At 37.8% G+C, this 68803-nt stretch overlaps 1 protein-coding gene across 1 annotated transcript; it reads left to right on the forward strand.

The window, feature by feature from the left end:
- Positions 1-30662: 30662 nt before the first annotated feature.
- LOC149829089 (carbon catabolite repressor protein 4 homolog 1-like) lies at positions 30663-60458 on the forward strand. The gene is made up of 12 exons (XM_090017891.1): positions 30663-31331; positions 54887-55652; positions 56938-57024; positions 57104-57187; positions 57264-57350; positions 57442-57528; positions 57885-57938; positions 58017-58108; positions 58248-58362; positions 58437-58587; positions 58776-58930; positions 60118-60458. Exons 1-11 carry the CDS (start codon positions 31174-31176, stop codon positions 58919-58921), a joined length of 1827 nt encoding a protein of 608 aa, XP_089874017.1. The 5' UTR covers positions 30663-31173; the 3' UTR covers positions 58922-58930; positions 60118-60458.
- The last annotated feature ends 8345 nt before the right edge of the window (positions 60459-68803 follow it).

The following is a 68803-nucleotide window of genomic DNA, read 5'->3' on the forward strand; positions in this document are numbered from 1 at the left end:
TACAAGTAGTTCTCCCTATTCTTAGACAGTCAACTGATGCATTTGGATGCCTACGAATTAATCCGCATCCAAGTGAGTATATGGACTAATCCTAACCGTCGGATGGTTGGCTTGGATTGAATGCTGAATGGATTCCATCATATGTCACATGATGGGATACTTTCCATGTTTATTGATTTCATTATTGACTGCAACATTAGGAGCTGATATATATATATATATATATATATATATATATATATATATATATTTGTGCCTTTTTTTCTTTAATGTTTATTTTACTGTATGCTTGATCTTTGTTGGGGTATTCCTAGGAGGGCCGGCAAGTCCAGGCAGCCTCCAGGTAGAGCATGAGTTGAGGGCAGACAGGTTTCTTTGATGAGATGACATGACGTGCGACATTCTTGTACATTTTTCTCATATTTTGAAAAAATTTGCCATCTCGATACCAGCAAGGAAATAGTAAACAATGTCTGCAAATGAAGCATGATTGTACTCTCGGTTGCACTGTTCTTTTGAGGGGATTTGGTCTCGAGGGATGAAGAGGAACGGAAAAAAAAGAGAGGCAAGAAGCTTCTCTCCAATCACACAAACGCAACACACCCTGCAAAGAATGAATCTCCGTAAAGATTGCTCTGCTTTTGCAGAATCACAATGTAGTTTCCTATGCTTTTCTTTTTATACTTTTTTTATATTCTAGAGAGAGGGAGAGAGAGAGTGGGGAACTGTCTGTGCATGTGATGACCAATCAAGCAAGTGATGGAAGGAGATCTGCAAAAGGCAAAGGCCGTAGAGATGGATGGCTCCAAGCCCAACAAGGCACTCAAATTGGCAAAAGAAGAGCATGCATTGCCTTTAAAAGATCCCTTCTCTCTCGTTCTGTTGTATCCATGTCCCTTTCTATCTCCATCAATCAATCATTTCTTCTTTTTTTGGCATGTGTTTTGTCTTGTATTTATTTTTTCTTTTCGACAGAGAAAGCTGGGGTTAAACATACCCTTACCAGTTATACAACCATACCATTTCGGGTTCGAACTTGCAACGTCCCAACACAAGGTGACGTGCACTAACTGCTCCTACCAAACAAGCGGAGTCCCCGTTGGTTTTTGTCTTGTAATTTGAATGTGCAGACAGCGCCAAAGCGTAGACCCACGGAAATTGGGGACGTGCGAATGAGCAGGACACCTTTTAAAAAATGTCCCTCTAGCCTCTAGGACACTGTTAGTGCTAGGGGGAGTTCCACCTCCTCCTCTGTGACAAAGGAGGACACAACACCCTGAACACTTAAAAAAAAAAAACTTTAGTGGTGTCTGCTGTCCTTGTCTAAGTTTGTCTGTGAACAGGACAAGGCATTCTTGTTCAGGCCTGTCCACGAATCAAACACCGTACTAAGTTTGGCCCACAATGGCTCGGCACATCGGCTAGGTTAGCCAACTTCAGGCATTCAAGTTGCTCACAAGCATAGGCGGAACTGGGGGGGGGGGGGCGCAGAACTGGGCTGTAGCCCAGTCCTGCCTCCCGGTCCAGTTAATTTTTATCATGCACATCTGTTGTTGAAGAGAGTCACAACCCAAGTTGCAGTCCAATAAAGAGTCCAAGTTGCGGTTGTTTAAGGACTCTAAGGTGGAAGGCTCAAACGAAGCTACTGAATTAGAGAGTCCTATTAGGAGAGGTCAAGCTGAACTAGAAGAAGACCTCAAGAGGCTTCACAGTACAAAACATGAGTAATATGTATATATATAGTGATTGGTAGCTGTTCATAAGTTAGGTGTGAAATGAACGTGCTAAATGAGTTTTTTAGTATTTTATATATATTTTTTAATTCTAACCTTACAGATATGAACTATGCACTTGATTTTATACGGATCAGCTCATGAAGTATTCTATTCCAACACATGGGTGAGTTTTTATAAGGTTCAAAAAATCAACTGTCCAAAATCTTTGTAAATTTTTGAGGCTCCAAATATCAATTTTTTCATCGAAAACACATGATCCAGGTGTGGATTCCTTGTAAATCAACTATGCCCGACACATTTATGAGGTTGAAACTGTGAAAAGAACACCAGAAGGGTAGAAAAAACCATTTAGCAGGTATGATTTAGGACCTAAAGTCTGAGCAGCTACCAATTTCTCTCTATATATATACATATAGAGTCTTGTACCTTTCTATTATTCATTGAATAAAATTTATATTTGAGTGGGTTTGACCATAGAAGTAGGTGCATCCTGTACCGAAGCACATAAATATTGGTGTGAGTTTATTATTTTTTTTTAAAGTAGTATATTTCATATATCATTGGCTCAATTACAGTAAATGAAAAGAACAGTAAAGTGATGAGATATCACACCCACTGTACAAGCTAATCAGAATGAGTGAAAAAGTTGACAGAAAAACAGAGAAAAAGAAACAGAGCAGCCTGTGAGCGTAGTTCCTAAGTATGTAGTCATTTTCTACACAATTGCCCTTCTATTAACGATCCATGCCAGGCTCTGTTAGGGTCGCCCTGGTGCTGATTTCCCATTGAAGATGGTCCAGTAGGTCGTCCTGACTGCTCCGAGAGCCTTCAAAATATTCGCAGATTTCGTTCTCTCCATAACAAGGTCTATGTTGTGAGGATTCAGGCCCTCCAGACGAAGGTATCACCCTTCTCTCGTTCCTTGTGAATGGTCATAATGGTTAGCAAGCTTGCCTTGTTGAAAATTGTCACTGTAGAAGGTTGTCTTTTTAGTATCAAGAGATACATCATATGTCATATGACCTGATAGGCCTTTTTCGATGTATAAGGTGCCACCTAATTAATATGGATACCATATATCAACAGTTAATCTCCACTGCACATCTCACTTGAGAACTCAGCATCTCACTTGGGAAGTGCAATAGTAGGTCCGTGCACGTCACCATGATCAGTGAGAGCAGATAAAGTGATCTGCCAATCGTCACCGTCCACATTGTACACATGAAGCAATGGACGGTGAAGATGTCAAATCACTTAAAGTGATTTGACAGATCATCAGATCTGCTCTAGTTCCACCAACCATCTTCCCATGGATAAATTTGCAGGGTGCCCTTCTCAGTCCGAGCAGATGGAGGGTGATCAGGTACAGATAGGGATGGCAGTGGACCGGGGGAAAGCGGGGCCCCGCCCCGCCCCGCCCCGTTTGGACCGGGGATGAAGGGTATGAAACGGGGATGGAGGCGGGGGTGGAGGATAAAATTCATCCCCGCCGCGGAGGCGGGGCGGGGGTGGACGTGCACTTTTCCCCGCCCCGCCCCGTCCCCGCCACGATCCCCGCCCCCGACCACTTTTCCCCGCCCCGCCCCGCCCCCGTTTGGACCGAGGATGAAGGGTATGAAACGGGGATGGAGGCGGGGGTGGAGGATAAAATCCATCCCCGCCGTGGAGGCGGGGCGGGGTGGAGGATAAAATTTTGAGGCGGGGCGGGGGTGGAAACCTTGTCCCCCTCCCAGCCCCGCTGCCATCCCTAGGTACAGATTGCATTGTTCAACCCCTGACAAGGTTAATTGGGCCCATATAGCATTGCATCAGGCAAATCTCTTGCTTGGGCACAGTAAACTAGACGTGGATTAGTCCATTGGAAAATGGGTCTATAATCTCACATCAGAAACAGTATACCACACTACATAAAGCAAGATGTATTCACTAGCATGTGCTTTGCAACCCCTAAGAACGGATATGGATATTTTCAACTTTTTTTGGTCCATTCAAAGAAGTAATTTTGCATGCAGATTCTTCTACACAAATATTTTAGTCATTATAAAAAGAAAAGGAGGGAAAAAGAAAAGAAAAAGAAAAGCAGCTATGCCTTTCCACTTTTTTATCATTTCATGATTATAGTTGTCAAGATTTGCTTCAATTACCTTTTTTTGTTTTTGTTTTTATTTTTAAGTTGAGAAGGTATGACTCGGTCTAAAGGTGAGAGATTCCAAATTCATTTATTGGGCCATGGGGAGGAAGGCCAGCATACATCTTTCACTTTTAGGACTGCCAACCTGCATAAGCATTCTCCTTCCTTTTTTTTTTTACTGTCGTAGGCATTAGTGCATCTCTCTCTCACACACACATTTTGCTTTCATTTCTTTCCTCTGTAACTAGCCTTAATTACACTGCTTGGTGGGCAACGGTTCGGGCAGCATGGTGGAAGCCGACCCAGCCAATCGCCGTGATCTGTTAGCTACGGGTTCAAAATCTGACTCATTATATATAATGGGCTGGGCCTAGGTCAGCCCACTGGCTACCAGTCCGACCCAATAGGTCTGAGTTACCTAATTAGTTGCATTAATAATGTGAAAACTAAATATAATTAACTGAATGTATGGTAATCTGGTATGGGTTTCATTTACCAAAGTGGTTGCACTAATTATAATATATTAGTTAAAAGAGGTCGGGGTAGGCCTAAGAAGACTTGGATGGAGATGATAGGAAATGATATGAATGCTTTGAACCTCACCGAGGACATGGCATTGGATAGAAATGATTGGAGGAGAAGGATTCATGTGGAAGACCCAGAATGATTTTCTTTTTTGGTTCATATCGCCGACCCCAATTATTTTGGGATGAAGGCGTAGTTGTTATTGTAACCTCATCTCCTTATCACCTTCATTGTTCAAACTGCAAATGGGTCTGGGTCAGGCTGGACTGACTTAATGCCCAACCTGCATGACCCATTGACCTATTGGGCAAATGGATATCTTTCAAGCTCCAGCCCATTAAGGACTGTGTCAAAACCCAGCCTATTAATAAATGGGCATGGTTATTTCGAGGCTGGGTCACACTCATAACCCAATGGGCCGAGCCTGATACCACCCATTCTTAGTGGGCCACCCAAGAATCAATTTAAGGGGAAAAGCTTGATGATGGTGAGCAATGGAAACTTTTCAAAGTATAGATAACCAGTTTTTATTAAAAGCAAACTCTTCAAGGGGTTTAGGACCTCTTAGCTAGCAGACCCACACCAAGAATCCAAATGCTTTAGATGTTTAGTGGATGAATCCCAAATAGGTCTCCAGGTAGGGCATGCTCACGACTTTGAGAAGGTGGTGAATTATGAGTAAGGATGGCAGTCGACCGGGGGAAAGCGGGGCCCCGACTCGCCCCGTTTGAACCGGGGATGAAGGGTATGAAACGGGGATGGAGGCGGGGGTGGAGGATAAAATCCATCCCCGCCGCGGAGGCGGGGCGGGGGTGGACGTGCATTTTTCCCCGCCCCGTCCCCGCCACGATCCCCATCTAATCCCTGACTAATCCCCGCCCCAACCTCGCCCCGACCACTTTTCCCCGCAATATCCCCGCCCCGCCCCGCCTCATCCCCATTTGGACCGGGGAAGAAGGGTATGAAACGGGGATGGAGGCGGGGGTGGAGGATAAAATCCATCCCTGCCGCGGAGGCGAGGCGGGGGTGGAGGATAAAATTTTGAGGCAGGGCGGGGGTGGAAACCTTGTCCCCCGCCCCGCCCCGCCCCGCCCCGCCCCGCCCCGCCCCACTGCCATCCCTAATTATGAGGGAAGATCAGGTGCAATGTGATTGCACACTTTTGGTGTGCTGCTGCACCGCTGTTAGACCCCACATCTGATCAAAGGCTGTATCCAAAGATGGAGGGTGATCTGGTGCAGCAGTACAATAAAGTGTGCAATCACATTGCACCTGATCCTCCTATGTAAATTATGGTCCAGTCTAACATCCCATGGGTTCTACCATTCAAGCAACCAAGTGGGTTAATTCATCGTCACCAAAAAACAATAATCAAAATCACATTTTAAACACATCTTTTCTCTACTATAGGCAAATTGGGGATATGGCGTTCATGTATGCTTCCCTATCCGAAAGGCTGATGGCCTTAGACTGGTTGCCTCCAATCTACTCTAGGAGGATACTCAGTGGCCATCATAATTTGTAATGTCTTCCTGCAGCCCTTACCGATTCTTAAATTCAAGTACTTTTAAGAGCTTTGCACACCTAGCTGGATGGGTCGGCTTAAGGCATTCAAGTTGAAGGTTGTCAAAAGTTCGATACAAAAAAATTCACACCTCTTGGCACAAAGGAGAAGTAGTAGGCTCTGTAAAGGTGAGCAAGGAGGGCAGACAAGGGGTCTTAATCGCTTAGGGTTGGCCATACAATAAGACATCATTATCTCCCTTACCCACTTGAGCCACGGTTTTCTTTTGATAAATACAAAAAAAAAAGGAGGGTGGTGTTGGGAAAGTTATACTCCGTGGATATGGTAACTGAGGTTGAACTAAGTATACTCACGTGCTATATTTCAATCAATAGTTGTCATACTTAAAATCAAGTCCTTAGTATAGTGAATATTGGTGCAACTTCACTCCCAAAATACAACCGAATTTTTACTTGCGAATGTCAGTCTATGCCTTGCACTAACCTGTATAGCCTCTTGACTTGATTAGGTAGACTTTAAGCTCAAATTAGGCTAGACCTTAAGCTCAACTTAAGCAAAGCCATGACTAAGTCAAGGTCTGAACTCACTAGAGAAATTTAAAAAGAGCACTTGAGAAAAAACTTCTACATGCCTCTTTTAAAGTTTTCTTCAATCTAGGTGTCAACATCAATTAGATCAACAAAGGTCTCACATTTCTAAGTAGCCAAGAGACTTTTAAGCGGTGAATTGGTTGAAGTTGTCTAAGATCATGGTGAGAGAATGAGATTTAATTATTGGGTCATTCATGTAATGGTATATGACTCACGTTTTGGGTCCTTCAAGTGGTGGTATACAACTCTCCACCAATTATAATATTCGAGAGTTTTTTATGATTATTAATACATAAAAGCAAAAATTTTGCCCCAAATATGGTTTGTAATTTTAATTTATACATAAATTGTATTTAAATTTTTATGTGCCATTTAATTGTTGGTTTTAATTAAATAAGCATTTAATTGCTAATTTTATTTGAATTAACATTTAGTTTGAGTCATATTTAAATTAGAATTTAGAAGGCATTTAAATTATAATTACATTAATTTGCATTTTAAATTTAATTAAAGCTTTTATAAATATTAAAAATAAATAAATTAGGTCTAAGTAACAGTTTTAAACATAGATGGGGACCCAAGTGTGGGTCGACCCATGAGGATTGGGTTGGATCCACTCGAGAGGAGACCCAAGTGGGAGGGACACATAAGCATAGTGGTGCAAGTGAGAGTAGTAGAGTTAGTAGAGAAAACCACCTAGGACAACAAGTCAGAAGGAAGGAGAAGCTTCTTCTCCTCTCCATTCTCTCTAGTCGATACTCCTAGTGGAGGTAGTGGTGGTAGGGACCACCAATTAGGGAAACCCAAGAGAAAAAGAGAGGTGAAGCTTCTCCCACTCACCCTTTTCCCTAGTTGCCACCCCTATCCACTCTAACCCCTCCCTTCTGAAAAATAGAGTTTCACTCACTCTCTCATGTTCATAACAAACCCTAACCATAATTTTCTACTATTTGTAATCACTCATCTCTCAATCTCATCTCATTAAGGCATACTCTGATTCCCCTATTCATGATTTAGGAAGACTCTGTCACTCTCATTCACGGTTTAGATGAGGCTCACACTCTCTCAGCCATGTTTTGGAGAAGAAGCTTTTTTTGTCTCACTATCAATTTGCAGTTGGAGGAAGGCCATCTCTCACATTTTCAGTTTTTAGAGAAGGAGCTCTCCCTCTCACTCACACGGTGTTGAAAATAGCTCTTACTACATGGTTTGGAGGAAGCTTTCTACCTCTCAACTCACGTTTTAGAAGAGATCACTTGAGTTCGGAAGAGACTCTCATTAACAAGTCTAAAATAGAACTATTGAGTCAAAGTTTTCTTTTGAAAATCTATTTACATCACAAAGGTTTAAAACCAAGGGATAAATAAACTAAAATCTAAGCTCTTTTTCAAAGATAGAACTTGTTTCCTCTTTCCAAGAAGTGGCATTTAAATATGTCATAGCTTCTAAAAAAGAAACCATGTTTTTATTTATCATCTTTTGATTTTCTCAATCTCTTTTTTTGAATTTCAGTATTTTCAAGCATGCAAATTATTTTCCTTGAAATCGACTCATTTTCAACATCTTTTAGAATTTCAAGGGATTTTAAATTCAAATTTTCTCTTAATTCACTTGGATTGATTCTAAACTTTAGTTTCAATATTCATAAATATGTAGGCTTTGCTATTTTGAGAATATCCAATGAAAAAATGTGTTTGGCTTTTTAAACTAAGTTTGGTTAATTTTTGTTCAATAAGCTTTAAGTAAGCAATGCACTCTCAAACTTTCAAATAACTCAATTTTAGTTTTTTACTTTTTCAAATATCATAAGGTATATTGCTTGAATTAGAACATGAAAATCCATTTAACATATGACATGAACTAAGCAATAAATCACTTCATACATTATATTTTATCGTGAAACTTATAATTATCACATTAATTATAATTAGTTTTTTGCAAAAATCAAATGTAATTTATGTCTTTTTTTTTATGTATCTTTTCTTTTTTCAATCTTCTTTTGTGATGTATCAACTGCACTGAATGTTGTTTTCACCTGGCGATGAAAATATGCAGTATTTCTGACTCCTTTAATCGCATCCACTTGCACCTCAGTTTTAGTCTCTAAAAATCCACGTGTTTTAAAGGCTTCTAATTCATAAACCTTGAGTATATGTTCTCCCTCTTTTTTATGCTGCATATTTATGAGTTGATGCCCAGTATGTCGTCACTATAGCATAATATGCCATTGATGGCCATCGCTAGTTGATGTTGCGACTGACTTCAAACCGTCGCGGCATCTAGAGTAGGGATGGCAGTGGGGCGGGGGACAAGGTCTCCACCCCCACCCCGCCTCAAGATTTTATCCTCCACCCCCGCCTTCATCCCCGTTTCATGTCCTCCATCCCCGGTTCAAACGGGGATGAGGCGGGGCGGGCGAGGATATTGCGGGGAAAAGTGGTCTGGGCGGGGATGAGGCGGGGAAAAGTGCACGTCCAATATCCCTGCCTCCATCCTAGGACGGGGATGAATTTTAACCTTCGTCCCCGCCTTCATCCCCGTTTTATACCCTTCATCCCCGGTCCAAACGGGGCGGGGCCCCGCTTTCCCCCGGACCACTGCCATCCCTAATCTAGAGTCACTGTTCACATTAATGGTGACAGACCAGTCATTATAGTAGGGTGTAATAACAGCTTTAGCCGTCGCCACTAGTTTTCAAACTGTTAAAAACAAATAAAGGTGAGGGTAAAAGCGGTCACCAATGTTTTATTGGTGAGGGACAAAGCCATCACCAATGGTTAAAAAAATTTATTGGTGACAGCCACGGCCGCCTCTAATAATATTTTCTGGATTAATGAAGAGAGAGCTTGCTAGGTAGTGTGTAATGCCAACATTCATTCAGATTTAGAGAGAAGTTTCATGCATAGCACCCGTTCAACCAAGTATCTAGTTTGGACCAAATCAACAATTCATACACATATAACACAAGCTCAAGCATGTATATAAGTTCAAAAGTATGTCTTTTCCTCTCTTTCGGCGGATGGTGACTGTCGACTCTAGCTCTCTTCTCCTCTCTTCCTTCGGCGACTGCAAGGTATGTCTTTCTATCTCTCTCTTGGTTCAGCTCCCAACCCTGTTGGGCTGGGTTTTGCGTTGTCAAACCCAGCTCAAATGGTTGGGTTCTGCGCTGTCAAACTCAGCCCAGATGGGCTGGTCATGAGCTGCAGGCCTGTTAAGCTGGGTTCGGCTCTCAGACCTGGGATGTCGAACCCAGCCTTGTTGGGCTGGGTTCAGCTCCAAGCCCTGGGATGTCGAACCCGGTCCTGCTGGGCAGGGTTGTGCTTTGTCGAACCCGGCATTTCTGGGATGGGTTTAGCTATTTCATTAGTGTTATTGTTAACTTTTAAAAATTATATATATATATATACCCTCTCGCACCCTGCACCTAAGTTTTTTTAACATAGACGACTAATCTAGAGATTGCTTCAAAATTCTGAAATGACTTTACCAACTATTTGATTCAAGGTAACTGAAAGGGTGATAAAGTGAACTCTGATTGCAGTTGCCTTGAGAACAGATTCTTTCAAACCCAGGCCAATACAATTGAGTAATTAGTCAAGTCAGGCCTAATGGGAGAAACAGACTACCTGATGAACTATAAAAGCATTCATACATTTTGTCTGCAATGGCCTGCAAATGTTTTGCCAGATAAATTGCTAGTGGAATTGACTGACTTGTAATTTCAGGTTTAAATAGTGGCAAATCAATATCTGATGACCCATTCAAATAGGTATAAATACAACATATATAAGTACAACAACATTTTGTAGAAATTTACAGAACTGTGTGGATTTCTTAATATAAACTACATGGTTACTTAAACAAGTCTTGGCGGGCATTCATCGGGTTCTGGCACCGCGAGGTCCTCATCTCGACCTCCGATGTCGTGCTCTTCGATAGGACCCACCTCTCCGCCAACATCGTGGATGGTACGTTCCTCTCCTGCTTTCCCGTCACGAACCTCAAGACTGCCATCGGGACGACTGACGACTACAGCCTGATCACGACGAAGATCGTGTTCAAGGGGGCAAAGTTCGGCATCACGATTTACGATCTACACACAGTAGCGATTTATAAAAATTGCATAGCAAAAAAAAAATGATAAATTGCAATCGAGTAGCGATTTACGAAAATCACGTAGCAAAAAAAAATTGGCAAAAACATTAAATCTATTAGTGATTTATGAAAATCGTGTAGCGAAATAAATAAATGGCAAATTGCTACGCGATTTTCGTAAATTGCTACGCAATTTTCGTAAATCGCGTAGCGAAAAAAAAAATTCGTTAAATCGAGTAGCGATTTACGAAAATCATGTAGCAAAAAAAATTAGAAAATCGCTAAATTGAGTAGCGATTTACGAAAATCGCGTAGCGAAAACATAAAAAATTGCTAAATCGAATAGCAATTTACGAAAATCGCGTAGCGAAAAAAAAACTGCAAATCGCTAAATTGTGTTACGAAAAAAAGAAAAAAAATTTATCCTTTTCTAAAATCATTATTTCATGACACCAATGGCAGGACCCGCACCGGGGGATCCCCCGACCCCCCCTTCCTGTAAGGCAAAAACTCTAAATAAGACTCTACAACTCATCAAGTTGAACCATGCTACACTCAATGTGCGGGTCAGTTGGTGCTTGATGAAGCAGTGTAAGATCGTCTGCTGGATGTGCACAAAGGCAGAAAGAAAAGGGAGAGAGAGGGTTGATGTTAATGGCCTTCTTCAGGGGGGATTCCTTTCTCGGATAATCTTGCAGTGGAGGGGTTAGGTCTTAAATAACCATCTCTGAGGTACTTAAGTCTTTGCAATCGCTCCTTTTCTAAAATCATCGTTTTATGGCACCAATGGCGGAAAGGGTACTTAAGTCTTTGCAACTGCATCAGACTCCAATGCTAACTGATGCTGACTAACATGGGGATATGAGCCGCACGTGCTTACATACATGGTGCTCATTGGGACCCCCGAACATGCATGGTAGCAAACAGTGTGTCTTCGGGGGGAACATATAACCTGCTTCGCTACAAATGTGTTAACCACGATCAATTTACTAGAAAGTGACACCTGGATCATGTTTTTCAAGGAAAACTATGATTTTTTTAAGCCTTAAATATTTAAAAAAATCTTAGACCACCGATTTTTCAAACCATCAACCTCCTGCATATCAAAACCAAATGATCTAAGAGTTGATTCTTATAAAAAATCATCTAGAACACATACAGTCAGATTTAAGAAAAATATAGAAAAAACCCTTTGAAAGCATGATTAGCATGGCAGTTAGGTAGAAAAGTAATTAGCATCTCTCTCTCTCTCTCTCTCTTATATATATATATATATATATATATATATATAAGGAAGAGAGGACCGTTCAACCAAAGAAAGGTTCGAAATCTACATTTGATGGCAATCGGCGACATTCCTTGTCTAACAATCTAGTTTTTCATACTTTACATATTAGACTTTTAATTATCATTCATTTAGTGATGATGATACCATTCGGTTGTACACACTCTTGTGCACATAGATCTAGTTATCAAATGATAAATCTAATGGTATAGATGTGTTTAGCATGACTTCTTAATATATTACGTCTTATCATATTTAATACGTCATAAGATTTCATTTACAACTCATAATTCATGAAAATGAAGGTGGTTTAAAAATGGGATAAAACATCATGCTTGAATACATGAAAATAATAAATATTTTGGTAAAACATGGTCGATCCAACAGTTAGATTTTGCTTGTGAAACTTAGATTTATTTAAATCTAAGTGTGTACCACCATTATACCATTTTTAAACCATCCTTATTTTCATGAATTGTAATTCATTGATTTTTGTCGTTTCAAAAATAAAATTTATTATGTATTAAACAGGATAAAACCTTCTAATATAGTAAATAAATCACACTAAACACATCTAAACAGCTAAATTTACCATTTAATAGCTAGATCTGTGTAAACAAGAGTATGCACCACCGCATGGTATCATATTATAGAACCACCATATATTTTTCACAAGTCAAGCTGGGTAAAACACTCCTTGTTCATGCTCCCCTTGCTGAGCTCATTTTATGAGGTAGAACAGGTTTCAGACAAGCAGATGAACCGAGCTGGGGAGCAGCTTACTTCACATTATATGCAGTGTCGCTGCATGGTGGGCATAGGGCAACCTGCTTGACAGCCACTCATCTTGGTATTTTTTGAGATAAGTGTGGTGCCCTAGAAAAATGTTGAGATGGATAGTCGTCAGTAGTAGAGCTGCATGCTAAGCATGCAGCGCCGCTGCATAAAAAAAATGACCTCTTCGTGTATATATTTGTCAAGAGTTATTACAGTGAAATATAACAAAGAGATATTCATCGTTTCATTAATCCCGAGTCTGATCCTTTCAAATAATACGAGTCAGATTCCTCTCTGGTGAAACCGCCTGATGGAGTATCGAATCGGTTGCAGTGCGTCGGCTCGGCATTTCCTGTGGACCGGGATAAGGCTGCTGCCAGGGCCACGGGGCGGACTCCGGGCAGGTATCCCTGCAGGGACCCGGGACTACGAGAGCGGAAACTTGCTGTTTCGATCCGGTCGTGTCGAACCGAGTCGGACAACGAGTGAACCTCGTTAGCTGGTGCCACGTCACTGGACGACATTCCCATTTGCACGGTATCAATACTGTCCGAAAGCAGAACCGGTGAGACGGCCGATACTTGAAATTGCTCCGGTTCTTTTATGGAATCCAGTTTCTCCTCTGTATCATCCACATCCGAGTCGGCTGTTTCCGACTTGACTGCGACCAACCGATCCGGTGACGGTGCTTGTCCGAGTACAGCCGGTGCATCTCGAACCGGATCGTCTGGACACGACTCGGGTTCTTCTGTACGGGTTCGTTCATCCGCATCGATCGTGATGGCTGGTTCAACAAGCGAGTCGATGACTTCACTCTCAATGGTTCCGGACGATAATCGATTCGTCACTTTATGAACTGGTTCTGTTATCGAACCGGAAGCACGTTTCGTATCGGGATGGTCAGCCGTCGAAGGTACGTCCTTCCTATCTGAGCCACCACCACCAATTTCTTGCCGGAAATTCGGGGCGGTGACGGCCGGGGATCCATCGACCGGTTTGCGCCTTCTTCCTGGAGTCCGAGGCCGAGACGGGACGTTCAGAAAGACGTCTCTGCTTCGCCTCCCGTGGAAAGAATTCACGGACAGACCGGAACCACCACCACCTCCGCCGCCGCCACGTACCCCTCTTTCTTGCCGAAGGGGAGAAGGCGAGGCGACGGACACGTGGCCGCTTGGGGTGGCACCTTCGTTGCCGGGGGTTTCTTGGGAGCGAGGTTGGTGGTGGGGAACTGGGCTCGGGCGTCGAGGTGGCGGTGGTCCAACGGGCGTCGCCGGTGAAGGAGATGGTGCTGCAAGGAACCGGTCCGGTGGCGGTACTTGTCCAACTACAGCTGGTGCGTCTTGAACCGGGTTACTGGAAGAGAACTCGGGTTCTTCCCTACCGCGTTGTTCCGCGGATATCCTTTGCATCTGCGCCACAAAATACAACCAATTGACTATTTCCGTCTCGGGTATATGTGTTTCGGACCGTATCTTTTCTAAAACCGATTCATTGGAAAGACGTGCACCGCCGCTATCTTGAGGGAAAGTCTGGGCGGTGGCCGTGGGGGATCGCTCCACCGGTTCGTCACTTGTTGGAGTCGGATTCGGAGACGAGACGTTGAGAGAATCGAGTCGGCTCCGCATCTCTAGCGAAGCGTCCACAGAACGGCCAGAACCACAGTCGCCGCCGCTTACTTGCCGATGGTAAGGAGAAGGAGCAACGGACACGTGGCTGCTCGCAATGGTGCCACGTTGGTGGGGAACCATGGTGGCCGTCGAGGACGGGCGGAGCAATTGATTTTCCGGTGATCCGATGGCCGGTGCCGGTGACGGCCGTGGCTGCACCGGTCTCTCGTCTGGTTCGCTGGGCTCGTCCTCGGCTGGCCATCTTCTTCGTCCTCTTGAATTGGGTCCCACCATTTCTCTTTCTTCTTCTTCTTGCGTCGATGAGAGAGAGAAATCAACGGGCAAAAATACATACTTATAAATTTGACAATTTTATCGCGAGATTTTCAAAAGCCATTGCAATTTCCAAAACACGTGATATTTTAAAAATATTGTGTTTCCCTTGCAATATTATCACGTTATTATAACGTTATATTTATACCTGTATAGATTTTCATATTTTTTATGTTTTTGGTGTACTTTTATATGCTCTCTTATATATTTTTGATATTTAATTTATCGCAGGATTTCCCAATGATTGGGACTACGAATAGAACCCACGCTATTTTGCCTGCATGTCCGTGGTCACATGTGCATTGTCACATTATGATCTTTATTTTTAATAATTTTATTATTTTTTAAGTTTATTCAATAAAAAACTATTTTTTAATATTAAATATATATATATATACTTTTTTATTGATTAAAAATGAAAAATATGTGTCGTCATGTTCCTTTAAAAAAAAAATTTAAGTCAAACTTGAATCCGGTCTCTCTTGTCCATGAATCATTGTGACATAGATTAGAACTAGGGGTGTCAACTTGTGGGGTTTTGTTAGAACCGGGTAGAATCAGACTTGGATCAGATTTTTCAGGTATGGTATCTGGTCCGGACCTAGGTCTACTATAAGAAAAACCATACCCGGACCAAATAAAACTTACATGAACTAAACCCGAACTAGAGTCAGGTCTGGGTCTGGTATAAAATTTCACAAACTATACTTGGGTCCATGTATTAATCCGGGCCTTCGAGTCTTCATATTTATCACCATACCCAGACCCTATAGGGTTTGGTTCGAATTGGGTCTGAGTAAACCAGGCCCTTTGACACCCGTAATTAGAACCAAAACTCTATTAGGCTTAATTAGTACATGAAATCTTGAGGCAGGATCAGTGCCTCACTGTCTGCCAAAGATGGAGGGCATAGGTGCAGCAGCACACTTCAAAGTGTGCCAAGTTTAATCATGCACTCAATTGGCGTAGTCTAGGCTTGCCTAGATGTAGACAATGATGCTTTGCACTTGCCGAAGTAGGCTCGATGGTTTTGGCACCATAGTAGAGGAGTAGGCTATGGGTCCGTTCAAGTCAGGTTCGGGTTGAGTTTTTCAGACCCGTTTTCGGATTGGGCCTAAAAGTTACAACAGAACCCAACCCAATTTGATTTGAGGTCAGTGTCTAAAAGAGGTGGACCAATAGAGGGTCCGATTGCTAATTGGGTCCAGTATAAATTAGTGAGGTGTTTAGATACGCCAGTTCAATTTGATTCCTATCCAGGTCCAGGTTCAAGTATGGCTGAATTGGTGAACTCATATGGGTTAATGGGTTCAGCTACAAATCTGGTCAAGTATATCCTGGTTCATGTTCAATTCAATTAAGCTTCAAGTTTGGGTCTAGGTATGACTAAGATTGTAGACTCATATAGATACGGGTTCGATCATACATTGGGTTCGGGTATAAACGAGTTGGGTTTCACTACATGAAAAATGTTAATTAGCGACGAAAATTTGTGACAAAAATAATCCGTCATAAATTTTCGCCGGATTAGTAAGAGAAAATTAGTCATCCCTAAAATTGAAATTAGTTGAAGAATTAGTGACAGAAAAAATTTGTCTCAAAATCCTTCACTAATTAGCGAGAAAAACATTCTGTCACAACGGATGAGTGACAGGATTTTGCCGTCGCTATTTAGCGACAAATTTTGAGACGATTTTTTTTTCGTCGCTAATTTTTGATATAAAATGGCCCATCTAGGACACAAAACTAACTCTGCAAACTTGTTCTCTCTCTCTCTCTCCCCCCTCTTTCGCGGACCGCACTCGCGCTGCTCGTTATCTCTGCCCCCGCTCTGCGACGACCCATCATCCGACAGCTCCCTTCGGAGACCTCGCCGGCCACCTCCGGTTCTCCTCCCCCGGTCGTTCCCCCTTTGTCGCCCCTTTCTCTCGGGTGAGCCCTCTCTCCCACTCACTGAATTTCGGCCACCCAACACCGGCCACCCCCACTCCACGTCCGGCCCTCTCAGGTGATCTCTTCCCTCCTCTCCATTTTCTTCTTCTTCATCTTCTTTCTTCTCGTCTCTGGTCTCTCTTCTCCATCCTTTGTCCCGTGCAACTCGTCAACAACCCCACCCTGCGTTCGGCCACCTACCACCGTCGACGACCTTAGTCAGAGCACCTCCTGTCCTCACTGCCATCTCCCTCTCTCCAGTTTTGGTTCGCTGGGCACCCAACTGCCTCCCTCTCCGACAGCCTCGTCGGGCATCCGACCCCGGCCGACACCCTCTGTTCCCACTCTCTCTTTCTTTCCTCACTCATCCTTTCCCCCTTATTACCTTCCACGGTCCCGCCCTCTGGTGATAACGTCGACAGACCCTTCACCGGCCCCACTCAGACGACTCTCTCTCTCTCTCTCTCTCTCTCTCTCTCTCTCTCTCTCTCTCTCTCTCTCTCTCTCTCTCTCTCTCTCTCTCTCTCTCTCTCTCTCTCTCTGGCATTGCGGGAGGGGCACAGACCCCTCCCCACCTTCTTCTTTGCCGACAGGCTGGGCCTACCGACACTTCTTTTTTTGCTAGCAAGTTGGGGCATGTCGACTCTCCATTTCAGATAGGCAAAGGTTTGTCGCCTCTACCTTCCCGACAAGGAGCTTTGCCCCTGCCCATTGTGTCTTTCCCGGTAGGTAGGGACAAGGCCCCTGCCACCTTTGATTTTGCAGGTAGGGGCAATGCCCCTGCCCCTCTCAGTCTCCCTCTTTTGTTTCGGTCGGCAGGGGCGATGCCCCTACTGCCGTTGGGGTTTCTTCGGTAATGGCCTTGCCCTTGCCAATCTTTTTCCCTCAGATATCTGTTGTATGATAGAAATCTAAATGTTAGAAATTGCATTATATTGCCTATATAAATATGCATTTCAAGTGTGCAACAAAGCAAAATGTGTGATGCTTAATGCTAAGCATCGCATGCGACTTAAAATGTCATGCAAAAAGAAACAAAAAAAATGCAAATGCAAAAGCATGCAAATCGGGTAAATACCCGTGGTGAGTAAGTGATATAAGCGCATCACATGTTATTTACTTTTGTGGATGCAACACTTTTTTTCTCACACACTTAGTTGTGATATCTAAAACTGTTTTGCAGGAGTTTGGAGATCATGCTGACCATGATTTGAATGTATGAGAATAGAAGTGCTCTTGTTTTTGTAGTTCGAATTTCATGCTAGTCATGGTAGTAGTTAGCGGGATATTGGAGTATGTTTGTTACAGGTACATGTTTGACATTGTCATGATATGAATGATTGAATGCTTGCATGAACTTATTTTCTATTTGATTATGCATTCTATGTAAAATTGTCTCATGAAAGCATGTTTAAATTGAATGTATCGTGTTTGTGAATGTGATTTCATCTTTCTAAATATCCTTGTGATGTGTGTAAATATGATATGATGGTGTTACACACGAAAATATTGAATTATCATTGCATGCATAATAGTTCATGGAATTGCATTTTATGTTAAGCATGTTTGTGGTAAAAAGAAGAAGAAAATTTACGCATTAACTGAAACAAAAAAATTGTTCACCAACAATTACAAAACAAGAATTTCTAACAGATTTATAAACCACAACAAAGTGTTAACCAACTCAACACAAGCCACAAGCAAAATGAAGACTTTATGACCTACAATATGCAAATTATAGCAAACCAACAAGGAGAAATGAGCCATTATATATATATATATATATATATATATATATATATATATATATCATTGCATCTAACATCAATGCATTATAAATTAGATATTTTTTTTATCATAGCATTATTATGATTCTCTTTTAACTGGTGAAGATAATATTCGTAATATTATAAGACAAAATGGCTGCAAACCGTGAATGAATGTACCATAGGATAGTTGATAATGAGGTGTTGCTTGAATATATGGATGGTGTTGATAGTTTTATTGAATTTGCAACGGCAAGTGTCAATACAGTGGATCCCACCGGTCGGATAAAGTGTCCTTGCATGATGTATAAGAACAATCGATTTGTAAAACCTCATGGTATTAGACATCACATATACATGAAGGGTTTTGTGAGTGGTTATCAGAATTGGATGCTTCATGGTGAAGAATTATGAAATAATTTTGATGCAGGGTGGATGTGGTGCACGATAATCTATATGTAGATTTGATATTTGATGTTGTAGGACCAGAACTGGGTTCTATTATGGGTCCTAGTGATGTACCAACTGGGGTAGAGGAAGAAACAACAAATGATGCAGCTAGTGAATTTTATGACTTAGAGATGCTGATGAGCAACTATGGAATGGTTGCAAGAGTCACACTATCGTGTCTGTAGTTTTTCAACTACTAAATTTGAAGTCAGAGTATAATTTGAGTCAATCATGTTTTGACTATTTGTACTATATTGTAAAGAGTATGTTGCCCAAAGATGAGAAATTGCCACAAAATTTCTACCGTGCGAAGGTTCTGGTCAACGCTTTAGGTATGCGGTATCAAAAGATAGATGCTTATCCAAATCACTGATGTTGTATTTCAAAGATCAAGAAAATAGTAGATCATATCCAGCATGTGGGCATCCTCGGTGCAAGCCAAAGACAAAGAGCAATGTTAGCACGAGGTCAAAAGAAGTGTCATACAAGTCACTCAGCTACTTCTCTCTCACCTCTATATTGCAATGATTGTAAATGTCTTCGAGGACAACTAAACACATGAGATGACATGTAAATAAAGTTCGACATGATGAAGACAAGATCACACATCATGTTGATGCAGAAGCTTGAAAGTACTTTGATCGTACTTATCAGACCTTCACAATGGAAGTGAGAAATGTTAGGCTCGGTTTATGTACAGATGGATTTAATCCATTTGGGGGTAGATCAACCCCATACTCGTGTTGACCAGTATTTTTTACCCCATACAACCTTCTTCTAAGCTTGTGTATAAAACGTCAAAATCTTTTCTTTGTCTCTATTTATCCCTGGTCTGGCGTTTTCGGGCTAAAATCTTTATATATATTTAAAGTCATTAATTGATGAACTGAAAATACTGTGGGATAATGGTATTTTCACGTACGATGCCCACAAAAAATAAAACTTTATTATGAAGGTTGTTGTTCTATGGACAATTAGTGATTTCCCTGCATATGATATATTATCTGGTTGGAGCATACATGGGAGGTTGACATGTCTGTACTACATGAAAGATACAAAATCTTTTAGATTAACGCATGGAAGGAAGCTCTGTTGGTTTGATTATTACTGTCGATTTTTACCCAGCGACCATCTATTTTGACGACAAATGAATGTGTTTTGAGCAGACACAACTAAAATAGAAGGTTCACCTACACGGTTGTCTGGTATAGAGATCTTAAGACAATTGTGATTCTTTCCATATGGACTGACAGATGCTCGTAGTGCGATACCCTTCCTTGGATTTGGGAAGGATCACAATTGTATAAAAAAATCTATATTTTAGAAACTACCATATTGGTCGACCTTATTGATATGACATAATTTGAATGTGATGCATGTGGAGAAAAATGTGTTTGATAATGTGTTCAATACGGTAATGAATGTCAAAGGAAAAACAAAGGATAATCCGAAGGCCCGTATGAATTTAAAAGTAATATGTAAAAGACCAGAATTGGAACTCCAAGAGTACAATGGCAAAGTACCAAAACCAAATACAAGGTACATGCTTGGACCAAATCAAGTAAAGCAAGTATGTCAGTGGTTGAGATAGTTAAGATTTCCAAATGGATACGTCTTTAACATTGTTCGAGCTATGAAGATAGACGAGGGACAATTATATGAGTTGAAGAGCTATGATTGTCATGTCATCATGTAACAGTTGATTTCTCTTGCATTACATGATATATTAGACAAACCTATATAGGTGGTATTATTTGAGTTGAGTCAATTTTTTACAACATTGTGTGCATCAGAAGTTGTAGTAACTTAGGTAAAGAATTTTGAGAATTCTATCGTCACTATCATTTGTCAGCTAGAGAAGATATTTCTGCCAACATTTTTTGACGTTATGGAACATGTGATGATACACTTGCCATGTGAATTTAGGATTGGTGGTCCTGTGCAATATCGGTGGATGTACCCATTTGAAAAATATATTTTAATTTATATTTTTTCTCTAATGCTATTAGAAATTTATTGTATTAAGAGATGTATATTGTTGACAGATACAAGTTTGACCTAAAAAAAAAGGTTCGGAATAAAGCAAGAGTGGCGGGTTTAATTTGTGATGCGTACACTTTAGAAGAGATTTCAAATTTCTCATTTATGTACTTTGAAACTCATATTCCAACACATTACACTTACCCACCTCATAATGATGATGACGAACAAGTTATTGTGTCTGACAAACTATCAATTTTTAAACCACTTGAGAATGCCTTTGGTAGTTGTTGGTCAAGACTCTTGAAAGATTGAGAGCAAGACGCAACACAAATCTATATCCTTTTTAATTGCTCAGAGATCGACCCTTACATCAAGTAAGTATACATAATATGTTACACTAAGTTCTCTACATACATGGTTCGGTAATATAATTATTTGTTAAGTACAGACAATTTGATCTGGAGTTGCGCAGAGAACTTCGACATCTCACTGATTCAGAAGTACAAAAAGAACGTGAAAATAAGTTTTAGGCATGATTAAAAGAGTTGGTAAGGATGATGACATGCATTCTTTCCGTGTAAACAACAATATGTTACTTAATTGGTCATGTTTACAGTCATTGTTTATACTTGTAGGTCCGCCATGGTGATGTTAATGACCAAGGAATATGTAATTTACAAAATGGTTGGACCAAAGTTGTGCAATGTTACAACCGGTATATCGTAAATAGTCATCAATTCCATATAAAAGACTATGGTGTAAACAAGTCAATGATGAATAGTAGCATGTGTGTCAAGGGTAGCAGTTACGGTGAAAATGAACATGACTACTACGGTGTTATAGAAGAAATAATGAAGTTGACTTAGGCATAAATAATAGGGTAACTTTATTCAAGTGTCATTGGTTTGATCCCACAACAACAAGGGTCGACAAAGCCTCAGGCATTGTGGAGGTGAATCATAAATCAAAGTTTGAAACATATGAACCATTCATATTAGCATCACAAGTTCAACAAGTTTACTATACTTCAAATCTGAATACAAGGAAGTCAGATAGAAATGAATGGTGGGCGGTTTGCAAGGCGAAGTCTAAACTATACCCCGATGATGATTAGTTATAGGAAGACAAGATTGTTGAAGATAGTGATTACTATCAATCAGATGATATGTATGATTTCTCTTATGGTCACGATGTCACACATGGTCTACATGTCACATCTTCATTGTTCGATGGCACACGTATGAAAGAATGTGATCCAAATGATATACCAAGTAGATGAACACCCAATAAAGAAGAAGACAAAGAGGACAAAGAAGAAGAATATGAAAGTCAAACAAGTGATGATGAAACATACTCGAGCTAGTGAAATACATCTTGTAATACATACCACATCACTTTCTCATATGCTCTTATTTTTATAGTTCAGAGACCATGTTAGTCATGGTTGTAGTTAGTGGGATATTGGAGTGTGTTTGTTGCAGGTACATGTTTGACATTATTGTAATATAAATTATTTGAATGTATTGTCATGTTTGATATGATTGTATCTATGCTTGCATGAAGTTATTTTCGATTTGATTATGTATCCATGTTCATGGAATTGCATATCATATTACATTTCATGCGTACTTAGCATATACATGCACAATTCATGCATAATTATAAAACTAATTCATGTAGGATCTTTAAATCTTTACATTTCATGCATGTCTCATGTCCATGCTAAGATCAAGAGTTATGTAACTGATCTAAATAATATTTTTATTTATTAGAATATGGTTCATGGAGGTCACAGTGGTCGAGCACCCAGTAATCCAGGACCAAGTAAAGGTTGTGGGACAATATTAGGTAGATGTCTTTGTGTTATATTTAAATATAGGCATTCATTATATTTTTACTTATATGTTGATATAAATATTATTACTTGTTAATCATCTTTATAGGATCCCAGCTCAGTGATAGTCAGTCTCAGCCTTCGTCTTCACATAATGCTTCAATATGTATATCATTTAAGTAATTGTATACTTGATTAGTTTAAATGTGCATTGTGTAAATTTCTAACTCATTGTTTTGTAGATGATGTTTCGCCTGCACATGACCCAGCTACACCAGCTACTCATACACATTACGAGACAACGCCGGATGCATGGTCTTCTCAATCTGACACATGATGACTCATTTAAATAGTGTATATTGATAGTCGATCATAAGTACTTTATTGTCACTTGTTTAATACTTATCTTATAAATAGTATATATCGATAGTCAATTATTAATGTATACCATATCATGTGCAGTGCGAGGTTCGAGCCACAAGAAGTAATACGAGAAATTAGGAAGTCACTAGTTCAGCATCTTCCAGAACCGATCGCTCAATGGAAAGAGTACCTGAAGGAGGTGTTTGACAGATTATGGTCCTTATTCATGGTATATAATCGTTTATCATAACTAATATATTTCATATTTAATTTTTTGTTATAGTCATGTGTACTAACCTTTTGAAATTATTTGTAGGCTTAGAATCGTTTTGCGACTGTAAAGGACGAGCATGACGTGAGGCTAGTGTGGCAAAAGGTGGTTGGCAGTCGATTTACCGACATGCTGCACAATATGAAGACTGTAGCAATAAAAGCAACTGGTGGGATAGATGATCCACTGCAGTGGAAGGGCCATGACCCTTCTACTATCAAGTCAGATTATTGGGATGCAATGTGCGACAAGTGGGCGAGCCATGAATTTTGAAACTGCTCAGCAAAGGCTGCACAAAACCGAACGAAATGCTCAATGCCCATCTACACATAGGTGGATCTAGGACTTTTGGGAGCCACCAGAAGAAAATAGTAACTCATCAATATATATTATCAAATTTATAAGTATTTTTGCATACTTTCTAATTGATTTTTTTATCATTTAACCTTGCAGAAAGCCGAAAAATGAGACATTGTGCCTTATAAGGATGTGTTTGTTCAAAACACATAAATGTAAGAGCATAAGAGAGTTTGTATCAGAGAAGGCGAGAACGACAATGGTATGTATTTATTATATTAATAAATATTATAATATACAAGTTACCATGAATTATATTTTTATAAATATTATAATTCTTAATTATTAATTCATATTATAATCATTACTTTGTAAGAGTCATACGAGCATCAGAAGGTACAACGATATGGCGATGACTCCACTCAACATCAGCCTTTTAATCCTGCATCATGGGTGACTACAACCGGTGAACCCAAAAGGGGTCGTGTGTTTGGGTTTGAGAGTAATATGAATATCACACCAGTCGTTGCCTTCTGCAGTCAAGGCTCTGAGAGTTCTCTTGCCAGCATCAACTCCTACTATCAGATTGACCCTGCTATTTCTTGGGATGGTGTCCGCCAGCTTCTTCACGACATAATGCGTGACTTTTTACATGAAGTCATTTCCAACCTTGTCCATAATGAGTTGTGCAACTTTTTTCGGGACAGAGAAACTTTGTCTGCATTCAACATGAGCTTTGGTACCCATCAGGTATAAAGTTTCATGTCATTTGTTTCATGTTGTTAGATTTTAAGCTAGTATATGCATGAGTAAATACATATATGCATGATTGAATCACTATGAATTTTTTTGACACCTTTAGAACACATATATGCATGATTGAATCATTATACAATTTTTATGACAGTCTTAGAACACATATATGCATGATTGAATCACTATGATTTTTTTTGACAACCTTACAACACATATATGCATGATTGAATCACTATAAAATTTTTATGACACCCTTAGAACATATATAAGTATGATTTCATCACTATAAAAATTTTTTGACAACCTTAGAACACATATAAGCATGACTTCAACACTATAAAACTTTTTGACTGCCTTATAACACGTATATGCATGATTGAATCACTATCAAGTTTTTTGATAACCTTAAAACACATATATGCATGATTGAATCACTATGAAAGTTTTTTGACAACCTTAAAACATGTATAAGCATGATTGAATCACTATGAAAGTTTTTTGACAACCTTAGAACACATATAAGCATGATTTCATCACTATGAAATTTTTTTGACAGCCTTAGAACACATATAAGCATGATTTCATCACTATGAAATTTTTTGACTGCATTATAACACATATATATATGATTGAATCACTCTGAAAGTTTTTTGACAACCTTGAAACACATATAAGCATAATTTCATCACTATAAAAAATTTTGACTGCCTTATAACACATATATGCATGATTGAATCACTATAAAATTTTTTGATTGCCTTATAACACATATATGCATGATTGAATCATTCTGAAAGTTTTTTGACAACCTTAGAACACATATAAGCATGATTTCATCATTATAAATTTTTTTGACTGCCTTATAACATATATATGCATGATTGAATCACTATGAATGTTTTTTGACAACCTTAGAATACATATAAGCATGATTGAATCACTATGAAAGGTTTTTTACAACCTTAGAACACATATAAGCATGATTTTATCATTATGAATTTTTTTTGACAGCCGTAGAACACATATAAGCATGATTTTATCATTATGAATTTTTTTTGACAGCCGTAGAACACATATAAGCATGATCTCATCACTATGAAATTTTTTGATTGCATTATAACACATATATGCATGATTAAATCACTATAAAAGTTTTTTCACAATCTTAGAATACATATAAGCATGATTTCATCACTATGAAATTTTTTGACTGCCTTATAACACATATATGCATGATTTCATCACTATGAATTTTTTTGACTGCCTTATAACAAATATATGCATGATTGAATCACTATAAAAGTTTTTTGACAACCTTAGAACACATATAAGCATGATTGAATCACTATAAAAGTTTTTTGACAACCTTAGAACACATATAAGCATGATTTCATCACTATGAATTTTTTTGACTGTCTTATAACACATATATGCATGATTGAATCACTATAAAAGTTTTTTGACAACCTTAGAACACATATAAGCATGATTTCATCACTATAAAATTTTTTGACACCTTTAGAACACATATATGCATGATTGAATCACTATACAAATTTTATGACAACCTTTAGAACACATATATGCATGATTGAATCACTATAAATTTTTTTGACACCTTTTGAACACATATATGCATGATTGAATCACTATAAAATTGTTATGACACTCTTAGAACACATATATGCATAATTGAATCACTATGGGTTTTTTTGACAACCTTGGAACACATATATGCATGATTGAATCACTATGTAATTTTTTTGACAACCTTAAAACACATATATGCATGATCGAATCACTATGAACTTTACTTTTATTGACAACCTTAGAACACATATATGCATGATTGAATCACTAAGATTTTTTGTTGTCAGCCTTAGAACAAATATATAAATGATTGAATCAGTATGATTTTTTTTTTACAGCCTTAGAACACATATATGCATAATTGAATCACTATAACGTTTTTTTGACAACCTTAGAATACATATATGCATGATTGAATCACTATGAAATTTTTTTTGACTGCCTTATAACACATATATGCATGATTGAATCACTATAAAAATTTTATGACAACTACTGGATTTTGTTAATGTCCTTCACTTTATTGTTAGTCTATGTGTCATTCAGCAATGTTACTTTGATTGCCTTAGATTAGGTGTATTGCATATAATTTATTTCATTATATTTTGTTTATCAATACTAACATTTCGGTTCTCTTGTATAATGCTGGAGATGATAAGCGTAGAGGAGCTGATGGAGGCATGAATGAAGGAGCAAATCGAGACAATGAAGACGATGATGCTCCAAATCTTGGCGATGATTAGATTCATGTGTTGAATTTGTTTGACGTACTTGTTGTTCCAAACAAAACTCTTTGTATATGTTCACTTGTAACTAATTAGAACTTGGCGAGGATTATACTAAGTTGTTAAATTTGTTTCACTATGTATTTTTTATATGTACTTTGTTTTTTATACACAGGTTATATAAATTGTAAAACGAGAATTTTTTTCTTGATATTTATATTTCAAACAAATTTTAAAAAAAAATATAATATATATTATCCATCGCTAATATCCGCCGTCAATTTAGCGATGGATTAGGGACGAATATTTATCTATCTTAAAAATGGAATCAGCCAATGTTTTGCGACGAAATGTAATCCATCGCTAATTCGTCGCTAAATTGACGATGAATATTAGAGACGAATACGTATTCGTTGCTAAATTTTAGCAACGGATTAACGACATATATGTATCTGTCACAAAACCAAATCAGTCCTTATTTAGCGATGGATCATGACATTCGCTAATCCATCATGAATTAGCGACAGATCAATCTTGTAATCAGCGATCGGGAAATTGCGATGGATGCTATCCATCACTACGCTGTTGTTAATTCGTCGCTAAACAGTTCAATGACAGAATTATGATGGATTAGTGTCAGATAGCGTCCGTCGCTAATCCACAGAATTCTTGTAGTGTTTATCATTGCTTTTAATCATGTTGATTAATCATTTTTTAGTCTAGAATCGGTTGTACTAATGGGTGGGGTGCCAGCCAAGTTCAGGTTTGGGTTGGGAATAAGTTACTTTGGATATAACTGAGTTTGGGTTTAAGTCAGTTCTATATAATTTGCGTAGAACCATTTGGGTCAGGTTATCGGACTCAGGTCAGTTTGGACACAAATTGTATAGACCCATTTTTTCCATATTTTGACTGAGAAAACCGTGTCCAGGACTGAAGACAACGTCACCATTCGGGCGGACACGCCAAGAATAAAAATAGGTAGGATTCAAATGGTTCTGGGTCCACATTTTTTAATACTCCAGAACCACCTGAACCCATGGGTCTATCCTCTCAATACTAGCACGAGTAAACACCTCAATTGTGACTATTTTAATGAAAATGGTTTAGCCTAATATATATATATATATATATATATATATATATATATATATATATATATATATATATATATTGTTCAGGAAATCTAAATTTCAAAAATTTTATGGGTTTTACACTCAGCCTGCCATACCTATACATGCTGGCGTCGTACTGATATTCCCAACATCCAATGCACTTTTAAAATTTTATTCTGAAAATATTAAAAATCATAGGAACCAGTTAGTTTTTACTGAGATCTTATCAAGTTTGCATCTGTTCCACTTAAAAATGCTAAAATAGTGGGAGATTGATGTTTTTGGTAGTTTGACATTCCTAAACAACGGTTACTACTAAGATCAACCAAAATAAGTGAAATATCATTGGAAGATCAATCCCTTGGTTAAAAATTAAACCAGTTCAGTATGCTAATTGGATCAAGCTCACAATATATAGTTGAACAATAGATGGATCAGATGTTAGGGATGTGATATACATGGTTTGTTAAGTAGAAAACTTGTTTTGAATCATGTAATTATGACAAGTAATTAGGTTTTTAAAAGAATCCAAAAATCAACTGGTCATAATGTGCTAAAAAAAATTATTACATAAAAAAAGCACGGTCCAAGGCTTGACTCTTAGCAAACAAACCATGCTGATCACATCTATGTGGTTAGATTGAGTCGATACAACTTGCTCTTATGATTTCTAGATCATTAGTTCCTTACCTTCATTAGTAGCAAATATTTTTTCCTATTACAAATTTGGGATTAAGGATAAAGCAGGGATGGATTTAAGATTAACCTATGAAGCAAGGATGACTTTTTAAAAAAACCAAGTAACGAGGTGCCCTTGTGTCATGGGTGTCATTTTCTTGCATAAGCCAAAACAAGATGACTCCTTGGGGGAGGGATAAACCCATCGAGTTTTCTGGTACCAAGCATAGTCACAAACGTTAAAAACAGCAAAATCTTATTTTTCAAAAACTTGCGAGAATTTGAAAAAAAATCATAAATTCTGTATTTTTTGGCAAAATCTTGGCAATAAAAAAATAAATTTAAAATATAAAAAGTAATTTTTATAAGAAAATATTAATAAAATTTATTTAAAAATAAAAATACATGGTTTTTTCATGATAAATACCCGTTTAAAACGTAAATATTGTGTTCAAATCGTGGTATTTATGTTTTTTCATAGATCTTGCGATATTTTGAAAATCTCACAAGAAATTGTTGTTTTAAACTTTCATGCAATTTCTCACGAGATTTTCGCTATATTTGTCACTATGGTACCAAGACAATAAGGTGGTATCTCATGTGTTAAGCGGGGTCTTGTGCCAAAAGGCCCACTATCGAATCCTTCTGCCACATGGGGTGACTGGGGATTCGCCTAACCCTAGCTTGCCTTTCAAAAAAAAAAAAGATGAGTGGCTGAGCTAGAGCCACTAGGTCTATGATCCTAGGGGCAATATCTCCATGTAATAATTCAAAAAATATACATCAACAGCAGTACTCTAGTAAGTCCCAATAGATTATCAATTATGAAGGCAAGTGTTTCTCTTCTAAATGCAGATAATGTAATTATTGAAAGCAATGCAAACATTAAAAAAATCCACTAATTTGCTAAAAGAAACACATCAAATTTTAAAATCCTCAAATTGCTAGAGCCAGCTACGAAACCGTGCAAAGCTCAATGGCAGACACTTTTTCAAGCCTGATAAGCCAAACTACAAATCTATCTGACCAGTCGGAAGGCCGGCAAAAGTAAGTCTCATATAAACCATATTATGTATTTACCAGCACGGCTAGGTCTCTGATCATGGGAGTGGATTGTTCATGTAAATACTAAAAAAAATTACACCAAATTGGCTTTATACTTGTATATATACACATGTACACATGCAGAAAGTCAATAAAGAAAGCAAGATAGATGGCAGCCCATATTTAGCCATCACTAATGATGCCAACCAGCTTGACTCAAGCCTAGCAGGAGAGAAACAGGTAAAAGAAAAAATGTTTGATAAGTTTTAGCTCTTTCTCTCTCTCTAAAAAAAAAGATGTGTTGGGCTCAACCCAACTTGATAACTACCAGGTTAGTTAAATGATGAGTGAAGATAAGTTCCAGTCCATCAGCCTTTATTGTTTTCCCATTTTTTTTTGGTTTGTTTTAATGAAACTAACCTTGTACATGTGATCTACATGTTTTGGTTAGTGGGAATCACAGTGACAAACTTTTTTTTTGGCAAAATCTCATTTTTCAAAAACTTGTGAGAAATTGAAATTTTTTCATAAATCTTGCAGTTTTTTGGCAAAATCTCGGCAATAAAAAAAAAATAAAAAATATAAAAAATTTATTTTTTATAAGAAAATATTAATACAATTTATTTAAAAATAAAAATACAAGTTCTTTTCATGATAAATAACCCTTTAAAACGTAAATATCACATTTAAATAGTGGTATTTATGTTTTTTCATAAATCTCACGATATTTTGAAAAAAATGCCGTTTTAAACTTTCAGGCAATTTATCATGATATTATCGTGAGATTTTCATAAATTTCGTGATATTTGTCACTATGGTGGGAATAGGCTCTTAAATCATTCAATTACAACGGCCTACAATGAGCTTTGAAAAACCAATGACATAAATTGTGCCACATTTTCTCACCTACAAAATCGTGTTTTCATAAAAAAAAAAACATGATCCAAGAGCTGGTTTCTAGCATTTGAACTATGCAGAATCTATCTATGAGGTCTCGTTGGGTCGGCACTACAATTTCTAGCTTAGTTGGATGGTCAGGTGGACATGACCAAATATTACCTTGTTAAAGATATAAATTAGCTTTGAATAACATAGTGATATAGAGAACGCTTTTCTTTTGGATGAGCATTATAAAAATGTTTTTACCATAACAAAAAATACAATATTTTCACAAACAAGCGATATTCTGAAATTATCGCGTTTTTCGCGTTATATTGACGCACTGCAACCCTTGTGATTTTGTAGTAAAAAAAAAGCACACGAATTTGAGGGTGCAAAGAGAGGACGATCAGCAGTTTGTTTGAGTTGCTGGAGAGAGAGAGAGAGAGAGAGAGAGAGAGAGAGAGAGAGTACAAGAAGAAAAAAGTGGGGGAAGGAAAAAGGCAAAGGGTCTGTCTGATCTTCATCTCCCTCCCATCCCATTTTTTCTCTCTTTCTCTTGTGCACCCATTTCATTTCCCACCTCCCATCTTTCCCATCTTCAAGAAAGAGAGAGAGAGTTTTGCCTTCTGGTTTGGGCTTCCTGGTACTCTTTTCCCTTCCTTCTTCATCTCAGGGGTTTCTGTTTCCTTAAGATTGGGTTAGATCGTGGCGACGAATCAATCAAGGCTGGCGGATTCAGCGGGCGGCTGATGGCGGATCCGCCCGGTTTCCGCCAGGCCTCTGCGTACCCACCCATCGGAAGAATCCTTCGAGAGAGGAGGCGGCGAGAAGGAGGAAGAGAAACAGAATAAGGGGAATTTGGGTCGTGGTTGGAGGAGGAACTATGATGAGAGTGCTGCGTCTGCATCTCCCTTCCGACATTCCCATCGTTGGGTGCGAGCTCACCCCTTACGTCCTCCTGCGGCGCCCTGATAACGCCGTCACCAACGACGATGTCTCCGAATCCAACCCCATTGATGGCTGCTTCGTCAGATACAAGTGGTTAGTTGTTAAAATTTAAAAAACCTCCCTCTTTGATAAGGTTTCAACCGTCCTCTTGTTCTCTTCTTTTATTTCTGCGTTTGATTTTTACCCTCTTGATAATTTTCCCTAAAATTAAGTAGATTCTTGTTTTGGGCAGTTCTTCATTGGTTTTCCAGTTATGATTGAGAACATTCATCGTTTTCGTTGTAAAATGAATGATGGCATTTGGACTCTTAATTTGAGTACTCCTGCTGGTGATCAGTGCAACAATCTCGAGTTCGTTAGAATTAAAAATGGTTGAGCTGTTGTTAACGGAGCATCCCCCCAATAAGGCAATAACCTTTTGGAACATTGTTTCTGAGTAAAAGTGTCTGGCTAGCTTGTAAAAGTTGTCTATTCTTTCTTTCCTTCAATGACCCTGTTTTACTGAGGGCTGTGGGACCAAAGTTACCGAAGCTTCTTAGATAGGTGGGGAGCTTGCTTGCCGGAAACTGGCTTAGGAAGTGCCATAAGCTTTCGAAACTTGATGAGAACCTCGATTCCCCCACACTTCTCATATGCCATCTATTCTTCTTATATGTTCTCTTACTCAACTTTTGTTTTTTATGTGTTTTCTCTCACTCCTCATTCACTTTCATGTGCTTTCTCTAAATTGGTAGTCATCATTTTTAGATTTTGTTAAAAATTTAATTCTTACACTAAAAGAACATGAAATTTAATATTTGTCCCTTTTATTTTAGTTTTTATTTGTGTTTCATTTTGATTCCCATTCAATTCTTACATTTTTTTTATTCATTGCTTCCGGTTTCCTATACATTTTAAAATGCATCGCTTCTCGCGTCCGCTTCCTAGTCTGGCAACCTTGGAGGGGGCACTTAGTTTGAGGTTCAATGCCATGTTTACTAAGGTATTTTCCCAGGCAGTGAAAGCGTACTCTCCTTCATTGTTTGAGCAGAACACTTTGGTAGATTTTCCCAGGCAGATTAACCTGATTTATATGTCTGCCATTCTTCTATGTTCTTTAATAAAAACTGAGTTGCAATCCCAAGGGGTGGTAAACCTCCCTACCAAGTATATTTTCTTTTATGGCTTTATATTTTCTACTCCCCACAATGGATCCAATACTTTTTCCCTTTCCCTTTCTTCTTTTTCTCTTTGCACATGTTTGACATTCAACTTGACTGCAATAAATTCAACAATTGAGTTCATCACATAACCCACAGAACTCTGCATAATATTCACTTATAGTTCTATTACTTTGCTGTCATTTTCTTATTTTATCAAGTATTTCATATTCCTTCACAACATTTCTCTAATTTGTACAGTGAGGATCCTTTTCATCCGGCATACAGATTCACCAGTGCTGTACTTCCATTTGCCTTCTGCAAGAATGACCAATTCCTATGATCGTGCCCATTTTGAGTAATTCTGGCCACTGTAATTTGAAATCCCTCCAAACCACTTACATTCAATGTATTCTTTACTATGAAGGCTTCTTTTTCTTGGACATGTTTGCTTTAGTCACAATGAACAATACACCTGAGAAAGTAGAAGCTATGACTGTTGGTCGCAAGGTCAATCTTGTGACCAACTTTCACAAGATTCAAGGCAAAAACAGTCACAGCTGGAAATCACAATTACCCACAACTTGCACTTTTGTCATGTTTCACTAACCTTGAGAAAGTGTTGTGATTTACAATCACAGGAGATTGCATACATGCCCTTCATTTCCATGAGTCACTCATTTTCTCACTCGAATTACCCATATTATACAGTTATGGGTCACTATTTACTTATTATGCAGCAAACTCTTTAACTTTCCCTAGTAACAAATTTCTGTGGAATTCCAAACACTTCACCACTTACACTCAAGATGGTCCCTTGCTAGAGTTCCGCCAGCTACACAGTTGCAAAAGCTGTTTAAAATGCACACTATAACCCCTAATATTTTGTGAAAAAACACTTAGAAGGGTGTGAACACCACCAACATTACCATCAAATCCAATGATACTTGTTAAACAATCATTGAGAGCTCAAATGACACTCTTTTTTCAGGCAAATGAACACTCAAGCTGGCAGCAGCAAGGTTGCCAGAAAGGGAAACGGAAATGAGAAATGTGTTGGGAAATGGAAACGGTAAACATGACTTTCTAAAGTTTATCCTAAACAGGAAACATGATATATATATATATATATATATATATATATATATATATATATATATATATATATATATATATATATATATATAGTCACCTGTATCGTTAAAGGTAATTTCTCCGCGAGGGTATTGTAACGAGATATGGGGAAATACAAAGAGTGCTATAAGCACTTGCAATGTCCTACAATGGACAAACAAAAGAGACAATAGCCAAGTCCACAAAGGGACAACACATACACAAGCCTTGAGATAGGCAAAAATATAAAAGTCTCTTTATTGAAAGAGAGAGAGCTCTCAAGCATAATAAAATACAAAGGGGTTCACCCCTATTTATACAAAAGAAAAGAGAGGAAGAGAGGCCACATGGCCTCAAAAGGAGAGCCACAAAAGGGGGCTCCCATGGAGTTGTTGGGAGCCCCTAACGGTCACAATTGTGACCGTTGGGGGCTCCAATGACTCTATGGTGGGGCCCCTTAGGTGGCTTAAAGAAAATTTAAAATAAAAAAATAAAAAAATTACAGAAAATAAAAAAGGAAGAAAAACAAGTACCCCTATCGGGTACCGTGTAAAATGACCATAATAGCCCTATCGGGTATTATGGTGTATTTGAAGATATATGTATTGATACATATATTTTAACACCCCCCTCAAACTTTATGGGGAGATGACGAAAAGTTTGCCAAGAAGAAACTTAAAGCGGGGAGCGGGAAGAGCTTTAGTAAAAAGTCCGCCAGCTGATATTCTGAAGTGACATATGAAAGAGTAATTGTTCCTCGTAAAAATTTATCCTGAACATAATGACAGTCCATCTCGATATGTTTGGTGCGCTCATGGAATGTGTGATTGCTTGCAATATATATGGCACTCTTATTGTCACAGCATAATTTTGAAGCTCCAGCAATATCAACCCCCATGTCTTTGAGAAGACTGCGAAGCTAAACTAGTTTCATTGATGTGGTTGCCATAGCCCGGTATTCAACTTCAGTAGAAAATAGCGAGACTTTTTGTTGCTTCTTGCATCTCCAGGCAATTAAGGAATCGCCTAAAAATACACAAAAGCTGGTAGTTGAGATTCTGTCATTAGGTTTACCTCCCCAATCTGCATCAGTATAAGCAAGAAGGCTTAACAAAGAAGATGAGGATAGAAATAACCCTTTATTTATAGTATTTTTGATGTATCGGATGACCCGGAGTACGACGCTCATATGCACAGTTGTAAGAGCATGCTGAAATTGGCTTGCAGAGTGAACCTCATGAGCGATGTCTGGTCTGGTGATGGTTAGGTAAGTGAGAGATCCAATGAGTTGTCTGTAGGATGTGGGATCTTCCAGAAGAACCCCGTCCTCCAATATTAATTTGGCATTAATAACCTCTGGAGTCTCTACCTTTTTATCATCTGAAATGCCAGACTTGATACATATATTTGCAGCAAGCTTCATATGTGACAAAATATATCCTCTAGGAGAATATGCAACTTCAATACCAAGAAAATATCTAAGGAAGCCTAAATCAGACATATCAAAATTATTTTTCAACATTGTTTTAACATCAACAATACTATTTTGATCATTCTCAGTGATAATCATGTCATCAACATAAAACAATAAGATAACAATGCCAGTACCTGCACTTTTAACAAAGAGAGCGGTGCCAGTGTAACAGGAGTGAAATCCTAATTTAACCATGATTTCACTAAAACGATCATATCAAGTCTTGGGGGCTTGTTTAAGACCATATAAGGCTTTTAAGAGTTTGACCTTGTCCAATATTAATTCCAGGTGGTGGATCCATATATACTTCTTCATTTTTCACATCGAGTTGATATATAGGCCATTTTTTTTGTTGATGCGACAACTATTAAAGTTCTGACACTAGTCATTCGGGCTACAGGAGTGAATGTCTCCTTATATTCGATTTCATATTCTTGCGAATATCTCTTTGCTACTAACCTGACTTTATATCTTTCTAAGGATCCATCGCTTTTAGTTTTAACTTTAAAGACCCAACAACATCCAATAGGTTTTTTATGCGGAGGGAGATTGACTATTTCCCAAGTATTAGCCTTTTTAGCGCATCTAATTCTATTTTCATTGCTTCAACCCAATGTGGTAGAGTTTTAGCTTGATTATAGTGAGCGGGTTCATAATATGAATGTAAGGTTATCAAACATGCTCGATAATTGGGTGCTAAAGACTCATAGGATACAAACCTATTAGGGGGTATTGATTCTCTAGAAGAGTGCCGAATGGGGGGCTCTTCTGAAGATTCAGAAATTTGAGAGTATTTTTCTAAAGCACTAATAGGCCTTCCTTGATCTCTCCGGGTGTAAACATTAATATTTTCATTACTAGCACCATCACTTGATGGTGACACATCAAGATTGGCCACATCACAAGTGTCTTCTATGCTTTCAAGATGATTCATAGAGTCATCAATAAGATCATGTAAAAACATATAATCACTTTCATTTGATTTTTCCATTTTTTCAAAACCATTCTCATCTTCTAAGCAAGTTACATCTTTTGAAACATATAGCTTGTCATTTTCGAAATCAAAACACCTATAGCCTTTTTTATTTTTGCCATAACCTAGAAAAACACATTCAATTGCCTTTGGAGACAACTTATTTCTCTTATGCAAGAGAACAAAACATTTACAACAAAAAATACAAAGACGATTGAAATCCGGAGAGAATTTAAAAAGTTTTTCATAGGGAGAGACATTCTTTAATTTTGAGGAAGGCATTCTATTGATTAGGTATATTGAGGTTAAGACGACTTCGACCCAAAAAAAATTTGGAATATTTCTAAAGACAAGCAATGTTCTAGCGATTTCTATGATATGCCTATGCTTTATTTCTGCTAGTTCGTTTTGTTGTGGAGTTATAGGACATGATTTTTGGTGCCAAATTCCATTTTGAGTTAAATAATTTTGGAATTCATTAGATAAGTATTCACCATCAGAATCAGTTCTCAAAGTAGATATATTACTTTGAAATTGATTTTAAATTTTCATATAAAATTCTTTAAAGAAGGAAAACACTTCCAATTTGTGACTAAGAAAATAGATCCAAACATATCGAGTAAAGTCATCGATGAAAGTGACATAGTAAGAGTAACCCCCTTTAGACATGACCGGAAATGGTTCCCAAACATCCGAGTGCACCAATTCAAAGGGTCTTAAAGAGAGAAAAGTTCTAGTTGAAAAATGAATAGACTTCATTTTTTCAAAAATACAATCTTTGCAATTAATGCCTTTTTCCTTACAAAATTTGTTTCCAAATGGAAAAAGATACATTTTTGAATAGCTTGGATGATCAAGCCTTTTATGCCAAGTTTCAATATTTTTTTCTTTGACATAAGAACAAAAATAGTTTGTAGGAAGGTTTAGATTATCCATATAGTAAAGGTCCCCCTTCCTATGGCCTTGCCCAATCCACTTCTCGGATCGGAGATCCTGCACAAAGAAACCATTAGATGAAAAAGATATTTCACATCCATGGTCGGCAATTTGGGAGACTGAAAAAAGGTTTAAATTTAGTTTTGGGACAAATCTAACTTTTGGAACAAAAAGATTTTGAGAATTTTTTGAGTTTAGAGTTTCAATACTAGAGATTTTCAAAAAAGTTTCATCGGCCGTAGAAACACAAGAGCCTTTTGAATTGGTGCAAACATCGACTAAGGTATTTTCATGAGGGGTCATATGAAAAGATGCTTCGGAGTCTAATATCCAAGAATACGTACCTAGTGATGATATAGACGCAATGGCCACACCCAATGTGGAGGAAATAGCTTTAAGGATTTGTTGAAGAGCCATGGATATTTGACCAAGGGTCTCTTTGAGATCACCATTCTTGCCTTCATCTTCTTTGGTGGTAGATTCTTCAAAAGAGGTCACCTTAAGTTTTAAAGTTCCATTGAGCTTTGGGCAAGCGGGTTTAATGTGACCCGACTCATAGCAATGATGACAAACAATCATTTTTCTTCCTCCATTGTAGTTTCCTTGTTTATCGAAGTAAGGAGGTTTATAGGTTTTTACATTGTTGACGGGTTTGGATACGGCAAACACTTCATTAACATTCTTACTCATGCCAAGCCTTGTTTCTTCTTGAGTGATTTCGGCAATGGTATCCTCTATTGGAGGAAAGATAGATCTATGGAGAAGTGATGACCTCACTTGCTCAAATTCGGGACGTAACCCAAATAATAATTGAAACAATCGATCTTGTTTCATTTGCTTTTGTCTTAATTCAACATCTTCCATAGCAACTCATTTTGGCTCTAAAAGAGCCAACTCATCCCATAGTGGATTTAAAACACTATAGTAATCTTGAATACTTGAATCACCTTGTTTGGTGGTTCTAATTTTTTCTTGCAAGAAATATGCTCTTGCAAGATCCTTTGGGTATACATACAACAAACAACAACAACAACAACTACGCCTTCATCCCAAAACAATTGGGGTCAGCGATATGAACCAAAAAAGAAATTCATTTTGGGTCTTCCACATGAATCCTTTTCCTCCAATCATTTCTATCCAACGCCATGTCCTCGGTGAGGTTCAAAGCATTCATATCCTTTCCTATCATCTCCATCCAAGTCTTCCTAGGCCTACCCCGACCTCTTTTAACTAATATATTTTCCCATTTCTCCAACCTTCTAACTGGAGCATCATTAGGCCTTCGCCGAATATGTCCAAACCACCGTAAACGATTCTCTCGCATCTTATTTTCAATGGGTGCAACACCTACCTTCTTACGTATCTCTTCGTTCCGAATCTTATCTTTTATTGTATTTCCACACATCCATCTAAGCATCCGCATCTCAGCTACACTCATTTTTTGAATATGATGTCTCTTGGCAGCCCAACATTCCGTACCATATAGTAAAGCGGGTCTAATAGTCGTCCTATAAAACTTTCCCTTCAACCGCAATGGCATTCTACGATCGCACAGCACTCCAGTAGCACTTTTCCATTTCATCCACCCAACCTTTATCCTATGATTTACATCTCCATCAATTTCTCCATACTTTTGAATGATGGATCCCAAATATTTGAAATAATCATTCACCGGTATATCTTGCTCACCAAGCTTCACTACACTCCCATCACTACTTCGTTGCTTACTAAACCGACATTCCATATATTCAGTCTTACTCTTACTCAACTTAAAACCTCTAGCTTCCAATGTCTGTCTCCATAATTCTAACTTAGCATTAACCCCAGCTCTAGACTCATCAATCAAAACAATATCATCAGCAAACAACATACACCACGGTACATTTTCTTGAATTGATCTCGTAAGCTCATCCATCACTATCGCAAATAGGAAAGGGCTTAATACATACCCTTCATAAAAAACCAAGCCTCGTTGGCTCAGTGAAATTTAGCTATATTAGCACATACCTTGAGTTCGACATTGTTTATGAACTAAGCAAGGATTTTTGCGTGATTGCTTTTCCAATATTCAACTTCTTTTTGATGATTTTCAATGGCTTTGAGGGGCGAGCATCTCCTTCAAGAGTCTTTTCTTGGCCACCTTCGATCTTTGTGAGCTCCAATCTAGGTTCTAGAATGGAGCCCATAACATATCCCCAAAGTTTCTTACCTTTGAGGTTGTTCTCCATAGCCGAAGCCCACATCATATAGTTCTTTCCATTGAGTTTGAAGGATAGGTCGATTTTTGCTTCCATAATGCCACCAAGAAGTGAGAAACGGGAGACAATAGATGAGAAATATACGTACTACGCTTTTTTCTCTAAGAACCAAGTGGCTCTGATACCATGTAATGAGATATGCGAAAATACAAAAAATGCTATAAGCACTTGCAATGTCCTACAATGGACAAACAAAAGAGACAATAGCCAAGTCCACAAAGGGACAACACATACACAAGCCTTTAGATAGGCAAAAATATAAAAGTCTCTTTATTGAAAGAGAGAGAGCTCTCAAGCATAATAAAATATAAAGGGGTTCATTCCTATTTATACAAAAGAAAAGAGAGGAAGAGAGGCCACATGGCCTCAAAAGGAGAGCCGCAAAAGGGGTCTCCCATGGAGTCGTTGGGAGGCCCCAACGGTCACAATTGTGACTGTTGGGGGCCCCTACGACTCTATGGTGGGGCCCCTTAGGTGGCTTAAAGAAAATTAAAAATTAAAAATAAAAAATAAAATAATTACAGAAAATAAAAAAGGAAGAAAAACAAGTACCCCTATCGGGTACTGTGTGAAATGACCATAATACCCCTATCGGGTATTATGGTGTATTTGAAGATATATATATATATATATATATATATGTTTGTGTGTGTATTAATACATATATTTTAACATGTATTTCTCAGAGAGATTTTTAAAAGTTAATAAATCTCGGGAATATCTCGGGTGAAGAATCGTTGCAAACAATCAAGTTTTCAAATAACTTGATAATTCAAATACTCAAGACACAAAATAAATGCACAGTGTTTATAAGTTTTACACCACAAAAGAAATGCAATAAATGCACACTGTTTATAAGCTTTACACCACAAAAGAAGTGCAATAAATGCACAGTGTTTATAAGCTTAAGGAGACAACTCCTTACTCAAATTCTCACTTTACAATGGGCTTACAACCCTTATTTATAAGCTTTAGCAACTCATAAGAGATGTTGGGCTGATTCCCACCAACTCTAATTAGAGCCGTTGGGAGTCAACCCAACGTCTCTTATTCTTACCTGTGTACAACAGTAAGTTGTACACTGTGTACAGAAATAGTACATAAAAAAAAGGATAAAATAAAAAGAAAAAGTTACAAAAATAAGAAAAATTAAAAGAAAGAATTACAATCATATTCAATGACATGAATATGCATAAATGACAAATACCCCTACAACTAATACAAGAAAGAAATATATTATATATATATATATATATAAGTAGATGGATACATGTACATATATATGAAATATATATATATATATATGTATCTTCTTTTATACATATAAAATATATATTATAAAATACATTATCTTATGGATTACAATTTAACACCCCCCCTCAAACTTAGGGCATAATGACCGAAAGTTTGCCAAGAAGGAAGTTGAATCGCGGAGAGGACAACGATTTGGTGAAGAAATTTGCTAGTTGATATTCTGAAGTTACATATGGAAGATCTATGACTCCTTTCAGATATGCTTCTCGGACATAGTAGCAGTCCATCTCGATGTGTTTGGTCCGCTAATGAAATGTGTGGTTTTTGGCAATATAAATTGCACTCTTGTTATCACAGCATAGCTTGGTGGGCCCTTCTACATTAATCCCCATATCTTCTAGTAGTTGATGAATCCATACAATCTCCATGGTAGTAGTCGCCATGACACGATATTCAGCTTCTGTTGAGGATAGAGACATTTTTTGTTGCTTCTTACATCTCCATGAAATCAGCGAGTCTCCTAAAAACACACAAAAACCAGTGGTGGAGTGACGGTTATTTGGGTCACCTCCTCAGTCAGAGTCAGTATAAACAATTAATTTTAATTCAGAAGAAGAGGATAAGAATACTCCCTTGTTTAGTGTGCTCTTTATGTATCTCACAATCCGCAAGATAGCACTCATATGAACTGATGATGGTGCATGTTGGAACTAACTTGCAGTATGAACTGCATGGGAGATATTTGGTAATACTCAGATACATCAAAGATTCCACAAGCTGTCTGTAGGGGGTGGGATCGAAGAGAGGAATACCATCATCAATCTTCATTTTGGCTCCTACTATAGTAGGAGTTTCACAAACCTTATCATCCGTAATACCTGACCTGTCAATAATATCAGAGGCAAGCTTAGTTTGATATAAAAAATACCCTCTATGAGAGTATGCTACTTCAATACCCAAAAAATAAGTTAGAAATCCCAAATCAGACATTTCAAACCTATCATTCAAAATTGATTTTATGCTTTTAACCCCTTTAGAATCACTTCCGGTTATAAGCATATCATCCATATATAATAGCAGAATGACAATCCTTGCATTGGTTTTTCTAACAAATAAGGCAGTGTCAGTGAAACAGGAAGAAAAATCATTTTCTAGCATTACAGAGTTAAATCTATCGTACCAAGCCTTGGGGGTTTGTTTTAAACCATAAAATGCTTTTCGAAGGCGGAGCACTTTCCTTTTGAGAGTCTCCATTCCTGGTGGAGCATCCATATATACCTCTTCATTCAGATCACCATTTAGGAAGGCATTTTTAACATCTATTTGATAGATGTTCCATTTGTTGATTGAGGCAACGGTAATGAGACATCGGACAGTAACCATTCGGGCCACAGGGGCAAAAGTTTCTTCATAGTCAATCACATATTTTTTACTATATCCCTTTGCAACTAATCGAGCCTTATATTTCTCAAGAGATCCGTCGCTCTTAGTTTTTACCTTAAATACCCATCTACAACCTATTGTTTTCTTACCCTTAGGAAGATCTTGGAGCTCCCAAGTCTTTACTCTCTTGAGAGCAGAAAGCTCACATTTCATTGCTTTCAGCCATTCATCATTCTTTTTTGCTTCTTCGAAATTTCTGGGTTCTATATAGGAATGAATGGCGTTAAGGCATGCTCTATGTTTAGGAGTAAACGAATCATATGAAATAAACCTACAAGGCATCTTTCTACTTCTCTCAGATCTTCGTAGGTTTTCATCATTTGTTGAATTGGACCCACTAGGTTCACTGAATTTTTCAATTGCACTCCTAAAACTGTTTCTATCTCTATGGATATATGTTATAGGATCTCTCAATGCTCCTTCATTTCTATGTTGGGAGATAAGTGGATGGGAAGAGCCATTTTCTTTGTCATTGACGTCATTATGAATGAAATTGTCATCACTATCATCATCATGTTGTAACATTTCAAATAAAAAAGAGTAATCCATGTTTTTTTCAAAGAGTTCACTCCTTTCAAAACAACAACACCAACAACTACGCCTTCATCCCAAAACAATTGGGGTCGGCGATATGAACCAAAAAAGAAAATCATTCTGGGTCTTCCACATGAATCCTTCTCCTCCAATCATTTCTATCCAATGCCATGTCCTCGGTGAGGTTCAAAGCATTCATATCCTTTCCTATCACCTCCATCCATGTCTTCCTAGGCCTACCCTGACGTCTTTTAACTAATATATTTTCCCATTTCTCCATCCTTCTAACTGGAGCATCATTAGGCCTTCGCCGAATATGTCCAAACCACTGTAAACGATTCTCTCTCATCTAATTTTCAATGGGTGCAACGCCTACCTTCTTACGTATCTCCTCGTTCTGAATCTTATCTTTTATTGTATTTCCACACATCCATCTCAGCATACGCATCTCAACTACACTCATTTTTTGAATATGATGTCTCTTGGCAGCCCAACATTCCGTACCATATAGTAAAGCGAGCCTAATAGTCGTCCTATAAAACTTTCCCTTCAACCGCAATGGCATTCTACGATCGCACAATACTCCAGTTGCACTTTTCCATTTCATCCACCCAACCTTTATCCTATGATTTACATTTCCATCAATTTCTCCATACTTTTGAATTATAGATCCCAAATATTTGAAACAATCATCCACCGGTATTTCTTGCTCACCAAGCTTCACTACACTCCCATCACTACTTTGTTGCTTACTAAACCGACATTCCATGTATTCTGTCTTACTCTTACTCAACTTAAAACCTCTTGCTTCCAATGTCTGTCTCCATAATTCTAACTTAGCATTAACCCCATCTCTAGACTCATCAATCAAAACAATATCATCATCAAACAACATACACCACGGCTCCTCCATCACTATAGCAAATAGGAAAGGGCTTAAAGCAGAGCATTGATGTAACCCAACCGTTATAGGAAAATTGGTTGTCACCCCTCCACAAGTGCGGATATTGGTTACTACTCCTTCATACATATCCTTAATTATATTAATGTACGTGAGAGAAACACCTTTCTTCATCATTGTCCACCAGAGAACGTCCCTAGGTACTCTATCATATGCCTTCTCCAAATCAATAAAAACCATATGCAAATCTTTGTTCCTCTCTCTATTTCGCTCAATAAGTTGTCTAAGAAGATGTAAAGCTTCCATAGTTGATCTTTCAGACATAAAACCAAATTGATTCTTCGATATCATGACAATCTTCCTCAACCTCGACTCAATCACCCTCTCCCAAAGTTTCATAGTATGACTCATGAGTTTTATACCACGATAGTTTGTGCAATCTTGTATATCACCCTTATTCTTATATAGAGGCACCAAAGTACTCTTCCTTGTTAGAAAGTGGCTTTGAATACATTAGGTTCAATAAAGAACCCATACACATGCACATGAAGTGCGAATAAACCCATTAAAGGGAACAACACAAGCACATAATGTGCTAACACATAAACCCACACAAGGGGCAAAAATATGACATAAAGTCATAAGTTGAATATTATTGAAGAAGGAAGAAGGGGGTATAAACCCCATACAATGAAGCATAAGCTCCTCAAAGAGTAAGTGAATTACAAGGGGAAAGCCCCTATTTATAATACAAGCAAGGAGCCACTTAGGGGGCTCCCAAAGGAGTCGTTGGGAGCCCCCAACGGTCACATTTGTGACCGTTGGGGGCTCCCCGACGACTCTTTGGGGAGCCTCCCTAGGTGGCGCAAACTACTAAAAAAGAGAAAAATAAAAATGAAAAATAAAAGTAAAAATTACAAACATATTCCAAATGGAATATGCGTAAAACTGTGAAATGACTAAACTACCCCTATGCCTATAAATAGAAAAATATATATTTTATATATATAATTAGGATAATACATATGCATATATACCATATATGAATATGTATTATCCTTTATATATATAAAATATATAAGATTACATAAGTTGAATGATACATTTTAACACCCCCCCTCAAACTTTGCGTGGGGGAACGAAAAGATTGAAGAAAGCAGGAGGAAGACTCTCAAGGCTTCAAGAGCCTTCCATACGAATGCCATTGCAAATGTCTTCCTCCAACGTCTTTAACGATGAGCACCTTCCATGATCTATCCAAGGTACTTCTTTTCCTCTTATCTTCAAGATCCTGTGGAACAACAACAAAGAAACAAGCAAAACATATTTTTGCACTTTACTCAATTGGAACATTTCTAACAAGCTTAATTGAAACCATATCGGATGACACATCCGCAAAACAATGGTGCAAAAATATAACTTATGCATAGAAATTTGAAGCACATGATAGGATACTTATTTTAGCATGAGAAGTAAATTTAGAAAACAAAAGTTTCAAAATCATACATCATGTTAAAAAGTGAGCGGAAGCAAATTATGCGGAAATAAATTACAAGAATGCGTGAATGCATTATGCATTTATAAGGTCCATCATTGGACAATTACAACCCCATAATGGGAAATAACAAAATGGTACACTAAGGGACACCACAATAAGCCTACGAAGAGGCATAAGCTACATATGCTTTAATGAAAGAGGGCCTTAAAAGGCCATAATGAACATATGCATATACTATCATGAAATGAATTAATACTTAAATAAAATCATTAATGAACATGCTTTAAACATGTAATGAAGTGCCAAACAAGAGAAACGAAGTCTCCAAGCATACTTTAGACAAAACAAACACAAGAGTTCACAAGGTTTTAAATTCATTTACGAGGCAAAACGAAGAGTGTTATTTGAGTAGAGAATCTTACCCAATTAGGAAAATCTCACTCAATTGACAAAAAACACATTTTGCATACAAAAGTGGCCAAAAAACCATAAGCACTTAATATATAGATTAAATGCCAAAAATCAACTTGATTTTAAAATATGCATATAAAAAATATGATTCACTTGAATATCTTAAAACACAAGTCATGAATGAAATTTTGCAAATTTCAACAATAGTTCATCCATTACAAACAACTACCTCATTAGTCCTCCAAAACCCATAAATCAAGTGTATAAGCTACTAGAACAAGAATATAAATATAATGCCATAAAAGGCCAAAGACACACACAAAGGTGTGCAAAAAAACCTCTTGTCTACATATAATAATACTTGAAATGAGTGCATTTACGACAAGAACAAGAGAATACACGCCAGCATGGACCAAAAGCATCTCTTGTCTACGTAAAAATACACTCAAAACCAAGTATGTTCAGCTACTAGAACAAGAGTAACAAGCCAACCATGGGCTAAAACACAATACATCTCTTGTCTGCATAAGATGGCACTTGAAATGAGTGAAATAAGCCAACCATGGGCATACATCTCAGCGACTAGAACAAGGACACAAACGCCGACATAGACTAAAATTACACACCATGGTGTGAATCAACGTGCCTTGTCTACATAAAATAGCACTCAAGACAAGTGTGTTCAGCTACTAGATCAAGAGAGCAAAAGCCAACAAAGGGCTATCAACACACAAAGGTGTAATAAAATTCTTGTTTACATACGATGACACTTAGATAAGGGGCATAAAGGGATAAGACTTTTGAGGTAATCAAACTTGTAATGACAAACATATATATAAATCAAACCTTGAATCAATGGAACAATATTCTTCAAAAAGACTACCCATAAAAATAACATTTTGGAATAAACTATGTAAAAGTATCTTCAACAAGATACAACAACCAATAGAACAATATTTTTGAAAATAAATGTGTGAACATACGCACACCAAGAACATATTGAACACTTGTGCACAAAAGCACAAAAAGCACAAATGTGCAAATGCACTCATAATTTTCATAAACAATGGAAGGTTGGGCAATAATCCCTAAAACCTTGATTTCAATGTACCTTAAAACATTTTAAGGTTTCAAACATCATATATCCATCACATTTATATATAAATAAGAGCATCCATAAGATCAATGGCCAACATCAAACTAGTGACACACTCATATACCAAATCATTCTAGAGTCCCAAGGTGCCCATAACTCACCTCAACCCCCATCTATAATATGATAAGTGGACAATCTAAAAAGACATAACAACGAGTGTCACACTCATAATTAGAGATCATATACCAAATCATTCTAGAGTCCCAAGGTGCCCATAACTCACCTCAACCACCATCTATAATATGGCAATTTGGACAATCTAAAATGATATAACACGAGGTGCCCATAACTCACCTCAACAAACATCTCTAATAAAACAATAATAAGGCCAAAACAATGATGCATTAAAGAAACATGTGATGGACAAATATAAATGCCACAAAAAGGCAATAAACACTTTATGAATCATTTTTCAAAGAAAAGAGGACCGATTAAAAAATTGAATCAAAAGTCCAATATAATCAATCACAATAATATGCTTTATAACAACAATTTTGCATAAACATGAATTATGCTTAATCTTCAAAAGAAGTCATTTATACAAAAAAGACTTATTATGCAACTAACACAATTATGAAATATTAAGCAACATCATGCGTAAGAACCAATTTGGAATAATCAAAAAGTCAAAAACAAGCCTCAACTATGATAGATATAAAGTGCAATTAAATGCACACCAAATGATAATAGATGCACTTTTATGCAATGCAAGATTTTTAAATGACAATAATCTTGAATGAGCAAATAACAAACTTAGGCCAATATAGGCATTCATAAAGATGGTGAAGTTTGAAAATCTTATGAAATCCACTATTGTAACTTAAAAAATGATGCTCACAACCAATCTCAAAAGATCCACAAAGGGTTACAAGTATTAATGAATCTTTGAAGGATATTATGCAAGGAAAAAGATACTCACAAACAATCTTCTCACAACAACCATGAAATCTTCATAAAAGAGTATATACTCACAAGAAGATTATAAGGACCGAAAGGCTCCTTAAAGAGAGCTCAAAACAAACAAAATTCCAAAAGAAGGGGGAAACTCCACTAAAGTGAGAGAAATTCCAACAAAGAAGAATAATAGATTTGTTAAAAAAAACTTTATGATAAAGTAAGATTGTACTATGGCATAAATCTATAAAATTAAACATTTATTGAGGAAAAATTCAAAAGCTTTTAAGTTTTATCAAAAAACATGACTTAATAGATTATTACGAACTCCTAATGTAACAAGTACGCCACAAACATTAGTAAAGACCATAAATTTTATAATGAGACAAGCTCTTTAAATCAAATTGAAAAATCTTTTAAGAGTATAAAGATGCAAAGAAAATCACCATATTCCATAAGACTATTTTAAAACTTAATTCAACCGGAATTATATAAAAAAAAACTTTCTTAATTAAATGTTGCTCATATAAAAAGGACACATAGGGTAAGTGAATCAAAACTTATTAAGGAATTTATCATATATGCCAAGCATTTTTCGAAAAACTACATCTCATAAACATTTTAATCTTAACATACCTTTCTTTAAAGACTTACCATATATAAAAGGTATTCTTATAAACAAAGTTAGATTTAAAATATAAATTCAAGGCTCCAATGGTCATAAATCTTTACCGACCCATTAAGTTTTGAGCAATCATATATCTAATTTTTTTTCGCCAAACAAGTTATCTTTTTCAAAATTTTCAAAGAAAAACATACAAAAAAGTATGTATACGAAAAAGATTCAATAGAGTATCAAGTAACTCAAATTTTTATAAAGAGACATAATGACAAAGAGTACACATAAAAAAACATATTAAATTCTTCATACAATACTTAAAGAAATAGAATGCATACCTAATAACTTTAAGAAAGAAAAGAGAGAGAAATAAATACTTCACCATTTTTCTTTAAAAATTTCTTGAATACCACGCTTCCCGATGCACCAAAGAGCAACTCGATCTCAACCTTGCTCTGATACCATGCTAGAAAGTGGCTTTGAATACATTAGGTTCAATAAAGAACCCATACACATGCACATGAAGTGCGAATAAACCCATTAAAGGGAACAACACAAGCACATAATGTGCTAACACATAAACCCACACAAGGGGCAAAAATATGACATAAAGTCATAAGTTGAATATTATTGAAGAAGAAGGAAGAAGGGGGTATAAACCCCATACAATGGAGCATAAGCTCCTCAAAGAGTAAGTGAATTACAAGGGGAAAGCCCCTATTTATAATACAAGCAAGGAGCCACTTAGGGGGCTCCCAAAGGAGTCGTTGGGAGCCCCCAACGGTCACATTTGTGACCATTGGGGGCTCCCCAACGACTCTTTGGGGAGCCTCCCTAGGTGGCGCAAACCACTAAAAAAAAGAAAAATAAAAACGAAAAATAAAAGTAAAAATTACAAACATATTCCAAATGGAATATGCGTAAAACTGTGAAATGACTAAACTACCCCTATGCCTATAAATAGAAAAATATATATTATATATATAATTAGGATAATACATATGCATATATACCATATATGAATATGTATTATCCTTTATATATATAAGATTACATAAGTTGAATGATACATTTTAACATTCCTCCACTCATTAGGCATCTTATTTGTCCGCCAAATCTTGTTAAAAAGATTTGTCAACCATTTTAAACCTTTCTCTCCCAAGCATTTCCAAGCTTCGATAGGTATAACATCTGGGCCAACTGCCCTTCTTGATTTCATTTTTTTCAAAGCCTCTGCAATTTCTTTCTTTTGAATCTTGCGCATGAAGTCACGATTCATCTCATGAAAATGAATGGACAAGTCTCCAAGATCTTGAGCATGATTTTCATTAAATAGCTTATCAAAATAATCTTTTCATCTCTCCTTAATCCCCTCATCTTTGACTAAAACCCTTTGCGTTTCATCTTTGATACATCTAACCATACCCAGATCCCTCAATTTCCTATCTCTCATCTTTGCAAGCCTATAAATATCCTTCTCGCCCTCTTTGGTATCCAACTTGTCATAAACCTCCTTATATACCTTATCCCTCGCGTTCCGAACTACTTTTTTAGCTTCCTTCTTTGCTATCATTTACTTATTCAAATTCTCATTATCACGACTCTTACTTAGATTTCTATAACACTCTCTTTTAACCTTAATAGCTAATTTGATATCCTCATTCCACCACGATGTATCCTTACCTAGCGGTGCACCGCCTTTGGACTCACCCAATACCTCCTTAGCCACCTTTCTCATGCCACCCGCTATCTTATTCCACATTGATTCTGAATCCTCCTCGAGACACCAATCAGCTTCCTTAACTACCTGCTCTACAAACATTCCTTGTTTAGCTCCTTTCAGTGCCCACCACTTAATTCTAGGATCTATCCTATGTCTATCCCTTTTGTGGCATTGTCTAATTCTAAGATCTAAAATTAAGACTATGTTGTGTAGCTACACTTTCTCCCGGTATAACCTTACAATCGATGCAACAACCCCTATCTCTCTTTTTAAGTAGGAAAAAATCTATCTGACTCGTATTAACCCCACTTTTAAATGTTACTAGGTGAGACTCTCTCTTCCTAAACCAAGTGTTTGCTAAGATCATATCATAGGACAAACCAAAATCTAAAATCCTTTCTCCACTTTCGTTTCTTTCTCCTATACCATAGCCTCCATGGATACTCTCAAATCCATCCCTACTAATGCCTACATGCCCATTAAGGTCACCGCCGATGAAAAGCCTTTCTCCATAAGATATCCCTTATACTACTCCGTCTAAATCTTCCCAAAATTGACGCTTAATGTTATCATCTGAACCTACTTGAGGTGTATAAACACTAATAATATTAATAATCTCTGAACCTAATACTAATTTAATAAGTAAAATCCTATCACCCTTCCTACGGACCTCAACTACATTATCTAGAAACTCACGACTCATAACAATCCCTACTCCATTCGTATTCCTATTTATTCTTGTATACCAAATCTTATATCCCCAAGGTTCTATCACTTTTGCTTTCTCACCTACCCATTTGGTCTCTTGTAAACATAAAATATCAATCTTTCTCCTACACATAACATCTACTAACTCTACCAACTTATTAGTTAAAGATCCTATGTTCCAAGTGGCTAACCTAATTTTATGGTCTTGGACTAACTTCTTTACCCCCACCCGTCCAACAAAGTGAGGGAACCCTTGCCTATTTGACACCACACCCGGGCGCCGATGTGACGCGTCGCTTTCGGGCGACGACCTAGCTACCCTTGCCCATTTATCACTGCCTCCGGGCCTATAGAGCACAGCGCGTCGCTCAGTAGGGAACGCCCCAACGAAATTCTCATATTGGTTCATATTTATAGGGTATGACTAAGTTTTTATGCTGGTTGTCACAAGCCTACCGCAACCCTCCTCCTTTATCCGGGCTTGGGACCGGCAGTGGATAACTAAACAGTTATACACAGGCGGAGTTTTTCAAAACCATTAACATTTTTCAGAAAACTCACATTTCTGGAAACATATAGCTTGTCATTCTTAATATCATAACAACGAAACCCTTTTTGGGTTTCGGAATATCCAAGAAAAGCATAGGCAATGGCTTTTGGTGAAAGCTTATCGTTCTTGTCAGTAAGAACGAAGCATTTACAACCGAAAATTCTCAACCGACTATAGTCGGGTTCTTTTGTATACAATTTTTCAAAATGCGAGATATTGTTCAAGTTTTTAGAAGGTAGCCGATTTATAAGATAGACAGATGCTAAAGTCGCTTCAGCCCAAAAACCTTTTGGGATGTTTTGAGAAACAAGTAATGTTCGAGTTGTGTCTATTATATGTCTATGCTTCCTTTCAGCTAATCCATTTTGTTTAAGGGTTCTCGGACAAGATCTTTGGTGAAGAATACCATGACTTTCAAGATAATTTTTTAATTCATTTGAAAGGTATTCTCCACCAGAGTCAGTTCTAAAAAAATTTAGATTCTCATTAAATTGATTTTTAATCATCATATGATAGGTTTTAAAAATTGAGAAAACTTCATATTTGTGTTTAAGAAAATAAATCCAACAATATCTCGTGTAGTCGTCAACAAAAATGACATAATATGCAAAGCCTTTTTTTGATAGGACGAGTGCCGGTCCCCGTACATCTGAATGGATAATTTCAAAAGGTCTTGTTGTAAACATAGATCTTTGACAAAAAGGTAATTTTTTCATTTTTCCAAGAATACAGTCGTTACAAGTGAAATCACTTTTACATAGACTTTTAACAAAAGGTAAATGAGAAATTTTTGCAATATTTGGATGTCCAAGTCTCTTGTGCCACACATTAATATCCTTTTGTTGGACAACATTACAAAACGAGTTCTTTGGAATTTGAAGAGAATCGATATAGTATAGATCACCCTTCCTAGAGCCTTCCCCAATCAATCTCTCGGACCGGCGATCCTGTATCCAACATTTGTTAGATGAAAATTTTATATCACACCCATGATCCGAGAGTTGAGAAACGAAAAGCAAATTTAAGTTTAATTTGGGTATAAATCTAATTTTTAGAATAAAGAACCCTTGTTTTTCAAATTTTTTTATTCCTTTTACTTCAAGAGATGTTCCATCCGCGGTTGAAACAAAAGATGGAGAGCGATTTTCTGAGTATTCGGAAAAAGAACTAAAACTTGGGGTCATGTGAAAAGAAACATCTGAATCTAAAAGCCAAGAGGTCTTACCGGGAGGAGAAGAGGTTGACATAGCGACTCCGGAAATAGCCCCTTTTAGAAGAGGTTGAAGTGCATCCACGATTTGTTGCAATGAGAGAACTCCATTTGAAGATGACGAGCACTCTTCCTTTTGAGGTTGGGATGTAGTAGCCATGGCAAGTAACTTTTTTCCAATTTAGACAAATAGGCTTGATATGCCCCGGTTCCTTACAAAAATAGCATAAAAGCTTGCTATAATCCTTCTTCCCTCCTTGACCTCTTGAGTTTTGATTCTTGAAGTGAGGAGGCTTGTAAGTCCTTAAGTTGCTCCTCGGTCTTGAGACGACATTAACCCCTTCATTTTCTTCATTATTGGAAGGTGTAGCTAGAACACTTGGGTTGTTCTTGCTTATACCCATACGAGTCTCTTCCCCACTTAGTTTAGTAATTACATCTTCAAGAGAGGGAAAGTGAAGGCAGATAAAAGAGAAGGCCGAATTTATTCGAATTCAGGCCTAAGCTCATTCAAAAAATTAAAAAATCTATCTTCTTCCAATTGTTTATGACGAAGCTCTATGGCTTTTCCACTCCACTTGGGTTCGAGCATAGCAAGCTCATCCCAAATAGAAGAGAGTTCGGCAAAAATACTCTTTTATAGTCATGAAGAGTTAGCGCCCTCTTTTGGAGGTAATATTTATGGGACAAGTCCCTAGATGTGTATATCTTCTCAAGGTACTCCCACGCTTGAGAAGCCTTTTTAAACTTGATAATATTGGCGTTAATTCTTGTTTCTACGGATAAGAAAATCCATGAGAGGATTTTAAAATTTCTCATCTCCCATTCTTCATGCTTTTTGGTGTAGTCTTCAAGAGCTTTGGCTCTTTCTTCGCCTTCAAGGATTTTTATTTCTCCTTTCTCCATCAAGGTTATCTTTGGCTCCGGTTCGGGAATCGAGCCTTAGACATAGCCCCAAAGCCCTTTTTCTTTAATACGAGCCTCCATGTTTTCGGCCCAAACGTGATAGTTGGACCCATTGAGTTTGAAGCTGAGAGAAAAATGAGTTTTTTTCACCCGTTAGAGAAGAGAGATGATGAAAAAGAATACGTACCACAAAGGATTTTTAGACCTTTCTTGATAGAAAAGTCTTCTAAAATATTGGATGAACAAGAGGATCCACTCTAATCACCAAAAAATAGAGGGCAAGCTTTTTGAGGCACCCGAAAAATTGAGAATCCACACAATCTTTCTTTCTCCAACCTTGCTCTGATACCATGTCAAGAATTCTTGCAAACAATCAAGTTTTCAAATAACTTGATAATTCAAATACTCAAGACACAAAATAAATGCACAGTGTTTATAAGCTTTACACGTGTTTATAAGCTTTACACGTGTTTATAAGCTTTACACCATTTCTTTGTTTATAAGCTTTATACCACAAAAGAGGTGCAATAAATGCACAGTGTTTATAAGCTTAAGGAGACAACTCCTTACTCAAATTCTCACTTTACAATGGGCTTACAGCCCTTATTTATAAGCTTTAGCAACTCATAAGAGCTGTTGGGCTGATTCCCAACAGCTCTAATTAGAGCCGTTGGGAGTCAGCCCAACGTCTCTTATTCTTACCTGTGTACAACAGTCAGTGGCTGACTGTTGTACATTGTACACAGTCAGCTACTGACTGTGTACAGAAATAGTACATAAAAAAAGGATAAAATAAAAAGAAAAGTTACAAAAATAAAAAAAAACTAAAAGAAAGAATTACAATCATATTCAACGACATGAATATGCATAAAATGACTAAAATACCCCTACAGCTCATACAAGAAAGAAATATATATTATATATATAAGTAGATGGATACATGTACATATATATGAAATATTTCATATATATGTATATGTATCTTCTTTTATACATATAAAATATATATTATAAAATACATTGTCTTATGGATTACAATTTAACAATACCTACATTTTCAAACATATGCAGTGCACTAATAGTGTGAAATAAGGTTGGTGTGTGCTGTTATGAGGTGAAACCATGTGCAGTGCAGTATGAGGAAGGTAAAGAAGATGGAGAAGAAGAAGCAGAGAAGGGAAGTGAGAGAGTATCGATGAGAAGGAGTTGGGGCAAAAATCCTTTTCTCATTTAATGATACTAAACACTACATGAATTGTTAGTTTTTCCTTGGACAAATATGCCTTTAGAAAAAGAGTAAACTACGAAATTATACATAATGGGTGAAAGACAAAATCAACCCTGCACATAACAAAGAATAATACATATGACACTATTTTGCCCTCTTTAACAATTCTCCAGCCCAATCTTCCTACTATAGTACTATTCTTGTATTTTTCTTGGAGCACCTTGGTTTGAAGCATCCATAGGAAACACGGTTCCTAGTCCTCTTTAGAAGAACTAAGATGGATGGAGTAATAGTCTGATCCTAGATAAGAGATTAAGAGCACTTGCTTGCGTACATGTCGCTTGTTGCTTTAAGTGTGCATATTCACTGCCAATTCTTGGTGTTGCAACGTGTTATTAGTGCTATCTCCACCAAGCAATTATAACCACAAATTTCTTTCTTGGAATGGTTCTTCATAGTCCAGTTTGATAATTATGTTTGTTTTTCTAATTCTTATTTTCAGTCTAAATATTCATGTCTCGATCTATTTGCTTGTTCTAACTGAGAACAGATTGTTGATCTCTTTTGAGATATTGAAGTGCTGATGTGTGTATGCAACAAACTGAATTTTACATGCGTCATGGATCCAGGCTTCCCACAATTCATGTTTATGATTCTTATGATTAGGATCATATGGCATTTCTGAGTTATGGCTGTTTATATTTCTGATTGCTCTTGTAGGTATCGAATACAGAGCGACAAAAGAATTGCAGTATGCAGTGTACACCCTTCTGAACAAGCAACTTTGCAGTGTTTAGGTTGTTTGAAGGCAAAAATACAAGTGGCAAAGAGTTACCATTGTACTGCAAAATGTTTTTCAGATGCATGGCAGCAGCATCGTGCTCTACATGTCCGTGCTACAAGTTCTGTAAATGAAAATGGAACAGAAGAGGATGATATGTTTGGGGGAATCACTGGTAGTGGATCTGGAGTTCTTAACTCAGCGGGAGGATTGACTGGTTCAGTGACAGCCAGCAGCCAGAATCCAAGCTTGAGTAATGGTTCTGTTCCTGTATATCCTGCACATGTTGCAGAAAGGAGTGGAGGTGAAACGTGGTTTGAAGTGGGGCGGTCTAAATCATATACACCGACTGCAGATGATATTGGGCATGTGTTGAGGTTTGAATGTGTGGTAGTTGATGTGGATACCAGAATATCAGTGGGTCCAGTTAGTACCCTTTTGTCCTCATGTGTTATTCCAGCACCATCTCCTATACCTCGACGTATGATTCCAGTGAATGATGTCACAGGGCACTTGGATTTGGATGGCCGAAGCACATCTTCAGGAACCTTTACTGTTCTCTCCTACAATATTTTATCAGATGTATATGCTACAAATGACGCATATAGCTATTGCCCATCCTGGGCCCTTTCATGGCCATATCGGAGGCAGAATTTATTACGAGAAATCATTGGTTATCATGCTGATATCCTCTGCCTTCAGGAGGTATTGAACCTGAAGTTTTGAATGATTCTTAGTCTAACCTATTTGTTGCACCCAAGGAAAAAACATTGCTATGTATAACCTCCCGATGCTCTGTTCTCATTCATGCTTTGACTAAAAAGCTTCATCTGTTGCTCTGTGTAATTCCTATAGATCCTTAAACTGCAAATAGTTTTTAAACCCTGAGTGATAATTGGCAATTTGGTGGCTTGGATGAGTTGGGATTTGTCCTTTTCCTTTTGAGTTTTTGAAATGCAATAATGCACCAAATGTTGGCAAAAATTTGTAGATATTACAAAATATGAAAATGAGCATTCAAAATTAGAAAACCATAGTGCTTTTTCCCCCTGTTCTCAAATTACTCATGATAACATTGAGTAATGAAATGGTTGAACGAAACAATAAGTGAAAGAAAGCTAATATATTTTTTTTTGGAAGAAAGGAGGGGATCATTTAAAATATAGGAAAAATGATTTTCCGTCAAAATGGAGAATTGTTTCTCTTCTACTCTTGAAACCTGAATCCATCATAGTGGTGAGCTGTTGGTAAAAGTGTTGTTTTGTAAGCATAAAAAAATATCTGGAGTTTTTAAGGAATTGATGAGTTCTTCTAGGGTATGTTCGGCATCACATGAGATGGAATCAAATATGATTTGAAGTCATATGATTTCAAATCACATATTCCACCATGTGATTTGGAATAACATGAGTCACTTCAAATGTGATTTTGAATCACATTCAGTTTCTTATTTGCATGAGATTCCAAATCACATATTTGGTTATCTGTCCAAATGAGATTCATTCTCTCATTTGCATGAGATTCCAAATCACATTTGAATGCAACCAAACGTACCCCTAGTGTAGGTATGATTTTTCTTCTTTTTTGCTTCCTAGAAAGAAATAAGATATTAGTGGTAACCATTTGTGCTGAAGAAATTAGTAATATAATCCATGAACGGATTGAGCAATATATGAGAGGAAGATAGGCACTACTGTTCTGATTCAGAATAACAAGAATTTATCTCCTCTGAGCAAATAAACCGGAATTCTAAAATCAGTTATTATTTTCCCCATTAAACATTCTTATGCGATGTACTTTGGTTGTCTTAGAACTGAATGCCGAACCATCAGAAATCAGAAGGTAATCTTCATAGAATATACTTTATAGTTATTACCATTTTTCTGACTTTCTTTTTGTTTTCGGTTGTGAATATATTCAGCAGTGAGAAGTGTTTGCTACAGCTTTTGAACCTATACCACATCTGTGTGCCCACAATTCCTGTTTTCAGGTACAGAGTGACCATTTTGAGGATTTCTTTGCTCCTGAACTTGAAAAGCATGGCTATGTAGCTGTCTTTAAGAGAAAGACAGTGGAGGTTAGACACACCTTTCTTATCTGTGGGAAGTCTTACCCCAAGGGGTGCTTTGTATAATATGCTCTTTTACTGTTCACAGGTTTTCACTGGCAATGCTCGCTCAATTGATGGTTGTGCAACATTTTTCTGCAGGGATCGGTTTTCATTAGTCAAAAAATACGAGGCATGTGGTTTATTGACTCAAGTATATTGTTCTCTCTGCATACTGCAATTTGCATTAACTTACTGTATTTGTACAGGTTGAGTTCAATAAGGCTGCACAGTCTTTGACTGATGCTCTCGTTCCAACTGCTCAGAAGAAAACTGCCCTCGGTCGGTTGCTTAAGGTGCTTTATGAACTTAAGAAATTTTCCCTTATCTTTCTGGGGAGCATGACATCTTTTTTCAAAGTTTGACCTTTCTGCTAATTGTTTCTAGGATAATGTTGCTCTAATTGTGGTTTTGGAGGCAAAGTTTACTAACCATGTGGCGGATACTCCTGGAAAAAGACAGCTCCTCTGTGTGGTGAGAACTATACAATGGACCTTAAATCTTTCTCATGGCCTGAAATTTGATGTTTGTATTTCATGTAGATGTTAATTCTCAATTCAATGCCTTTTTTCATTTTCCATAGAAACAAATGTGGATGTCATATATATATATATATATATATATAATTTATTTCCATAGTTTGTGGGGCAGAGGAGGTAAAGTATTGCTTGTGATTGCTGGCATTATGCTTCATGGTGTACTTGAGCGCTGCCAACATTCCGATTCAATATGAAAGTGAAAGTCTATAATTTCTGAGTTGCTGAACAACTCATGCCTTATGTAGTGTGCACACACGCACACATGATAAATGCCTCTATTTGTGGGTGCAGGCAAACACACATGTCAACGTCCATCAAGATCTAAAGGATGTTAAACTATGGCAGGTTGGATTCTTCACATTTTTTTTAGTGTGTTTTTGTAAGGCTGTTTAAGCCCATTTTTTAATGTGTTTAACCATGTAGGTGCACACACTTCTAAAAGGACTGGAAAAAATTGCAGTTAGTGCAGATATTCCAATGCTTGTTTGTGGGGATTTCAACTCCATTCCTGGAAGGTCCTTCCCTTGCTCACAGATAATTTTTGGCTGCTTATTTTCTTAGATTTTCTTGTTTTAACCTTTGTATTTGTCTTTTTCTTAAGTATTTGCCATAAACTTCTTTTATTTTGGGGAAAAACATCGCAACTTTTAACAGTGCTCCACATGCACTTTTGGCAATGGGCAAGGTTGATCCAATGCATCCGGACCTGTCTGTTGATCCTTTAGGAATCTTGCGCCCTGCTAGCAAGCTGACTCATCAGCTTCCACTGGTAACCGATCTTTTTGAAATACTTCATTTTCAAACTTAGTACTTGGTCTTGTTGTGAGTGACAATTTGTTATAGGTCAGTGCGTACTCGTCATTTGCAAGAATGGTGGGTGTTGGTGCAAATTTGGACAGCCAAAGAAGAAGAATGGACCCAACGACCAATGATCCATTATTCACAAATTGCACAAGAGATTTCATTGGCACCCTTGATTACATTTTCTACACAGGTAGGTCTTCATATTCTTGGAAATTGACATGCAATCTGAATCTCATTATTTTGCACTTATGGTGCTTTTCTCACTAATACAGTCACTAATGATTGTATTGCTGCCTTTTCTTTTAGTTACTGCTTGTGTTGAGATAAAGAAACTCTTTGATTTTTTGTTCATACAATTGTTGTCTTCCATGATTACAGCGGACTCATTGACAGTGGAGTCATTATTGGAACTTTTGGATGAAGGGAGCTTGCGAAAAGACACAGCTTTGCCATCCCCAGAGTGGTCTTCTGATCACATAGCCCTCCTAGCTGGATTTCGCTGTATGCCAAGAGTTCGACAATAAGAATATGATGTAAGTTTCTGGGTGCTTGTTTTTCTTTCCTTCCCACATATTTCGATATTTTGCCACACCATTTCTTGCTTCTTCTGCCTTTAGTTAAATTTTCAATTATTTGTATTCTTTTTTTTTGTTCCTTTTGCAAATTAGCTTTTTGAGTTTACTTTGGCTGACTTTGTTGATATATTGTTGTTATCCTCAAAACTTCTTATTTGAAATGAAACTGATGGGATCTATCCATATCCTGGATACAATTTTCACCTTAACAGAGGTAGAGTCGTAGACTAATTGCTACTGTGCTTTGCTGGTTTTTGGTTCCATGCTCTAGAATTAAGTTTACCTTCCCGACTTCTTGAATAGAGCTTTCACCTAACTGTCTCATTTTTACTCTATGGTTTTCTTGCGACAAGTGTCTGTTACCGTCTTGCAGATTGTCAGATATTAATAGGATGTCTGTGTGTACTTTTAACCCATATCTATTGGATAAATTAGACTTTCACTTAACTTAGATCTAGGATCACACTGTCCTCTTTTTCTTGAAGTTTGCTCTATGCATTTGCTTTAATGCTGTTCAGGAACTTGGATCCTTAGGCGATCTGCTTTTTTACATTTTCTGCTGTTTTAGGACTTTGCTGGTAATATTCTGATTCTTTCCTCTATGTGCATTAAATTAATGTCATATTCTGTAATGCCTGCAATATGCAAAATTGTTTTGTGTTTATTGGAACCCATATGTGTGAAGTTCTTCCTTTGTTTCTTGAATTGATTTAGAATGGGTTCCTCAGTTCTTTTGTCCATTCATCATGATCATCATCACTGCCATATATGTTTTCTTTCTGTTATTCATTTGATATGCCGGTTCTTCAATGCATGCATGGTTGTAGTGCTACTTGAAGTTCATATCCCTCACTTGCTTTTTAATGTGTATTTTTGGGTTGTTGAGTTACCTTTCAGATTCTCTATAAGTTCTATAATTTGCAGAAATGCACTGTTTGCAATTTCATCAAGGGCTTGGTAAAACATTAAAACATCTTAGAAGGGATGTTTAATGAACTTTATTTTAGTGTAAAATGTAATGCAATTGTGGATGGAAATTTAGTATTGGTTGACCTTTTATCTGGGAATTTACCTATTTTAAAAGTTCTCATGCACACTTGGAATTGTGTAATTAAAATATGAGTAAATCTTGTTTTATATATTAGGTTTGTATGGAGCAATTGGTGGAAGTGTAGAAAAGCACCTGACGCAGAGAATGCCCTTTGGATGAAGTATCAGTGGAAGGTAGATCATGCCTTCATTTCGTTCATGATGCTTCATTTCAGGGTGTATTGATCTAGTTGTATTATTCTACTTTTGTTCCATAGAAAATTGTAATGTGTTATCTAAATTCAAGCAGGTCCTGTTTGAGTTACTGTAATTTAAGTTCTTTCTTCAATCATAGCCACAGTTTGATTTTTTTGGTACAGTTTTTTGTACAAAGCACAATGTAAGTATCAATCAACAAATAGTCTCCTGAAGCTGTTAATTCTAATAAACTCAGCCACAATATGCAGTATCCAGGTTCTCTTTTCATGGTGCTTCTTTGCTTTTTTGTACCATAGACCTAATTTTAACATCATCAGTTGGGAAGAAAAAGGGAAAAAGTCAAGGTACAAGGACGGCGAAGGAATTCAAAATTCCAGGGAGTCAAGGACATCCGATTATCATCAAAATATGCAGCTTTTGTGACTCCGAACTTTCAGTGGTTGACTATCTAGAAGGTTGCTTTAGGTATCATTGTCATGAAATCTTGTCCTAAGGAATATCTTTTTCTCATCATCTAGATGGACCCTAGGATTAAAATCACATCCTTATCAACATGAAAATCAGCACGTACATTTGTAGTCTATTAAACAATAGTAAGTTGTTTATCTTTCATCTTAGTAAAACGCACATGCCATGTATGTAGTATCAAATACTTTTTATTTTTCTGATTCAAATTCATATTCTATATGCTTAAATCATCTTTTGACTTGTACAATACAGTTACTTCTGTAAAGGTGGTAGTAATTGTGCTTTTCTGTATGCTGTCCCAGAAATTTAATAACTTAAGAAATGTCCACCACTCCTGTAGATTTAGTATAACAACCAAGTAGGGACCCAGAAAAGGATTTATGCAGATGTGATAGACAATCTACCATCCAAATTGGCATTTCAAGTGACCGTAGCTGGTGCAGCAAAGCATTTTACGATCTTGATTCTTGAGCATTAGAAAAAGGAATGCTATAGATACAAATGGCACTCTGATTTCCTGATAAGAGTAGTTGGTTTTGAATTAGAAAATTGGTGTCAGTATATTGCTTTCCTTGATGCACATTGACCCTCGACACCCTACCTTTTTAACTCTTGATTTTCTTTTTAACAAAATTTCCTATTTTTGGCATTCAGAAAGATAGTATAATGGAGTTAATATTGCTGAAGCAACTGAAATTGTCAATCTTAAAACCTAAAAAAACTAAGTTTTGGTTCACACAAGATCCTGCATCCTCGATCCCCTTTTCATTGGAATGATTGATTTGATGCTCACTTCTCATTTTTCTCCTTCAACGATTAGGTAATATATTGAATCATGTACTAGCATTGGTTATCAAAGTGTAATACTCAACATAATCCTTCCTACCACTAGCTATGGGTGGGGTTGATTCAGGTGGTGGCATGTAGGCTAAAGGCTTTATAGAGTTGGGCTTTGAGCTCTAGTTATAGTCTTAACTTTCCAAGGACACAGCAGAACTGCTAGAAATTTTTTGGTTCGGTTAGAACTTGCTTTTTGGTGCATGTGCCATTTTATTGTGATGAATTATGAGTTTTTTACTTTTTATATCAGTATTTGCAATTGCTGTTAATTTCTTGTACACAGTCCTTAATTTGCTACAAGTTGTGGGCTCTCCACATCTCAGCATCTGAATAAAGGGTAAATTATTGGCTACACTCTACTCTTTGGCCGAATCTCAGGTGCAAGCTTTATTTGGCCAATTTGACCCTAGGAATGTGTTCAGCATGGTCCATTTACTACAAAATGCATTTTTTTTTACGAGGCTATGAAATGCATTTTGGACTGGGTAGTTTCGACGCAGAAATATAATTTTCTTATATATCGAAATTTAAAGCATTGTAGACCATTGAATTTTTTTAACAACTTAGAAAATCTGCTTATACAACATAATTGTACGATCTAAAACATGTTCTTGGCCAAGAAAACCATATAGATCATATTTGTAGGGCTTGATTCACCCAAAAAGAAAACCAAGAAAATGTGAAGGGTGGTTTCTACTGGAGGGTGGAGTACACTGGAGGGTAGCCAATATTTTCCTCTGAATAAAAGAGTATCAATTCTCTTAATCATGATCGTCGGAGTGGATGAAGAGTAACTGTAGTAAATTATCATCTTCATTGATCATAAGTTAAGGTTGTACTCAATGTTCAATTCATAAATTTTGAGGTGCCTATTAAATGTAAAATGCCATAAAACAATCAACTGATGGATATTTTTGTCCGATTTTTCTTGGTGGTGTATCTTGGTGTCAATAATATGCGAAAATTCTTTCTTTTAAGGATAAAAGCTGGTTCTCAAGTCAATTGCACTTTTATATGTGTAATTGACCAATTTTTCATCTTTCAGGAAAAAAGAAAAGGCTTCATTGTACTATCTGCTGTACCACACTATCTAGTAAGAAGTCATAGGTGCAAACCTTTTCTAGTTGATATGATGCCACAGATACAGTCAGTATGGTTTTTCTGTTATAGGGGTTGCATCTTTGATTGTTATTTCGGCTTAAAAACATGATTGTCCAAGTCATAAACATAGTGACATCTTTTTTTCAATAAATATTGGCAGCCAAAATCTCGTAGGATTTTGAAATTTTTTATAAATCTCACATTTTTGCCAAAAAAATCAAAATTTTGAATTAAAAAACCCAATTTTTAATTAATTTTTCCAAAGGAAAAGTAAAAATAAATTAAAATTCAGAAAATTTAATTTCTGGTGATATTTAGGAAAAAAAGGCTAGGTAATTTCTCGTGATTTTTTTGCAATTTTTTCAAAATATCGCCGATATTTGTTACACAGACCATTTGAAAATTTAACATGTTTTTCATCGAACAAACCATGTATGCCGTGTGGATCTGTTTTTATTTATTGTTTACATACATAAATTAAAACACATTTTATAAAAAAGAAATTTGCCTTTATTTTTAATCAAGTGAATGTCTAGATCACAAATTATTTAAACTAGAATGAATAAGAAAAATAGATCTGCATGAGTAGTGGTGATGGCAGTGATGGTGTTGGAGGTGATGGCGAGGGTGGATTGTGATGGTGATGGAGGTTGAAAGAGTGGTGATAATAATGGTGGTGATAAAGTGGCGATGGTGATGGTGATGGTGATGGTGATGGAGGTTGAAAGAGTGGTGATAATGGAGGTGGTAATAAAGTGGTTATGGTGGTGATGCAGTGGTAAAGAAGTGGTGGCGGTACTGGCAATGAGTGGTGATGGTGGTAGTGGTAGTGGTGGAGATGTAGTGTTGATCATGCTGATGGTAGTGTGGTGGTTATGGTGGTGAAGTGGTTATTGGTGGTGATGCAGTGGCAAAGAAGTGGTGATGGTGGTGGTGGCAGTAGTGGTAGTGGCGGAGAAGTAGCGGTGATCATGCTGGTGATAGTGGTCGTGAGGTGGTGCTAGTGTGGTGGTTATGGTGGTGAGGAGGAGGTGGTGGAGTGAGAAAATTAGTGAAAAACAATAGGTCCCTCTTTATTTTTCAGTAAGGCCGTGATTTATCATAAAGTTTATAAAAAACTCATTAAAAAAATAAGAGATCCTAACACCAAAACTAGCTATTTAAAATAAGTATAAATGGCATGGAGCTATTTATAAAGTCATCCCATCAAAAGGGGGGGGGGGGGGTGTAGATCACATCTGTAGATTTGAATTTACAGGAAAAAATAAAAAAGCTTGTGAAAAAACATGGTGTTTCTTACTAAACTGTACACACGGTCGACTGCAACCGATATTTACCGATTTTTATTTTAATAGAGCGAACACCAACAAACAGATTATTTGATTATTTTGATGTGGCTATGTGAAGCATAGCATATCATTAGTCTTGAACAGGGCTGGTCATGAACGACAGGAACTTGCTCTGTCACAGTGACACGCCATTCAGAGGGCATGTTATGGGTGACACGATTCCAATATGCTATGACATGCTGAATTATTTTTTTGAAAGGAGACATGCTGAATTATTCTTACACGTGTGAACATTACGTTTTAATGTTATTCCAGTACTTTTTTACAATATTTCAATAAAAACACAGTTTTATACATTAAAATATAAAAAATATTGCTTAAAATTTTTAGAAAATCTGTGTCCTCGTATCTGATTTTTCAAAAAAAAAAATCAAACTTGCCTGTTGGTGGGACCTGCATCCTCGTCCATATGAGCATTTTTCAGTAGGGATGGCAGGTGACCCGGGGAAACAGGGCCCGGGCCCCACCCCGCCCCGCCTTTCCCCGTTTGGACCAGGGATGGAGGACATGAAAGGGAATGGAGGTTAAAATCAAAACCTGTGAGGGGATGGAGGCAGAGATGAACTTATGCTTTTTTTTTGCCCCGTCCTCATCCCGATCCCCGCCTTGCCTCGCCCCCGTCCTGTCTCCAATTCTTCTTTAGGGATGGCAATGGACTGAGGGGAAACGGGCCTGCCCCGCCTTGCCTTGTTTGGACCGGGGATGGAGGACATGAAATGGGGATGGAGGGCAGGATTTTGAGAGGGGCGGGGGTGGAGACCTTGTCCCCCACCCCTGTCCCGGTACACTGCCATCCCTATTTTTCAGTACAAAATGCTGCTTGCAGGGTCAATGTACTTTGGTTTGGCATTCTTTAGAATACCTACTTTAGTAAGACTTGAGCAAAATATTGAGATCCAGTTTAAAGCTATGAATCCAATTTCCTGGTCTGAAAAGGTGCTTTCACTACTAGGGCCCCGTTTGTTTCAGGGACGGCAAAGAGAAAATGAATCATAACTTATAACTGCTACTTTACGAGAAAATCATGCTTTCATAGGAAAACCGTTTGCCTCACTATTCATGGTATTTGTTTCCCCTGCATAATGAAATGCCCGTTTTCATATGAAAAAGTGGGTCATTTTCTCACCGTTTCTTGATGAAACAAATGGCTCCTAGTAAAAAATTAAATTGGTAAGAATGGCATATGGGAAACTATAAACAAGCTTTTCTTCTACCTGATTAGGGGTGCACACGAGCCGAGCTTAGGCTCAAAAAGCTCAGCTTGTTCAAAAAAAATATGTGTTCAAGCTCCAGCTGAGCTTGAACACCCAACGTACAAAATTGGCTCGGCTCGGCTGCTAGTTGATTTGTTTCAAAAAAGTGTTTTCATACAAGCTTAAAGGGCAAGTTCACAGTGGCTTAACGGCTCGGCTGCTAGTGAGGATTGAAACCTTAGTCCTCACGCAAGTGCACAGTGGCTTAACGGCTTGGGCAAAACCACTTTTCAGGAAATAAAAATTATACATATCCTAATATTTGTCATTATACAACTACAAACCGAGCTTAATCAGATTTTAATGGGAGATCAAACTCGACTCGTTTATGCTTAACAAGCCTGAACAATTGTTCAAGCCCGGCTTGTTTACTTACCTGGATGAGTCCGAGTTGAGTTTAATCGAGTCAAGCTCAAGTTAGCTCGGCTCGTTGTGTACCCCTAAACTAGATGATGAAACCCTGCACTGTGATGGTTATTTTTTGGCCATGTGGACAAAAATGTGCTTGGTCTGTCTGTCGTTTTTTTTATTCATTTTAGCAACTCTTTCTTAGAGAGAGAGAGAGAGAGAGAAAAGGTGCAGCTGATAACCACTCTTTTAGCTAACCACCAGCTAATGAGTTTTGATGCTTTTCTTCATGTTTTTCTTAATTTTTTCTTAAATCTTACCGGACAAATGTGTTCTACATGCTTGATTTTATAGGAATCGATTCTTGGATCATCCAATTTCGATAAGCATGCAAGTTTTTATAAGGTTTAAAAAATGATGATCTAAGATTTTTTATAAATATTTAAGGCTTAAAAATCATGTTATTTTATTAAAAAAATCATTATCTAAGTGTCATGTTATAATAAATTGATCATGTCCAACACATTGTATTTCAGATTTAAGGAAAACTTGAAAAAAAAAATCTTCAAAAACTTGGTTAACTTGCGGTTAGCCAATAAGGTGAATAGCATCTCTCTCTCTCTCTCTCTATCTCTATATATATATATATATATATATGTCTTTAAAGCAGTTTTATATGTCTCTCTCTCTCTCTCTCTCTATATATATATATATATATATATATATTTTAGTGGGTGATCACCTTTTTTTAGTATAATATCAGACTTTGAAAATGTGACTTTGTGGAGGGAGGATAAGGTGCAATGTGATTGCACACTTTTAGTGTGCGGCTGCACCTGATCACCCTTCATCTTGGAGATAAGGCCTGTAAGTTCTGGGGCTCACAAAATTATTGAGGGCTATCAGGTGCACACTAAAAGTGTGCAATCACATTCCACCTGATCTTTTTTCGACTTTATGTCGACTGACTGACCAGCCATGGAATTTTGTCCTCCATGTTCAATGATTCATGTACTGGTGCAGCTTACCCACATTCTGGGTACCCTTCTGTTCTATGGCTCTTTACAGGTTGACATGATTGATTCTTCCAACTAAGATACCTGTCTGCCTCTTGTAAGGCTCATGGTAATTCTTTGCATCTAAATATTACAGTACTGCGAGATTTTTTTTTTTAAAGGCGAGATGAGGTTAGGCAGACCCCAGCCATTATTATTTAAAGTAACACTGGGTTTTGAACCTGCAACATTCCACCACAAGAAGATGTTCACTCATAGCTCATACCAACCAAACTGCGCCCCCGTTGGTACAGTACCGTGAGATTTGAGATAATGAAAAATTCTAAGTGTGAAACACTATTCACATTTCTATTTTGCCCCTCCATCCAAATCCATTGATGGCGGGACATAATAGCCTGCCAGGACGAATGCGCTCCACCAAGTGTGGGTCCTATGTCCAGCATCAAACGGAGGACATGGTGTCATACCCAGGGGTGGCAATTTCTGACACGACCCCCCAACCCGCTTCTTAGCCGGGTTCGGGTTTGGCTTAAACGGGTTCATGTCGTAAATGGGTTGACTCACCTAACCCGTTTATTAAACGGGTCAGGTTCGTGTTAGGGGTATGCCAACCCGTTTAATAAACGGGTTAGGCGGGTGGGTCAACCCGTTTACCCGAACACGACCCGCCAACCCGCTCGCCAACCCATAAACTTTTCAATGTAAAATCCTGAACCCAACCCGCCCACTAACTCGTCAACCCGTTTACCCGACCCGACCCATTTATTAAACGGGTTAACCGTGTCGTGTCGGGTTACCCGTTTAATAAATGGGTCAGGTTCATGTTTGCCACAGCCGACCCGTTTATTGGGTGAGGTATGCTGACTTGCCAACCCGCCAACCTGACCCGATTGCCACTCCTAGTCATACCAAAGAGTACACTTGCATCCTGCTTTGGCTTGACACTTCTGTCACATTCCTAGGGGTGCCGAACTGTTCTAGAAGCGACCCTTTTTCTCCGGTCCACTCCAATCCGTAGGAGCAAAGAAGTTTTTGTGGTGAAAGTTACATATTCTCAAGCAATGTCACAAATTGCCCACAAGGATTCCAAAACATTGGCTAGGTGGGTCACTTAAGGCATTCATGGTGTGTTTGAATCGTGGACAGCACTGAACAAGACAGTGTCCTGTCCTGTACTGTCCACATTCATTGCGCACTGTCCTGCTGAGCCCACACACCATTTAAAAAAACTTTTTTATTTTTTTATTGTTCATTCTTGTCCGTCCGCCACTGTTTCGTGTTAGCACGTCCCCCGTTTGCATGGGCGTGCGTACACACATAGGGCCCACAGATGGGGATTCAAACGCTCCTCAAGTTTGAAAGATGTCACATGTTTGATTAGGGATGGCAGTGGACCGGGGCGAGGGTGGGGGACAAGGTCTCCACCCCCGCCACATTTCAAAATCCAAACCTCCATCCCCGCACGGGGATGGATCTTAACCTCCACCCCCGCCTCCATCCCAGTTTCATGTCCTCCACCCCAGGTTCAAACGGGGGCGAGGCGGGGCGGGGCCCGTTTACCCTTAGTTTATAGTCATCCCTTAAAGGATTGGGGATGGGACGGGGCAGGGCTAGGCAAGGATTGGGACGGGGACGGGGCGGGGAAAAGCATAAGTCCATCCCCGCCTCCATCCCCGCACGGGGATAGACTTTAACCTTCATCCCCGCCTCCATCCCCATTTCACGCCCTTCATCCCCAGTCCAAACGGGGCGAGGCGGGGCGGAGCCCCGTTGTCCCCCAGTCCACTGCCATCACTAGGTTTCCCTTGCCTTAAAAGATGAAGCAGTAGGCTCATTAGTACAAAGGGGCAGCAAAGGGTTTTTAAGCACTTGGGAGTAGGGTTGTCAATGGGCCTGATTTTCCTGGACCCGAACCAAACCCAATAGGGTCCGGGTACGGTCATAAATAAGAAGACCCGATTAAGACCTAGGTTCAGACCCGAAGGTCCGATTAATACATTTACCCAGGTATAGTTTGTGAAATTTTATACCAAAACCTGGACCCAGTCCGAGTTCTGATTAATACCCACAATTTTTCAATGTAAAAATAATAAAAAATATGGTTTTATCGGGTATGGTCTCGGTTTGGTTCATGTAGTTTTTATCGGGTCAGGGTATGGTTTTTCTTATAGTGGACCTGATTAGACTTGGCTTCAGACCCGATACAAT

The sequence above is a fragment of the Nuphar pumila genome, chromosome 9 (assembly GCF_984573655.1).
Source record: "Nuphar pumila chromosome 9, dmNupPumi1.hap1.1, whole genome shotgun sequence".
Classification (NCBI taxonomy): domain Eukaryota; kingdom Viridiplantae; phylum Streptophyta; class Magnoliopsida; order Nymphaeales; family Nymphaeaceae; genus Nuphar; species Nuphar pumila.

Coding starts and splice junctions, on each gene's coding strand:
- LOC149829089 (XM_090017891.1), top strand. CDS start 31,174: ATGATGAGAGTGCTGCGTCTGCATCTCCCTTCCGACATTCCCATCGTT. Junction 55,653..56,937: donor ATATCCTCTGCCTTCAGGAG/GTATTGAACCTG, acceptor TCCTGTTTTCAG/GTACAGAGTGACCATTTTGA. Junction 58,109..58,247: donor TTCAACTCCATTCCTGGAAG/GTCCTTCCCTTG, acceptor AACTTTTAACAG/TGCTCCACATGCACTTTTGG.